The 72,089-nt window shown below is 41.2% G+C and overlaps 2 long non-coding RNA genes across 2 annotated transcripts; both read left to right on the top strand.

Moving 5' to 3' along the window:
• The first annotated feature begins 28,868 nt into the window (after nucleotides 1-28,868).
• LOC307035782 lies at nucleotides 28,869-33,118 on the top strand. The gene is made up of 2 exons (XR_013807198.1): nucleotides 28,869-30,808; nucleotides 31,518-33,118. It is a non-coding gene; the product is annotated as an uncharacterized lncRNA (long non-coding RNA).
• Nucleotides 33,119-40,926: 7,808 nt separating this feature from the next.
• Nucleotides 40,927-50,310, top strand: LOC307038350. Its single transcript, XR_013807969.1, has 3 exons — nucleotides 40,927-41,115; nucleotides 48,348-48,427; nucleotides 48,970-50,310. It is a non-coding gene; the product is annotated as an uncharacterized lncRNA (long non-coding RNA).
• Nucleotides 50,311-72,089: the final 21,779 nt, after the last annotated feature.

Genomic DNA, 72,089 nt, shown 5'->3' with positions numbered 1-72,089 from the left:
TAAATAATCTCTAATAATCTTTCAAATGCTGCTTTCTATTTCTATGCAGATGATACTGTTATTTATTGTTCATCCTCTTCTATAGAGCAAGTCTTGATTTCCTCCAGTCTGCCTTTGATGTTATTCCATCCCATTTATCTCAACTCAAGTTAGTATTAAATGCAGACAAATCCAAACTCATGATATTCTCAAATGGCAAAAAGTTAACTTATTTTCTCCCCAACATTTGTACTGTTCAAGGGACTGACATTGACATTGAAAGGGTCACTACATACACATATCTAGGTTTTATTATTGATCAGAACTTATCTTTCAAGTCACACACTGAAAATGTTGTTTTAAAATTAGGTTTCTCCTTTCAGACAAGGAAACATTTGATCTCTGCAACGTTTTTACCAGTATTGGATTCTGGTGATCTGCTTTACATGAATGCCTCTGACCAGTGCCTAAAGAGTTTGGATACTGTGTACCATTGTGCATTATGTTTTATTACATATATATATATAATATATATATATATATATATATATTGTGAGTTTGGAATAAATATGCACTTCATGAAAATTATTAGTTGGTTACTGTTAGTAAAAGAACAGTAAGGTTAATACTGGATGTTTGTTACACTTGGATATGTTTTCTGTAACACTTGTAACATAATTATTCTCCAGTTTATGCATTTGAGTGACTTGCAGTTAATGCTCGACATTCAATTCAAAACCTTTATTTATCCAGGTAAAATCCCATTGAGATCAATGATCTATTTTTCAAGGGAGACCTGCAGCAGTAGGTTCCACATGAAGACATAAAAACTTAAACAACAGAACAACAAAAGGACATCATACAGCAAAAAATACAGGGATTACAATTTACATATCTATCCACATGTACAGGTACCAACAGCATCTGACTGTGGAGCATCCAACCGAGCTTTAAAAACATGTAGTGGTACCAGCTTGGTAATTTTACATTCTTTTTGCAGACTGTTCCAAGTTAGTGGAGCTGCACATCTAAAAGCTTTCTTCCCTAAGACAGTCCTAGCACTTGGCACATTTAATAAAACCACAGCATGAGATCTCAGGCAATAAGTACTTTCAATGTGCCGAGAGATCAGGGAGCAGATATAAGATGGTACTTTATCCAATATGGCTTTGTAAATGAAAATGTACCAGTGACTGAGCCTCAGTACAGTAAGTGATGGCAAAACCGCCTTGGTTTACAGTGTACAGTGATGCGTAAGTGCTTTACAGTTTGTCACAAATCTCAGTGCACTGTGATAGTAAAACCTTATTGTGGTGTAATTATATATCCAAAGCAGTCAGAAGTCAGAAAATCTTTAGTGATGTTTAACCACTCAGAAGACAGCCCATCAAAATTAACACATTGGGACCTTTCAGAGAGGTAGTTCATCTTCTACATATAATAACGGACAAAGTAAAGAATGAAGTGTAGGCTATGTTTAAATGTTCGGAATTTGACCGTGTATGATGGTCCTCTTGAGTTGCCGTACAGCCAATGGCGTACAGCCATTGCTCCGTTTTCATGTTTTTTTAACATGTTTTTCACAAACATTTTCACACGCTAGGAGCATAGGAATAATTCAATTCGGTTCGTCATGATCTGTAGATGTGATTTGCCCCCGAGCACCCCTGGGTAAATTACCGTACAGCCAATCACAATGCATACAATGCGTGACGTCATTGGTAAGAGACGGCCCCCGAACACATATGGTACCCCGAACACATCTGGTACCGACACCGGCAGCAAAACACAACAAAGAATTTCCGAAACTAAACAAAGTGTTTTTATTTATTTATTAAAATTATAACTACAAACCGAAAAAACAGGGGAAGCCTGGCTTCCCTTGGCCTCCAGGAGAAAACGCCACTGTTGAGCTGTTTCCCACTACTCAATGCCCATCTTGCCACAACTGCTGTTGCCAGGGGTCCAGTGGTCAAACTGGTGCAAGCACACCTGTCCAAACTCTGCACTGATTTCAGCCATTATTTTCAGGACATTGAAAATAAGTCAGAAAGACTGGATTGGGTGAGGAACCCATTCATTGTGAGTGAGAGCAGCAACAGCCTTCCAGCAATGCTGCAGGAGCCTCTGATGGAATTATCATCTGACCGTGGTCTGAAGATGGCATATGCTGAGAAGTCATTGACTGAGTTTTGGTGTGATGTGGAGAAGGAATATCCTGAACTGGGAAAACATGCACTGATTGAACTTTTGCCGTTTGGTTCTACTTATTTGTGTGAGGTGACCTTCTCAGCTTTAACACATATCAAAACCAAGCAGAGGAACAGACTGGATGTGGAGACCAGCCTGGTCACAGCTGTTTCCACACTGCCTCCAGAACTATCAAAGCTTATGAAAGACAGGCAAGCTCAAGTGTCTCATTAAAGCTCACATGACTGGTGAAAAGAAACTGCTAGGTCTATACTGATTCTGGATATTATTTTGCTAAGTGTTTTGTTCCCGAATTAAAGTTAATTGCCTGTTTAAAGGGGACTTATTCAAAGGGGCTCCAGGTTTAAGCCTAAATGTTACAAGATATATAGCAAAGAGAAGTTGATTATTTTGATTTCATATGTATTTATTTGATTATATTATTTATTTTCAAGGCAACATATTCATTTTTATTGAGTGATTTAAGTTAAAATTAAGAAAATGCCTGAGAATTAGATGTTCAAATTAAGGAGATGAAATAAAGTTATTTTCATTCAATAATCAGTTACGTTCTACTTGTGAAGGATCATCAGCACGTATGAGGCGGTACTCATGGTATGACAAAAGGCTCAGGGGGTACACAAGACAAAAAAGGTTGGGAACCACTGCCATAGACCACCGTCTGGATTCCCCTGTGTACTCCCTGGCAGCTCCATCGATTCCCTCTCTCCTTTCCTGCTGAAAGATGGTGAGTGTACTCAGGGACGAGGAGTCATTTAACCAGCCGCCAGTAGGAGTCAGGCTTTAGTTTATTTTATATCCATAAAGAAAAAGTTAATCTGCTTACAGTTCTGTTTCATATGGATGTTGAGAGGTATCCATATATCTCTTCATTTTGCTCTCAAAGTGCACCAGATTGATGCATCTAACTTCAATTTTTTTTTTTAAATGTTATAAATGTTATAAAATGTTATAAAAATAGCACTTTTTTTTTTTGCACCCTGAGTCATTTTGTTTAAGTACAGTGAGCCTTTCTAAAATATACAGTAAAGAGACAAACCCACCAGCATTATAGGATATACTATGATTTTTAGCCAAATACTTGTTTTTGTGCTGTATAAATAAATTGACTTGAAACAGTTGCTGATTTAGAGTACTGGCACCTTTTTTATTCCAATTCAAGCACTGGATAGAATAATACATGTGCAGAATATGACAGTTGAATGGGTATACACACATATTCATAGATGTCTTGTAATGCACTGTTGAGGAACCTGTGACCCAAGTTTTTCATTCATTGACGAAAAACACACTTTTTCAGCGAAGCGTGACGTCACGCTTCGCCGAACTGCATTGTAGGGAGCGTAGCTATGCGTTGCTCGCGTCAAAAGTTGAACCAGTCTCTGTTCATATACCGCGATACAAACCGGAGGAGCCAGGCATGGAGGGAGGTGGCAGAGATAGTGGGTGAAACTGGTAGGTCTCGCCTGTTTGGGGAGTTTATATCCAGTGTACCTCATTTTAACATTGAATGGACAGCTAGCAGGCATAGACAGTATATATAGCATGGAATGTTGCATAAAATAGCACCATAGAAATTAATGTCATGAATTATATATATATGTTATATATTATTATTATATTATATATATATTGTATCTCATCATATAAAGTGTGACATGTAAAACCTTGTATGCAATTGACAGTGATAAAGGGATTTGGTTTTCATTAATGGAGGAATAATTTGGTAAATTCCAGTAATTCAAGAAATTAAGTTTATTATTTCATTTCATTGGAGGAATTGTGCAGGACGAAGTGGAAGTCGCTGAGGGACAGGTTCAGGAGGGAGAAGTAAGCGATCCTGTAATCAAAGCCATATCGGAGAATCCTGAGATTATATTACTGGTGTTTTATCATCTATAAATAGCCTGTGTGTATCCTCAAATGTCGTTTTCAGGACAAACAAAACACGTTTTAAATATCTTATCAGAATAGCCTCTGTGTATCCTCAAATGTCGTTTTCAGGACAAACAAAAGACGTTTTAAATATCTTATCAGCTGGTGTAAGTGCAGAATATTGAATATAACCTTGACTATTACTGTGTACTTCATTTATCTGACAGCATTATTTAATGATACAATTTTATATATATACACACACATTTATTCATTTATAAACATATATATATAAAAACACACACTTATATGTACTCACACATGTAGACTATTTATTCATTTATACACACACTCACATATATACACTTTATATTAATTCATATACACACATATACATCTATATATATATATATATATATATATATAAACAAAACACAATATAATAAAAACAATTGCAATAATAACATAATATGGTATGATCAATTCTACCCTTTTGTTTTTGCTCCCATATTTCAATTAAAAGATATTTTTCAAAATCAACATTGGTGGGGGCTCTTTTGCAAAGATAATCAATAACACCACCTGACAGTTGTTGCAGATTATACAGCATACTTGTTACTTACACACATGTGCGATGGTCCCAAAAACGCCCAAATCTGCACTGTAAAAAAATATATACATTTATTAGGCACTCTGAATACGGGTTGACTGTAATAATCATGCCTTTTTTCCCAAAAACGCCAAATCTGCACTGTAAAAAAAAAAAAAACATTTATTAGGCACTCTGAATAAGGGTTGACTGTGTACTAATCATGCCCTTTAATTGGTGTATATGTCTCACCAGGTGAAGGCTGGGACAGTGGGAAGGGTGAGGTAGAAACAGGGGACTGCTGAATGCTGAAGTCCCAGGATACAATCCCAAATTGACTGCATGATCCACTTACCTGTTTGCATCAACTGCAGGAGGTATTAAATGATGAATTAACATTACCTCAGCACTGCATAAGTGTGGTCGTCAGTCATATTGACAAAGACGCACTATTATATTGTATATTGTATATTATGCTGCGTTTAAAAGGACGGTATTTTGTTTGTCAGATTCAGATTTCGCGGGTGTGCCGCGTGAGGCAGTGATGTAACCATAGGGATGTAACGCCAGGTTGATGCTGTGACGTAACGCCGCGTCGATGCTTGCGTAATGCGGAAGTGGGATCTAAACTGGGTTGGAAAAACGATAGACATGAGAAGGCTGTCGGGTGCAAAGAGGGCAAGAGTCAGATGTATTGTACATAAAGCAATTTATGAGGCAGAGCAGGAAGACGACTGATTTTTGTTTTTGTTATTTACACATACTGATCAACACTACATTTTTTTACACTCATCACTGCACACACTTCACTCACAACATTACATAAATAAAAATAATTTAAAGTATGTTATGGCTATACTGTGTCTTCACTTTTTCATGTGGTTTGTCAGTTGCAACATACCAGAAAATTCATGTATGTCGATATATAATGTGCTGTCTTCTGTATAATTGTTCATGTGAAAACCTATTTCAATTATGAGTGGTTTATCAGTAAAAACAGGGCTGAAGGAAAAAGGTTGTTAGTCATATCATAATATCAATTCAAGAAACATGTTTATGAGGATTTTTTTATTTTTAAATGGCTCATTTGGAATATTTACTTTTTAAAGAAAATATGGGTAGCTCTTAAAAGAGCTTTTGGTTTGGAGGCTCTTAAAAGAGCCATGGTGACCCTACACCACATTCTGCTGCCATGGCACTGCACCCTCCTCATTGAAATAGGAGCTTAAGGTCTCCCGCAGTTGGATGGCTCTGCGTGTGGCATTGTTGGAGCCCATCCTCTGTGCTTCACACAGGGTTGGAGTAGCTGGAGCTTCATCCGTGGACTCTGCGATAGGTGTGCGTGATGTCCTTCCTATTGTCTTCCTGCGAAGGAAGTTGTCCAACACACAGGTGGCCTTCACACACAACTCTACTACCTCCGGGCTGGTGGTGATGACACGCCTGAACATTCTCCACTGAGATGAGAGGATGCCAAACGCACATTCAACCACCAACCTGGCCCGGCTGAGGCGGTAATTGAAGATCCTCCTTTCACGGGTGAGGTGACGTCCAGGGAATGGACGCAGCATGTTGTCCAGCAGCGGAAAAGCCTCATCTCCAACCAACACATGGGGAAGAAGGCCCAGCCGCTCTGCTCCTGGGATGACGGTGTCAGGTGGTAGCTGCAGACTGCCATCTCTGAGGCTCTCTCCAAATGCCGAATTCCGCAGGCTCCCACTGTCGCTGCTCTTTCCAAAGCCTCCAACTTCCACTACCCTGAAGAGGTACTGGGCATCCACGACAGCCAGTAGTACCAAGGAGTGGGTGGACTTATAATTGAAGTAGAGGGACCCAGAATTTGCCGGAGCCTGGATCACCACGTGCTTCCCATCAATGGCACCAACGCAATTTGGAAAGTTCCAGAGCTCCTGGAACCCAGCAGCGATGACTCTCCAGTCCTCCATCTGTGGTACCGGCATGGTCTCCTCAACCAGGGCGGTCCAGATGGCACCGGCAACCTCCCTGATGATGACAGCCACTGTTGCATGCCCGACCCGATAGCTGAATGTTATGGTCCTGTACGAGTCACCGGTTGCCAGGTACCTGAGAAAAAAGTAATATACTTGATTTAAAAAATAATATATGTCGGACTCCACACACACACAAACACAGACACACAAACAGAGACCACATACACACACAGAGACCAGACACCCACCCACAGACACCACAGACACACAGCCACACACACAGAGACCACATACACAGACCACAGACACACACAGAGACCAGACACACAGACCACAGACACACACCCACACACACACCCACACACCCACACACACACACACCCACACACACACACACACACACACACACACACACACACACACACACACACGCCATGTACACAGGGGAGCAATGCTGTGTTTACCTAGCTATCTTAATTAATGTCATCCATCTGAACTAAATCACAGACTGCATTCATCAGTCATCCATGGCATTCATTCTCTCACTTTCTATACAGAGTCATATTAAAGAAGTAGAAATACACCAAACGTACCTTTGGCAGATGGCGAGTTGCTCGGCAGGTCCGATTGACAAATGCATATGGGTGTCCGCCTTTGTAATCAGTGGACCCATTTTTCCGAGCAACTCGTCAAACACGTCTTTGCTCATCCTGAAATACTGCTGAAACAGGTGGTCATCCAGACGGAGCTCTTGGACCAGAACGTGGTATTCCCCCCGTTGCAGACGTTTTCTGAGTATCGGATGTACCGATACTCAATAACTCAATAACAGCTACATGGCCTCCTGCGAGACATTGCATATACTAAAGCCACACTTGCTACTACACGTGCTACCCTTGCTACATAACCGGCATCCATTTTGGCAATAGAAGAACCGGGCTTTTTGCTTTGTATGTCGGGGTGGGAGATTCATGTGATTGGTTGTTGGTCGTGTTGCTCGCGTTGACTCCCCAAGCTTCAGACACGCCCACCGCCAAGCGTCAACGCACGCTGCTGTGTGGACGCTCCGTAATTCTCCCAAACGATAGCTGAGGATTCTGGGTAGTGTAGTGTATTCTGCCATCCAAAAACTCAGAAAAAATATTTGTTTCTCCGAATCGAAGGGGAAAAATACAAAAGCATTGTACACAATTTAAACCAATCAATGTTGTGTAATTAACAAGGATAATCTGGTGTTTTTGAGTTGATGAGTAGTGCAGATATCACTGTAAAATCAATCGACAGTAAGGAGAATAGGCTACTTACTTCCGGGTGTAAAATTCTCCATTATCCAATGGGAATGAACGCTCGTAATACAGTAAAGGGGACATGATCATTATCTTTTAAATAACTAAAGGGAACAATCTATTTGACACAGCTGAAACTCTGGCCTTCCTTAAAAACTAACTAATTTAATATAAATCACAGTTGTATTACACACAATGCACTGTTTTCTGAGAACAAACATTCGTAACTAATGTCATTTTTACATTCTGACGAAAAATACAAATTATTATGAATACAAATAAAATAAAAGAAGCCTCCCGTGAGTTACGACAAGCTATAAAGTAGATTTTAAAAACGTTTTATAGAATAAAAGCTCACTGTGGGACTTTGTACAAATGCGTGTGTGCACCACGACAAAAGAGGCTCATTCACTTTACATAGGGGTTTTTTGCGTGGTGCCGACACGTAAATGTGGCAGAATGTGTGACTTCACCACGCAATGCGGTGTTAAGGAGTCGTGGTGGAGTCACGCATTCTGGTGTGATCAGGTTGATCATGTATCATGTACAAAAAATGACAATTCCTCGCAACAAAACGCCCATGGACACTGCCCAAAAGAATGGGCATAACTAATGAACAGAATAAGTTAAAATCTTCTAATCAGTTCTGATATAATGATAATACATGCGTGCACATCTTCCCTTCAAAAAGGGTTAAATTAATCATCTTTTTTCTCAAAGTAATGATAAACCTGTGAGTTGGATGTAGAAAAGTCAGAATCAATATAGATGTCTTTTATTTTAAAGAAAATTCAGATTGAACATGGTAAAAAACTGTAAATTATAGTGTCCGTCCAGTAGACTAAAAGATTTAGGAATCCAAAGTACAACATATAATAAGTACCCTGTATCAAGATTGATGCAAAACAAGTGATATTTGACTTAGCAAAAAAAAAACTCTTCTGGGGCCATTTGGGTGGATTTTCCATATCTCTGGATTTTGACATGTGACATCTTTCTAATCGTCAGAGCCAATGGAATCGAGGGGAACTCCCACATAGTCCTTATTTGGTAATGTGTGTGTGTTAGACTGCCGCATAGCCTAGACCGGAAGCTGCGATAACTCTGGTGGCTACCATTAGCAGCTAACTTTTGCACTCCGATTTTTACATAAAAATGTAATTATGGATTATAAATGAAAACAATTATTACACAGACACATTATCAACCTATGGATTAACCGATTCAGCCGCATTTTTTCTCGTTTTATTGCCATTGAACACGTCTTTTGATCAGATTGAGACGATCTCCCTAGAAGCTACGTAAAGGTACGTGTTGTGATGCCTGTGTTTGCTTCCCCTGTCGCGAGTTCGGATCACTCAGTGATGATACTATATACCTAAATAATCTGTGGAACCTCAACTTTTATCGGATATCTTGCGTGCAGCTACGATAAGTAATAAGGGTACTTTTATCTTGAGTTCTGTGCCAAAGTCCGTTAGCATTTTTCGCTAAGGGGTCATTTAGATGCTTCTTATGAGACTTGTGTTTTGTTTTGGTAAAAATGGTTTGTATCGTCAGTTAGCTGAGATTATTTCCGTTAATCTGGTATAACACATTAATAGGTTCTTAAATATTAAGATGCCCTGAGACACAGTTTCGTAAAAAAAAAAAAGGAAAAGTACCCGCCGGCGGGGACCTTGGGGCTTCTCAACTTTGTGTGGAAAAATGCGGGGATTATGCGGCCTTTTGATAAATATGCGGCCTTTTAAAAATCTGCGCCATTTTGCTGATTATGCGGTAAATTCTGCGATCGCAGAATCGCGTTTTTCTGGAGGGTCTATCTAATGAGTGACATTTATCATTAGCTGAGGTTGTGCTGATTTCTGGGATGTGTAAAACTTGATTATATTGCAAAGAAATTACAATTTATAAGGCAAAACACAAAAATATACTAAAACGGAAATGTCCTATGTGGGTCTCAGAGGGTTAACTCTCAGTGCTGCAAAGTCATACCTCCACTGTATGATTCTATCCCACATTGAATACTGTTTTACAAAGTGGTCGTTTGCTTGTGCCACAAACCTGAAACCCATAGAACAGCTGTTCAAGAGAGCTATCCAGGTGTTTGACAGAAAGCCATATTCATATCATCACTGTTACATCCTTGAAAAACACAATTTCTTGAGCTTTGACCATTTTAAGTATTTTAAAAGCATGTGTTTTTTTTAATAAATGTTTACATGGACCCCCCTTGCTTAGGCTAATTCATCCACAAAAAAAACACTGGACGCTGCACTAGGTCAGAAACCAGAGGAGACTGAAGTCCATCGTAGACAGACAACTTTTGGACAAAATGTCCTTTCCATTAAAAGGTAGCTCATTGTGGAATAGCCTCCCAACTGAGATACGGGATTGTCCCACACTCAATCATTTTAAAGGTCAACTCAAAGAATGGTTGAGAAACAAACAGACGTGCAATCACCGCTAAATGCATTTTAACTCAGGGGTATCTCCTCTTGCACTTTATGTTATTCTTGTATCTTCTCTTGCTCTTTATATGTCGTTGCTGCTATATTGTACTGCCATGTGGTAAATACTTGTGTATGCTGCTCTTGCTCTTCTTGCATATCATGTATTTTGTTTTTGCTATGTTTGTAAAATGTTATTTTCTTAAATGTTTTATGTGAGGGACTGCGGATGGAAATTTGCTTAAAGCTAAATCTGGCACTGTTACGCTTGATACATTTAAATGTTTTAAGTGTTCATTATTGTGCATTGTTCCTCCCAAATAAACGATTACATAAATAAATAAAATATAGAAAGTCTTTATTGTAATAATGTTACAGAAAATTCATGAAAACTTAAAAGCGAACTCAAAATAATAATAAGCTCCACAAACTGGGTTATTTCTTCACCATTGTTGAATTACAAACTGTAAGTGTTTGCAGACACCTGTATAGAGGCTGTCAGGGGCAAACACGCAACAACTTGACAACACATGTGTAGGGTTTACTAAAGGCGCGGTATTACAAAATCCTCTGAATAAAATGTTTACTCTGTGTGTAGCATCCTACTGAGTCATAAAACCCAGCGAAAGCTTAAATATGTCAATATTTATTTGAAAGAAGTGATTTAAAGTGGTTCTACTTAATTTGTATGATGGCTGGGTACACAAAGTCAATCTAGTTTTAATTTATTGATGACGAAAACAAGCCTCTGCCACAAATATTGCCACTAATTGAACTCCATAATCCTCATTAAAAATAAATCCTTAAAAACTTGGCAGTCAGAAGACACTTTGGTACATTTGTTTTGACAAAATGTAACTCTTGAGTTGACTTGCAGAGAAAAATACATCTAATATGTGAATTTTTGTCTTCTTATTATTAACCCCTGACCACCCACAACCCCATGGGCCCCTTAGGGAAGTGGATGAGATAAGTAATAAAAAACAAAGTAAAAAACACATCCTGTCCCACAGTACACTGTGTACTATACGTATTATAATGTGCAGCTTGAAACAGGCCAAACTCTGACCAGCTGACAGTTAAGTAAGTAAGGCTGTCTGTTGTATTCCTCTCTAACGGCGTGTCAGACAAATACATTGAACTCTGGAAGAGACACAAGCCTGGGGGGCGGTCACAGAAGAAATGTGCTACTTAAGAAGAAGAAGGTAATTTCCTCACAGCCTGAAGAAGAACACAACTATACTGCAGCAAGTAATGGAAACACAACCATGATATAAAGAGAACATTCTGGAGTTTTGGAGTGGGCTTTTATAAGGTATTTCTCCATAGTCATCTACATTAGATGATTGGAGAAACAAATAGAAGCTAACTAACTGCCTGCTGTGTAGGGGGGGGGGCAAAAGCAAGTCATATTTGTGTTTGTAGGCGCCATGAATCTGACAAAGTGGTACATTTTGGTACATCTAAAGGAACCGAATAATGCTCATTTTCAGGGTTATATTTTTCTTGTGTGCCTCTGTGAGGCTGACAAGTGAGCAGCCCGACCAAAGTAAGGAAGCAGAGGCAGAACGTCCAAATACAACCCGGTGTGGGAATTTATTAATCATAGCTACACGGTACTGTCTCCAGCACTATTCCACCACCCAATGAGCCTAACACGCCACCTTTTATTGGCCCAACAATTGGACTGTACCATCAAAAGGGGTGGTATGTGCAAAGATGGTCAGCTCAGATAATGAAACCAGTTCAAGAAAAATAAACATGACTTGAAAATAACAAACATCCATTAATACATTTAATTAAATCATACCTAATTAATATATGAAAGGACGAATATTATAAACCAACAACATCAATGTACCGTAATTTTCGGACTATAAGCCGCGCCTTTTTCCCTATTTTTCGACGCTGCGGTTTATATAACGGTGCGGCTAATCTATGGATTTTTACAGCTAACGGCCAACACCTTTAACTCTATGGGCTCTATGGCCGGTCCGCGGACCCCCACCTTTAAGCGGCGGGTTCCAGCAGGAAAAGCTGGAGGCCGGAAAAGAGTGAGACAGGTAGCGCGCAAAAGTAAAAGTGGAACCGAGAGTGGTATGCCGCTGCTGCGGCTTATATTCAGGTGCGGCTTATAGTCCGAAAATTACGGTACACAATATAAAACCACCCCTGACTCCATCCTGCTCTTTAACCCCATCCGGAACGATAAAAGAGGGTTCGCCGTAACCCTGGGGACTCTTTACGGTGACAGACCTTGGGACTGGAGACGGGGGGTGTTTCTCAATGTCGAGTACGCTTGCTTGGTAGCACATGTCTTCCAAGTCACTTGCTTCAGAAGCGAGGCAAGAATATTCCTGGCATTCGGAAAACAAAGAGTGGAACAGGCGAGCAAGTGTGCAGGTGTGCGTCATATGAGAGGCCCCGCCTTACATTTTCCACCACAGATTTGGGGAAATTGGTCGGTGCGCAAAGCATTATGGGGATTTTAAGACCGCGGAGTCTACACATGTGCAGCCTCGAAATTTTTCGCTACGAAGTACGCCGGGCTCGGTAGAATTCCAAGTATGCTGGACATTGGAACAGTCCTTCGGCGGCACTCGATGACGTAGTATGCTTGAAATAGTGGCTCTGGAGCATGGTTGGTAGCACATGTCTTCCAAGTCACTTGCTTCAGAAGCGAGGAAAGAATACTTCCTGGCATTCGGAAAACAAAGAGTGGAACAGGCGAGCAAGTGTGCAGTGTTGGCTTCACCCCGGGATACCGGACGCTGCCGTGCAGCTAGCCACTGAGTCGGGTAAGCTCAAAGGAGGGGGACTTTGTGTTTACATAAACAATGACTAGTGTTCACAGAGTCTAACTGTAGACAGTTACTGCTCCCCTTACATCGAAGCTCTGACGGTCATATGCCGGCCTCTCTACCCTCTAGAGAGCTAACTGTAGTAACTATCACAGCTGTTTATATACCTCCAGACGCTAATACTAGCTTAGTCCTCACCCACCTCCATTCTGCCATTAGCAAACTGCAGCAGGCTCACCCTGATGGAGTACACATTGCCGCTGGTGATTTTAACCGGGCGTCCTTAAAGACTGTTCTTCCAAAATTCAGCCAATATGTGAAAAGTGCCACCAGAGAGAGAAACATACTAAAATCATGTTGACTGCGACATCAAGCAGGCATACAAAGCAGTGACACAGCCACATGTCGGCCAGTCAGAACATCTGTCACTGCATCTCATTCCAGCCTACACCTCAGGAGACAATCAAAGCCCATCACAAAACACATTGACACCTGGCCTGATGATGCCCTCTCTAGGCTACAGGACTGCTTCAGTAGCACAGAGTGGAGCATATTTGAAAACCAAGACCTCAGTGACTACACCCGAGCTGTACTCTCCTACATCTCATACTGTGCTGGGAACATTACTGTCAATCAATCAATGTTTATTTATATAGCCCAATATCACAAATGTTACATTTGTCTCAGTGGACTTCACAGTTTGTACAGAATATCAGTATGACAATACAACACCCTCTGTCCTTAGACCCTCACATCGTACAAGGAAAAACTTCCGGAGAAAACCCATAGTTTAAAGGGAAAAATGGGAGAAACCTCAGGGAGAGCAACAGAGGAGGGATCCCTCTCCCAGGACGGACAGACGTGCAATAGATGCCGTGTGTAAATTGAAAAGATAATACATTTGCAACATAGGTAGTCCAAATGTTTGGAAATGCATGTGTGTATAATAGGAAGATGAATCCACGAGGATATCCATCCAGGACCTATGATCCAGGACCACAGCCACGACTCAAGATCCAGGGCTCGTGATCCAGGACACAGGACCGCAGGATCATCCATGACTCCCGATCCCGGCGTATATAGACACCAAAAAGAAAGAAATTTGGGGAAGCTGGGTTAATCGGAACATGAGAGTACGCAGGTATAGACAGAGAGAAGGAAGAAGTAAGATGTCCCCCGACAAACTAAGCCTATATCAGCAAAACTAGGGGCTGAATCTAATCAGCCCTAACTATAAGCTTTATCAAAAAGGAAGGTCTTAAGCGCACTCTTAAAAACGGATAGGGTGTCTGCCGCCCGTACACAAACTGGAAGCTGATTCCACAAATGTGGAGCTTGATAAGAAAAGGCTCGGGCTCCCATTGTACTTTTAGAGACTCTAGGAACAACCAACAACCCTGCATTCTTGGAACACAATGCCCTAGGACAGTAGGGTATAATGAGTTCTTTAAAGAACCTGTGCCAGCCTCCCAACAACTGTTGTGCAATGAAATATTGGGTTACTAGTAATCTCGAACAGTCAGTTTGAAAAAGAAGGTGCGATACCGTTCCGATAAATATCAATAATTTCGAACATCGCGGGGAAATTCCTTCGACTCATTTTGAAGTTTTGGGGGAAGCCGGAAGTGACGTCAATGCGGGAATGCTTTACTGTGCGGCGAGAGAGCCAAACACGGACAAAGTGTGCTGTCATGCGTAGAAATGGTGAATTACTGAGTTTAGGCACGTTAATAACGTTTTAATGAAGTTGACTACAGTATATTCATATTTGTCAGTGCTTTCATGTCAATTCGGTGAACATAAACATAAATGATCATGGTGAAGATGATGATTAAATTAAAATCGGTAGTGAGAGCTGCTGAATTTCCTCCCGTCGGATGTGATATAAAAACAAATCGATTATTGTTGTAGTTGTAAACTCAAGTGGATGCAACTACATTTATTAGTGCTTTCAAGTCAATTCGGCGAACATATGATACATTAAATGATCGTAAGGATGATGATTTAAAAATCGTTTGTTTGAGCCGGTCTGCATTTCCTGATGAAAAAACAAACCGATGCTTTTTGTAGTTGTAGTACACCAACTTGGTGAAGATGATGATTAAATTAAAATCGGTAGTGAGAGCTGCTGAATTTCCTCCAGTCGGATGTGATATAAAAACAAATCGATTATTGTTGTAGTTGTAAACTCAAGTGGATGAAACTACATTTATTTGTGCTTTCATGTCAATTCGGCGAACATATGATACATTAAATGATCGTAAGGAGCATGATTTAAAAATCGTTTGTTTGAGCCGGTCTGCATTTCCTGATGAAAAAACAAACCGATGCTTTTTGTAGTAGTAGTACACCAACATGGATTAAACGTGTGTTTTTTTCCCCACAATGTTGGGGATATTAATGGATAAAATGCACGGATTATGATTATTATTATTATTATTATTATTCCGACTCCGATCGGGACACTAGGTCCACCGTTTCCCCGCAGCAAGGCTCCCCCCGTTGACAGTTTACGTGGGCTGGGCTGGGTGCAGTGGCGAGCTGGCCATCGGGACGAATCCCGATGGGCTGGTACCGAAGTGGGCCGGTCGGATAAGTCACTAGCACATCCCCCACTCCCCCCGTTGACAATTTACTCGCGGTACCGAAGTGGGCCGGTCGAGAGTCCCGGGATGACTATTAGTCCCAGTCCACCACTGGCTACATGACCGCATTATCGCCCATATTGACGCACCTAATTCCTAAACTTCTAACAGATACAACATAAACCGATCCTTCAGCCTCATATGAGCTCTCAGACACGTTCAAAATTAAACTGTCATCGCTGTCTGAGCTTGCTGCTGTGTGCGCCATCGCACGTTTACATGCAGATGCTGGGATCCTGAACTGTGCAGATGGAGCGCTTGGCCCGCAATGACGTCACACATCATTTGGCGCGATTCGAAGAATCTCCGAGAAAATCCAGAATATGGTCAACATTGAAGGGGAGATTAATGGTTGTCAAAGTTCAAATATCCAAAATCAGTTCAGTAACGGTTTTCAAGGGGACAATATTTACTCAAATTGATGGGTTTGGATGATGGGGGAAACTCGTGTCACAGGCTCTTTAAGGTAAGATGGCGCCTGCCCATTAAGGGCTTTGTAGGCGAGAAGAAGAATTTTAAATTCTATCCTGTGTTCTATAGAGAACCGCAGTGACGCGTCGTAAAACCCGGAAGTAAGTTAGCATTTTTAGCACTTCCGGTTCCTTCCTCAAAAAGCAATGCATATTTTCCATAGGGTTTTGGAAAATAGCTCGAAATAAGGTCTGTGGTTGACACAAATTTAAGAAATAAATCACGTTTTGTTCTACATTAAATACATCAGCAGTGACCCCACTGGGGATTTTCGAAGAGTTTACGTGTTTGAAAAACGATGGTTGTTACTGTAAACTGTTTTCGTCATTCTCCCGTCCAGGAGAGAAGCTTTAAAAGGAGACTAAATGGAGTCTCTGTGAAAGTTCAATTGGGTACTTTAATTAAAAAAGGCGCGGGTTGGTCACAAGCATGATATTGTTCAGTCAGACAAACAGCTGTGATCCGCTCCTCGTTAGGGAAGAGAAGAGACTGGATCTCTCCTCCGGTGCTGTTATATATCCTCTGCTGGCTCCTCCCCGCCTGCCGGCTCGCCTCGTCTCCAATGTCCGTTGTTGCATTTAAACAGAGGATTGGTTCTTTTTACATTCAATATATGCTTAACACGCCTTTTCTCCTCATATTCTCTTTCATGGTTTTTCATTTAACACATTCTAAACGCTGTAATCAATACTCTAAAAAATACTTCTCGGCTCGTTTGGTTTCCGGACATTCCGGATGTTGTCACATGCTACTCTCGTCTGTAAACAATAATGTATTCAAATAAACTGTACCTTCATTTAATATTCAGCATGGTAGTATCTCGACATCTAGTTGTAGTGTTAAATCAGTAGGCTTCGGTTTGCACCACTCCATATCATTTCGCTACTAAATTCACCTCTTTAGGAAATCGTATATTAGCCACATGCTAAATGCTAACCGTAGATGAAGGATTTTCAGAATAAAAGCTTAACTGCTTGTGCACAAGAATTTCTGGTTTTTCAGTATAAAAGAGCATTAAAACTGACGGCATGTTTAAACTACATTTCCCCATTAAAACATTGATTTTAATTTCTAACAGTCCCTCCTTACACACCTAAAAGGTGTGTATAATACTGAAATCAATGAGTTCTTCATCTGAACTTTGCATATTACATATCTCATATTAACAAACATACAATCAAATGGAATGGTTTTACAGCCGGCTTTACAAAAATACAAAATAAATTCTTGTCTGTGTTCAAACATAAAAGTTTTCCCTTGTGCATAACTTCTAGTGTTTACATTCAATATCATTCTTCAAAATAGCAGCAATGGCTTGGTATCAGAACATTTCTTCGTCCCTCCTTTCACAGAAACCGTTCTCATACCACGCTCAGTGTTAAGGCACTTGTTTTTACAAAGTGAAAAGAAACAAACCATTTTAGAATAGCAATGATTTTTACAACATGAGATCCACCATATTAGAATATTATAAAGTAATAAAGAATAAAATAAAATATCTTGGATTGGCAAAGTAAATTGAAAAATAAAAATAAACTATCTTGGAATAGTGTAAAGTAAATTGAAATGGATTCACTCCATTTTAGCGTTTTATTTTGCTCACTTCTTCACATGATTTCAAAATGTAAAGAATCACATCAGCTGGACATTCATGATCAATCTCATCTCCGAACATCCATATCATTTAAACTAACTCATCATTGTCATCCATTCCGGAACCGGAAGAAGTGTACGCTGGCGCGACTAGCTGCCGACTAGCTGCCGCTGCTCTCCGGTTGCCGCTGCTCTCCGGTTGCCTTTTTTATTGTTTTTACGATTCTCTGTATAGCTTGCAGCAGATCACCTATCTGTGGCGAACGGGATACTGGTGGTCTCTACTCTGGGCTACTGTCAAAACGATCTAGACTGTTCAAATTTAGCGTGTTGGCGTTCTACTCACCTGAGTTACCTGGCCACTGCTACTGCTGTTCGGTGGACGTACATCTGCCCGTGCATCATGTGGATCTACAAACTCGCTGTGAGCTCTGTGCTCCTGTGGACTATCCTGTCCATTGTGATTTATTTATTCAGCGTCATCTCTGATCCAATATATGAGCACGGAGCTCCTCCAGTTTCGATTCCTCCGGCTTGATCCCCCGCCTGTACTGCACTACTTCCCGGACATCGCCCGCCGTCCTCATCGGAGGTACACCCATCGCGGAGCCGGACGAAGTGTCCACATCGATGACTCCACTGCTATCAACTCCATCTGGTCTTCCACCCGCCGTCGCCCTCGGAGAACCATCCGTAGGAAGGTGGATCACAGCTCGTTAACTCGCCTGGCTAGGTCGGTTAACGTTGGCTTCTCCAACCAGCAGTCCGACGTCAAATTTGGCTTATTTAACATCCGCTCCCTCACTGGCAAGGGATTACTTCTACAGGACCTCCTCCGTGACTGCAAGTATGACTTCCTTTGTCTAACAGAGACATGGCAACATCCTGATGATTATTCTCAGTTAAACGAGTCAATTCCCCCTGGGTTTGTTTACACCTGTCAACCCCGTCTCACCGGCAGAGGAGGCGGTCTCGCGATATTACACCGCGAGACTTGGAAGGTCTCAGCTGTCACCGTGCCAGTGTCACGCTCATTCGAGTCCGTGGCTATACAACTAAATGGACCTACTCCAACTATTTTAGTCATTATATACCGCCCACCCAAACCTAACAAGGACTTCACTGATGAATTCACCACACTTCTCACTCACATTTGTTCACTCTCATCCAATATCATTCTGTTAGGTGATGCTAATATTCATTTGGACAAAATTAATCTTTCTCTCACTAAGGATTTCATCTCATGCCTGGACAGCTTTGGTCTTCAACAACATGTTGACTTCCCTACTCATTCGAAAGGTCATATTCTGGACATAGTCTGTTGTGCTGGTGTCACTCCCCTAAACTGTTCTGCTGTCTGTCTCCCCATCTCTGACCACATGCTCATTTCATTTAATTTAAGTCTGTCACTGTCCAAAATCAAACTGTCACGCACTATGTCCTTCCGTAATATCAAAAACATCAATGTAACCGACCTCACAACTGGTATTGACTGTTTTCCCACCATCACCCCCCCATGTACCCCGGAACAGCTGGTTCTCTTGTATAACAATGGTCTCCAGACTCTGTTAAATTCACTTGCCCCCCTCAAATCCCGGACTGTTTCATTCCCCCACTCTGCTCCCTGGTTCACCCACCAACTACGTCAGCTGAAAGCCGAAGGTCGTCAGCTGAAGAGGCTTTTCAGCAAAACCGGACTCACCATACACAAACAAATGTACCATACCCACATCCTCATATACAAAGATGCCCTCTCCTCAGCCAAATCCCAATATTTTACAGCAAAAATTACTGCTGGTGCTGGAAACACCAGGGCCCTGCACTCAGTGGTCAACAAATCACTCCGCCCCCCTGATTCCCTCCCCCCACACTTTTACTCCACTGACCACTGCAACTCCCTGATGTCATTTTTTAACACAAAAATAGACACCATTCACCAGCAACTGACCCCTCACACGTCCAGTTGTCCACCTCCTTTTGTCCCCCACCCCCCCCTCTCTCTACCTCTCTCCTGCTTCGAACTCCCCTCTGCTGCGGATTTATCCAAAATCATCCGGAATTCCAAGCCATCCACCTGCCAACTTGACCCCCTCCCATCCTCCCTGGTTATAGCCTCCCTCCCCTCACTGCTGCCCCTGATAACTGCCATTATTCACTCCTCCCTCACCTCTGGTTCTGTCCCCTCAGCCCTCAAAACTGCAGCTGTCACACCGTTATTAAAGAAACCTGGTCTAGATCCCAACATCTTCAACAACCTCCGCCCCATCTCCAACCTACCTTTTCTCGCTAAAATACTAGAAAAAGCAGTGGCATCACAGATTCAGACACACCTCACCAACAATAACCTTTATGAACAGTTCCAGTCCGGTTTTCGCCCCCGTCACAGTACAGAAACAGCCCTCATTAAAATCACAAACGACCTCCTGATAGCAGCTGACTCTGGACAATTATCCATCCTCATCCTCCTTGATTTAAGTGCAGCCTTTGACACCATTTCCCACTCCACCCTCCTTGACCGACTTACATCCATTGGCTTATCTGACACACCCCTAGACTGGTTTCACTCATATCTCTCCGGCCGTACTCAGTTCATTCAGTTAAAATCATTCACATCCCATCCCTCCCTCATCTCCTCCGGTGTCCCCAAGGGCTCTGTCCTTGGCCCCATCCTCTTCATCATCTACCTCCTCCCCCTTGGACAGATTTTCCGTAAACATAACATCAATTTCCACTGCTATGCGGACGACACCCAGCTATACGTCTCCTCCAAACCCTCTTCCACCTTCCCACCCCCCTCCCTCTGTACCTGTTTACAGGAAATCAAATCCTGGTTCACCTCAAATTTCCTAAAACTCAACAGTGATAAAACTGAGGTAGTCCTCATTGGTTCAAAACTCACACTCACCAAGCAACCCAGTTTTACTCTCACCATCGACAACTCCCCGGTTTCCCCCTCCCCTCAGGTCAAGAGTCTGGGTGTCGTCCTCGACAGCACCCTCTCCTTCCACACCCATATCAACAACACCATCCGGTCTGCCTATTTTCATCTCAGAAACATCAACCGCCTCCGCCCCTCACTCACTCCCCACAGTGCCGCTATCCTGGTCCACTCTCTCGTCACCTCCCGCTTGGACTATTGCAATTCCCTTCTCTATGGTCTCCCCCACAAACACCTACACAAACTCCAACTGGTCCAAAACGCTGCTGCCCGTATCATCACCAGAACCCCTGTCATCAGTCACATCACCCCTGTACTACACCAACTCCACTGGCTTCCCATTAAACACCGCATTGACTACAAGATCCTCTTTCATACTTTCAAAGCCATTCATAACCTCGCCCCCCCATACCTGTCTGACCTTGTCCATGTCAACATTCCCACCCGGTCTCTTAGGTCTGCCTCCTCCATCACTCTCAAAGTTTTCCCAGCCCGTCTCTCCACCATGGGGTCAAGAGCCTTCAGCCGCTCTGCCCCTCACCTCTGGAACTCCCTCCCCCCTGATATTAGAAACATGGACACTATCACCACTTTCCAAACTCACCTCAAAACCCACCTGTTCAGGCAAGCGTATGGCTGACCTGTGCTGCAAGCTGTATGTTTTTAGTAGTTATGTTTTTAAACTGTGTTTTGCTTTTAACTATGTTTGTAAAAATTGTTTTTAACCTTGTTGTACGGCGACCTTGAGTGCCTTGAAAGGCGCCTTATAAAATAAATCAGTGTGAGAAAAAGTTTTTAGAGAGTACTTGTCCATGGACAAGTGAGTTTGGCAATTTACTTGTCCGAATACATTTTCACTTGTCCAGAATGGACACAAATTGGGGCCACTGGAATCTTCTTCTTCGCCATCGTATTTCACATTTTCCCACGGTTTTTACGACACCGCTCACGTGAGTGAGCGGTAAGATTTTACTGCATCACACATAGGGCTGGGTATCGTTTAGATTTTAACGATTCCGGTTCTGCTTTTCGATTCCAGTTATTTTCGGTTCTCGATTCCGGTTCTTTGAGAGGGTAAAAATAAGTCCCATGACAAACTGGGAGAAAAATATATTTATGAAAACATTAAGTCAAATCTGTATTCCTATTTACAAATCAGTTCATACTGTTAAATTTATTACGGTTATTGAATACAATTATATAAACATAATCTCTGCATTGTTTTGTTAGTTCTAAGTGGTGCAGTTTAAGAATGTACAATTGGCCCAGTCTCCTCTGATGTTACACTGCAACCTGCCTGTGAGACAGAGTCCAACCACACAATCTGTGTGTCCAACACATGTCCTGCAACACACATGCTGCAACCTGCCTGTGAGACAGAGTCCAACCACACATGTCCAACACATAAGCCTAATAATAATAATAATAATACATTATATTTATAGCCTATAGGCCTAGCGCTTTTCTAAAACTCAAAGACGCTTACACATGTCCTGCAATACACATGCTGCAGCTGCCCAGCTGTTCACTGTTTGTAAAAGTAAATAGATAGTATTTTAATTTCAATAATTTCTATACCCTGCCTTATAAACAATACTGACATCCCTGTGCTCCTCCGAGTATGGGGGTCCGGGGATATGATTACAGCGCGAGGACACAGGGAGGCTGCTTCACTTCATAAAGGAAATGGCGGTCAATATTAACAACAAAGGAGCTAAAAGTCCTAATAACCTCCATTACGTGTTAGAGAAAGAACATAAGAAAGTTTGACAAAGATGAGGCTGTTAAACGGGCAGTGAATCCGCTGTGTGTAGAAAGAGAGAGAGAGAGAGAGAGAGAGAGAGAGAGAGAGAGAGAGAGAGAGACGCTGAGCTGCACCATGCAGCGATCAGCTGATCCGGAGCAGAGAGAGGGAGCTGCGGTCCGCGGGGCTCGGCTTCGCCTCCTGTCCTCACAACTCTTATCAATCCCGGGAACGGACAATTGTTATTTGTTCCTACTCGGAACCGAGTTTTGCTTCCCAACCCTGCCACTGTGCTACACTTCCCGCCCCGCCCCTGCACAGAAAGCGGCGAGATGCATTTCATTAAGAATCGACAAACAGAACCGAAACTAACATTTCTAAACGAACAATGGCGGACACGTCCAATTTGCGAATGAGTTCTGCCTTTTGTAAACTGAATCTATCAATAATATAACAATAAATCCGGGCGAAAAACGTCACTTGTCCGCCAGACAAGTCAATTGAAAGATCTACTTGTCCGATATTGTAAATAACATGTCCCGGACGGTGGGACGTGTACTTTTTCGCACACTGTAAATGCATTATTATTATTATTATTATTATCAACATCTGTATACGGGGGTTGGTCGTCTTGTTCTGATAGCATTTGTAATCGTCTCCTCATGAGAAATGTAGCCTCCCTCCTTTCATACCATTTAAGGTATGAAAGTAATATGTTCTCTAGAAGGGGCCGTCGTGATCAATCGGTACGTTCTACTCTGGGGTACGGCATTCTAGACAGTCATTTCTGGGAGAAGATTTTGGTCAGTTACAACAGTTGTAGAGTTTCATCACTTAAAAGTTCCTTCTCATTACCTTTGGGTGGTCTGTTCTAATGCAGTGATAAAGTCCCTGAAATGGTGTGAGAACCAGTGGAATATCAATAACTCATTAAACTAATTTATTTTCAATTCTTGTCTACTTAAATAGCTATGCTAACCCCTTTAACAGTGTGTGGAACCTTGGGTGATAGAGCATGTGATAATTACTCCCTCCTTTAACAAGGACTTTAAAACAGAAGTCATTTCATTAATGGTTTGCAGTTCAATTCAGGAATTTACACCTATGGCAGATATGTTTCTCCTTTAAATAACATCTCTAAATGTCAGGTCATCACTGATTGAATGGATGACCATTAGGAGCTGGTGGCGCTTGTCTTTTAAAACTCATACTCTGGTGCCGTGCGCTCCCTCTGAAGCTGCAAGTAAGATTTAAAACATCTGCAGGGTGGGTCGAGCGACCCCTTCTCCCTGAACGATATTTGTTGTAAAATATGCACCATCACAATGAGTGATCCAAGGCCCCGCCCCGCATGTATTACTCCCAATTATATTAGTTTTTTTGTTTTTATTAAAATGTGCAATCTCTCTTTGCCCAGTGTCTTTTTAAAACTCTACATCTTGGACAAAAAACAACTGTTATTTCCACCTTAATCTTCCTTCCTGAGGTAATAACCATGCTACAATGGAGAAATCAATACTCTAGATTGGAATACTATCTTTGGCTTGGTACTAGCTCTACCTTTAACATTTTCCATACAAATAAATATTTGTCTGCTTTTATAGAGTGGTTACTAAAACCATCCCTTTAAACTGTAGGTCTATACTGTAACAAATTAAATCTTCCCCAATTTCACACATGAATAAAAAAAAAACTCTTTTTGTTCATATGATGAAAAGATTGAATAATATGTTCTACCCTCAGTGTGTTTTTAGGGTTATTTAATAGTTTTCTCTTTCTTTCTTTATAAAATAACCAATTGATTAATTCATGGCTAATAAATCTTTTTCTTTCCGTATTTCTCGTTGGTGAATAAGTGTGTTTATGTGTAAACTCACTCACTCCCGTTTTCCTTCTCTCCCCCTCTGGTTGTCAAGCCACGACCCCCTCACGTTCTGCCGGACCATGCCAACTCCTCCGGCCTGTCTTCTCCTCCGTCCACCTTCTCCTCAGTCCATCTGCTCTTGGATCCTTCCGCTGTAACTCTTTTCAGTGTCCCCTCTGCTTTGCATTTCATCTCCTCCTTTACAGTCTCTACTTTGTTGCATGGAGGGCGTATTCCGCTCTCATGTCCCACACTCTGCTCTTGTGTCCAAATCTTGTGGCTCAGCTTGGAACTTCATGTCCTGTGGGGGACCGATGAGAGTGTGCCTTTTATGTCACCTGTAGTTCTGGATTCCTCAGGTGGAGATGGTTCAGCTCTGCTTCTCTGTCTGTTCGATGGAGGAGGAGGAGTCTTCCGTGGTGAGGTCTTTTGTCTGCTTGGAAGTTGGGGTCGTAGCGTTCTGACAGGCGGAGAGAGAGAGAGAGAGAGATCTCGGGACGCATTATCTATAGTTAATTCTAACACACTGAGGTAAAAATAAATCCAATCTTTCCCACTCTATTTTCCTAACCATACTATCTTTCTTTGATGTTAAATGTCATCTAAGCCCAGTTAATGTTTTCTAATAATTGTACCATATCCCTAAACATTGTTTTCACCCACTGTAACATGTTTACTCCAATTAACTCTTTCAGGAAACCACTTTCTTCCATAAATTTAAATACCTAGATGCTTCAAGCACCACATATTTCACACACTATAAAGGAACGTCTCCATATTTTCTCCATCACTTTAAATCTCACTGTTATTTAGAACATAAGTAACTTTGGTGACTGGACATATCTGCAATGTCGCCACTGTCTGCTAGGAACATTTTGTTCATAGAGTTTGTACGTAGAAAGCTGTACTTTTGGGTTAGTAGCCTGTTTCAACTGTAATCATTTTCAATAATTCTACTCAGGTCACCGGTCGGTTGTTCATAAACTTAACAGGGGGTGTTTCTGGTACAGACTAAAACATGGATCCAGTGTATTTAGAGATTCCCCTAATCTGTAAATCCCCATCACTTACATATCCCGATCACTTAAACCCATCTCATCATTTGATACAAGAACTGCATATAGGGGGGTGAATCATCTTGATTATAACCGCCTCTTGTTTGGGACCGAGTATTTCTAACTCCTCCTCTTGTTGCTCAGCTGATCTTTTGGCTCTGAGGATAAGTGAAAGTCTGTGAAACACAGCTGGAGTCTTGTTAGTGATGTGGGCATTCTCTATGAGTAAACTAATGGTTCCATGTTTTACTTCATATTGTACTCCCCATCCAACCAACAAGGTGCCAAGTGTAATGAGCACAATCAACAATGCTATTCTGACTCTTATCCCTAGGGGACCCCACAATTGGTTTGGCTTTGTTCTCGTCATCATCTCTATTTTATCCCTGGTTGTGTCCGTTACAGAATTTAAATAATGAGTCCAAAAATAACATACAAAAAATTGGACTCTTTTTCAGATGTAAAACAAAAAAATAGGTTTTCACATTAATGTACAATCTATAAAAATCTATAGACAATTTGTCTTTTGAGCTGTTTCTATCTTTATCTTATTTCTATTTATTGTTTTGTTCCAGCTCTGCCAAATCAGTCCTAACTCCCAATAATGTTCTGGAAGTTGCCAGTGAAGGGTGACAATGTGTGAGGTGGTGTCAATTTGCTCCTTTTTCTTTACCTTTAAACCGGAGCGCGTGTGAAGTTTGTTACAACTTTTCACGCTTCCGTCCACCGGGGATGAGCCCACTGTCTTTTGTGAACTTTCACCCTCACCCAATCACCTGGCCGAACAGGAGTCTCTTCTAGTGTCTCGTCTGGTATCTCTGTAGTTTTCCTAGCCTGTGTAGACAAAACTTGCATAATATTACTCAGAGTTCTGACATATTCATCCACTTCTATTTGTCTAATATCTAAAACTGGACCACTCCCTCCTTGGAGAAGGCCCAAGCTTCGGCATACCTCTTGTTGTTTTATGACCTATTGTTGACTACATGTTATTTATTAACTACAACGTCACTGAAATCAACATATCTGTATAATCATGACACTCCCTCCTTTGAGCATAAAATGCTCAATTAATATTGTAATGATTACCATATTATGAACAGGACATGGAAATCCCACAACGTTGCATTAAATAAATATAAATTCTCTGTGTACCCACAAGGCGTACAAAAATATCATATGATGTATGGCTTTCTGATGGCATAAATGCATATTCACAAAACATTTCCCATTAGCACTTCTAATAGTTTACTTGTTTCAATAATGGCTTTTGTCATGGTATTATGCATCATCGTTGCTGCGAAAAACAATACCCCTGGTGTCGCTAATGCGTCTCAATAACTCTAGGATTAGAGGATTGGTTGACACTGCTGAACTAACATATGATAAAATAATCTTTCTCCAAACTGGAGGGAAAATATGAACTATTCTCACAGAGGGTGACCTGCATGAAGGGCTGGTGCCCCTCACTCAAATGAGATATTGCCTTACCCACTACACTATAAATCAGTAAAGTTACTCAAGAACAAATAAATAAAAACTGATTCTTGAAACTGTTGTAAAAACCCTACAACTTCTTCATCCAAGCTCTTAATCAGTGTTATGTTATTTAATCTGCGGCTCATGCCTTAAAACAGACACTTCAGACCGATTATAAAATTGTGTTTATGAGAAAAATGTAATCTGACTCCATAAATCAAATAATTGTTTGATTAAAAACTGCACTTCTGGCTAACAATAAATGAAGTTCCCCTTTAAACACAGCCCCGGTCTTCTGACGGGGTCTATCTATGTACTGGCTGGAAAATGTTGGGCCAGTCTCTGTCGCTCCGTCACAGTTCTCCCACTAACAGTCACTCTCTAGTTCTGCTGGGTTCTTGTTGACTTCTTCACTGGTTTGAGACAAGCGACCCTATTGGAACACCTCGCTTTGTAGCCAGACTTCACCACAGCAGAATCGAGTTTCTGTTTTCAGGTCTGGACAGCTTCACGTCAGGTGTATCGCCGCCCCTTGCATATTTTGGGTGGAAGCCCGTCTTCTTGACCTCACTAGTTGTGTGGACACAATAGTTTTCTGTGTGGGGGAACAACATCACTTGTAATCTGTATCCTTCTCATAATTACAAAAATAGTCTGCTAAATGTTCTACTCTGCTACTTCTAATTGGTGGATGCTCTGTGTAAATGCAATATTCTACTCACTATCTTTTAAATAACATTCAACCTCTCCCTCCTGTGGTGACATATGTGGCTCTATGTAGCTGGTTTTCTAAATACTCTAGTGCTGAAGATGCATCACCTGATGGTCCGTTCCTCTAAGCTTCCTCATTGTTGTGGTTGATACCAGGCTGTCAGTGGCATTTGGTTCATGTTTGGAAATCCTGTACGTCTTTGACATCTCTGGGACCCCCTGCCTCCGTCGTTATCACTGCATGGTGGGCCGTTGTTTGGTGCATGTGGTGGGTATTTCATGTGTTGTTGTGGACAATCTCTAGCCCAATGGCCCAGCTGATTGCATATGTAGCATCCCTCGAACCGGAGAACTTTTCCTCTGCCTCTGCCTCCTCGGAAACCTCCTGGTTGTTGGTTCTCCATCTGATTCTCTGGCTGGTGAGGTTCAACTGTTTGAGATGTCTGCACTGCATTCTCTGGTTCTTCATGAGCTTGAATTGTTGGAGGTATGTGCCCTGCCTTCTCTGATGTAGCTGCCATTTGTCTTGCCGCTTTCTTGTTTTTATTAGCTTCGGTATCTTTCTCAGCCATTTGTATCTTCAAGAGTCTTAGTTGTAATGTTTTAATTTCTTCGTCTTTTTCCCTCTGGGTTGCTTGGTATTTCATATCGTGGTACATGAGATGTTGTCTCCATTCTTCAATGGGTATAGCATCTAATGCCACCACATCTCCCAGGCTTGCCTGTACTGATTGGGGAAGGGCGTTAATGACCGCGTTTTTCCACATGTGGGGTGTAAACAAGATGGCACCCAATTATTTCGCACTCTGACCTGTAGACAAAGAGATTTGTCCATGCGGCTCTCAGGTGGGAGTTTAAACAATGGCGAGGTGATCTTTAAACGAACCGTAACAAAGTAAACCACTGGTGTGGTATTATAAACCCTGAAATCCAAGCCAAAACAACACTTAGTTTAAAATAACAACATTTCTATCTAGTTTACTATGAAAAAAATGGGCTTTATCTTATTGATATCATCACTTAAAGTTAGGAACCCTTACGCACTAGCTATAAACCTGTTCACGTAATATTTGACTTTATAGTCGACTATGGGCTTTATCTTATTGATATCATCACTTAAAGTTAGGAACCCTTAGGCACTAGCTATAAACCTGTTCACGTAATATTTGACTTTATAGTCGACTATGGTTAACTGTTGCTATTTGGACACGCCAAACCGGGACCAATATGGAGACCTATCAGCAACTAATAATAGACCGTCGTCTTATTACTGCACTGCTGTTGTAATTCCGATTACCGTAACCCACCTGCAATATCTTTTTTTAAAACATAACAGTTTTAACCACTGATAAAGGCTTAGACCTTAACCAAGCCTTTTCTTGAAAAGGACTTTCTTTAAAGCACTGACTTCGGTTACTTAACCCTGAGTTGATTCACTATGCCCTGCTGGTTTTCACTTACTCGGCCCTTAACCGATTCGCTATGTCTCCAGATCTTAACAAAAATCGTCAAATGGGCTATATACCCTTACGTCATAGGCTAACTAACTAGGAACGTAACAAAAGACACCTATGTGAAAACAGCAGGGCACCTATCCGAAGTACAATGTCCACACACATTTATATTTAAAATTCAACACCCACACGTGGTTAATAGCATGCAGGGTTAATGGAACAAAAGAAAGTGTGAACTCACCCTGCTTGTGACAAAACAACGCCTCATGGTTTTAGAGTGATTATTTTATCAATTTGGGTTGTTTTAACATTAAAATACACAGCTATTTTCAGGATCCGCCGGCTGCCATCAAACACACAAATCTAACTTTGCCTAGTTTAACTAGTGAAGAATCTTTGTCATAACAGGCATCTTCTTACCGATTGATTTGAGCTCTTGTGTGTCGAATGGCTGCAAGCGTCTCCAGGAAACAGCCGGTTGGTTTTCTCTCCTCGGTCAGCGGGATCACGTCAGGGAAGTCACCAGATTGTAAACTGTGTTCGTTATTCTCCCGTCCAGGAGAGAAGCTTTAAAAGGAGACTAAATGGAGTCTCTGTGAAAGTTCAATTGGGTACTTTAATTAAAAAAGGCGCGGGTTGGTCACAAGCATGATATTGTTCAGTCAGACAAACAGCTGTGATCCGCTCCTCGTTAGGGAAGAGAAGAGACTGGATCTCTCCTCCGGTGCTGTTATATATCCTCTGCTGGCTCCTCCCCGCCTGCCGACTCGCCTCGTCTCCAATGTCCGTTGTTGCATTTAAACAGAGGATTGGTTCTTTTCACATTCAATATATGCTTAACACGCCTTTTCTCCTCATATTCTCTTTCATGGTTTTTCATTTAACACATTCTAAACGCTGTAATCAATACTCTAAAAAATACTTCTCGGCTCGTTTGGTTTCCGGTCATTCCGGATGTTGTCACATGCTACTCTCGTCTGTAAACAATAATGTATTCAAATAAACTGTACCTTCATTTAATATTCAGAATGGTAGTATCTCGACATCTATAGTTGTAGTGTTAAATCAGTAGGCTTCGGTTTACAACACTCCATATCATTTCGCTACTAAATTCACCTCTTTAGGAAATCGTATATTAGCCACATGCTAAATGCTAACCGTAGATGAAGGATTTTCAGAATAAAAGCTTAACTGCTTGTGCACAAGAATTTCTGGTTTTTCAGTATAAAAGAGCATTAAAACTGACGGCATGTTTAAACTACATTTCCCCATTAAAACATTGATTTTAATTTCTAACATTACCGAGTGGCTGAATAGGACTACAGAAATTGTCGAGGCCGTTTGACGTCATTACGCCGAACACGTAAACACTCCCGCTAAGTTTGTTTTCCCCTGTGTTCTGCTTGAAAGCAAGTACCTGCCTATCTTTAGTATCTGTATATCTGATCATTAGAATCTGCATTTTTGAAATTGTCGTTTTTAACACCGTAGTTTTACAAATTATAGAATAATTAATTACCAGTGTTTTTCAATTTTACTCGGCAGTTCGTTTCGATAGCTAACGTTAGCTAAAGCTAGCGCTACTAGTTAGCTACGCAATGGTTTGTTGCTTTGCTCCGGGTTGCAGCCACAGGTCTTCGCATGAAACGTGCTTGTTCTATCTTTTCCCGGCCGATGTTTTCCAAAGGAGAGTCTGGATTCGTGTCATGAGGTAAGCTGACGTTACATTTTTGTCCATGTCACGGTGAAATGTAAATGATGGGTAGTGACTGTATCGCCGTTTTAGAGATGGCGCTGCTGAAAAGACCGCAACATAAGCAAAGATAATGAATACATCCTATTAAAACCTGCGTGGCTTATATGATAAGTGTAATTATTACAAGCAGCATAACGTTTCACCATGTAACTAAAGATTGTAGGCAGGGAAATCAGTTTGACATATTGAACTAATAACAAATCACCTCTGGCTGGCAAAGAACTCTCTGCTCCATAGCTTCTCTTGGACGTAAAATCACATGTACATTTTACATTTATATTCAATTTAATATTCCATCCCTCATATACTTTTGTATATATAATAACTTATATTTTGTTTTTCTTGTTATGCTGCTGTAACACAAACATTTCCCAAATTGGGATCAATACAGTAATATCTTATCTTAATTAATTAAGAAATATAACTATTATAATTAGTGTAGCAGCTGACATCTATTTTCAATATGGATTAATCTACCATTTATTTCTTTAGTTCAATTTTCATCTATAAAAATGTCAAAATAGTGAAAATGTTCCCGAGACTTATCGAAGTGCAAGGTTATATCTTTAGATGTTTTGTTTTAGCCTATGTACTGTATGTCTTAATGCTCTTATATGTGACGGTGTGACTTCCATGAAACTAATATTTCATATCTTCTCAACAGACGAGCTGACAGGAAACCTAACACTCTAACAACCACAACATTGCAAAGGCGAGTAAATGTAAATTAAAAAAAATTCACAATTTTTTTATTTCTTCTTCTTTCTTGCAGTGAGGTGAAGCTGACCTTGCACTTGGTGCCAGTAAGGATGTTCCTCACGCAGGCTGAATGTTTCTCCTTCCTTACTGACACAGAAGCCCTTGATTTGCAATGCTTCACTAATTGTCATTTCCCTGGCTCTGTAGGGACACTTTACCTCCAGCACAGCGGAAGACCCTACCAGACCATCTGGAGATGCCCCCAACAATCCTGATAGGGAGAGCCACAAATCTGACTCATGGACCTGCATCTGGGTTGCAGTGATGAATGCCCTGACGCCCTCACATTCATTCATAGTCCCCCACTGTACAGACAAAACACCATCAAGGGCCTGTTGTTGCCCTAGCACCCTGGCAATAAAGGAAGCAGTCACACGCTTTGACCTCAGGACAGCTCCAAAGTTGCTGACAGTCAACCTTCCTTTCCTGAACAAATGCCAGTTTGGGTTGTTTCGCTGACCAGTGGTAGCCACCTGAATTGCCCTCTGTTGCTCCTCAGACAATGCCATGCTTGCCACAATTGCCTCAGGTCCTTGATGCCCAACATATTTGAGAATTTCAGGAACAGTAAGTTTTTCCAAGCGGCAGTGTTCCTCTTCTGGCTCGGGGGAGAGAAGCCAAGAAATTTCTGAAAACCTGCCCCCGAGTCTGTCCCTCAGCCAGTCACGATCTTTGGAGGTGGGCTCTCTTGTGAGCGGGTTAAATTAGTTATTGGTTTCAACAGTCACATTAAAACAGTTACTAAATCAGCCTACTATCACCTAAAGAACATATGTAGAATTAAAAGACTAATGTCACAGCAGGATTTGGAAAAATGTGTCCATGCTTTTATCTTCAGTAGACTGGACTACTGCAATGGTGTCTTCACAGGTCTCACTAAAAAATCTATTAGAAAGCTGCAGCTGATTAAGAACACCGCTGCTCGAGTCCTCAGTAACACTAAGAAAGTGGATCACATCACTCCAGTTCTGAAGTCTTTACACTGGCTTCCTGTGTGTCAAAGAATAGATTTCAAAATACTGCTGCTGTTTATAAAGCACTGAATGGTTTAGGCCCAAAACACATTTCTGACCTCCTGCTAAATGATGAACCATCCAGATCTCTCAGGTCTTCAGGGACTGGTCAGCTTTCTGTCCCCAGAGTCAGAACTAAACATGGAGAAGCAGCGTTCAGTTATTATGCTCCAAATATCTGGAACAAACTCCCAGAAACTTGCAGGTCCGCTAAAACTCTTACTACTTTTAAATCCAGGCTGAAGACTTTTCTTTTTGTCGCTGCTTTTAATTGAACTATTCATATCTTAGACTGCACTGTAACTTTTATCCATGTATTTTTTCTTTTAATGTTTATTTTATGAGCTTTTCTTTTTAATGACTGATTTTAAATGCCATTTTCTTAATGTCTTTCATTTTTTGTAAAGCACTTTGAATTGCCTTGTGTTGAAAAGTGCTATATAAATAAACTTGCCTTGCCTTGCCTAATAAAGATTTCATGTGACACATACAATTGATTTGTTGATGGGAATTAATGTGAATAAATTAACTCTAGGTTAACGGTACTCTTGCTATCACTACTCACCGACACTATAAACCTTGTCCCTCATGCTAGCCCTGACAACACCGGTAAGCACACCTTCACCTAGGCTGCACTGTTTTACGTGTCCTGACTTGTAGTGGTTCTCTCCTCTATCTACACTCTTCTTGTCATCTTTGTAAAACGATATCAGACTGGTAATTGACACAGCCATGACTTCTAGTTAAATTCAGTGTGGCTAAAATGAAAAGCTTTGTTAAAATATGCAAGCACGCGAAAGTCAAATTCAGCTTTATTGTCAACAATTCTACATGTGTTATACATCCAGAAATATCGAAATATCGTTTCCCACAGTGTGACATGTATACATAAAACAAAACAAAAAGGGCCTAGATAAACGTGGTACACATTAAACAAAACAAAAAAGGCCTAGATAACCGGGGTATACAGTTTAAAATGTTAATATATTTAAAGTGTTCAAAGTGCAGTTTCAGTGCAAGTCAGTTGAAACGATCTTAAGTTGGCGTGACATTGAAGTCGTGCGACCCTGCTGCTGTACTGGCTAGTAGTTCGTTTATAGCATAACGTTAGCATTTTGCTTCTGGCGACTAGATTTATGATTCAAAAATGATAAAAGTAGGGTTGACATGTGGAGATTATCCGGCTGAACAAAACGTGATCCCTCTCTTAAATGTGTGTCAACCACAGACCTTATTTCAAGCTATTTTCCAAAATCCTATGGAGAAATTGCATTGGTTTTTGACAAAGGAACCGGAAGAAGTTTACTTCCGGGTTTTACGACGCTTCACTGCGGTTCTCTATAGCAGCCTTTCCCAAACTCAGGGTCAGGGTTTTGATTGGGTCGCCAGTTAAATGCATTGCTACTGTTGGAGATTTGGAGGATGTTTAAAACCAACCTCGTCTCCGCGTGTCGTTTGGTAAGCTGGGTAAATTCGTAAAAAGGAAGGGATTAAGAAACACCAGAATGCAAGTTAAACAATAATCTTGTTTTAACGATACAAAGCAACAATACAAATACAAAGGAATCACGAAGCACTCTGCAGAGTACTCCGGGCTCAGGTTCTACCACCGTGTGAGACAGGTCTCAGGAACGGCCAGTCAAAAACAAGAGCGCGATCCAAAGGAAAACACAGGCTTTCATATTAAAAACACAGGAGGAGGTGTGTGCGTGCTTTCCCCCAGAGGTCATCTTATTGGGAGAGACCAACACATGGCCTGTCGCACCCAATCAGTGCGACACAGCAGAAGAAACCCGGAAACAAAAAGTCTCTTTCAGCTGGACGAAAACCAGACACCTTTTGGTGTCTGGTACGAACCTGCTCTAAACAACAAGTTTCCTTATCTTATTTCACATCTTGCAGCCAGCACACACACATCCCCTTTATGGCCCTTTGTCCATCTTCCCCCCTCAGGTTACCACACACAAGTTAAAAGTATGTTTTAAGATATAGTTGTTATAGTTGGCTAAATATACGTAATACATGTAAATCACTTTCATATCAATAATAACGAGGAACACATTACCTATGCTCTTAAGCAGTATTAGAGATGCTTTTCAAATAGTCAAACTTCACACAGGCCCAATATAGAGAACACACTCATTTGTCCTACAGCCCTTCCCGCCATTTGAGCTATTGTTCACATCTTTACTTCAAATAAAAGGTTTCACATTGTATATTTCCAGCTTCCTTTACACATACTGTTATTATTAATACAAAGTAATTAACCACACACATCTATTTAAAACAAGTAGATTTCCCTGATAATTGACATGCTGAAAATCTCAAGAAGAATGTTCCCTCCCCCAGCTCTCTCGTCCCTGTCATAAAAGCTGCTTCCATTTCATATAGAGTAATAAAACATGTTTAAGCTAATTTCTCCACAATGTTTGTAGCCATTTAGTACCCGCACATGAAAGAATAAAAACAGAGGTATAGTTGAACAGTAATCATGCAGCACATATATTTACTGCAATGAAAACACACACATTTGCCCTAAGCATGTGTAACGCACCCTCTTCTTTTATGAGGGAAACATTCCAGAGTTTTGGAGCTATCCCCAAATTAGGATGTCCCCTGCTTGCATCCCTCTCTAAACACAAAGACTTCACCTCAATATATTGGGGAGGGAAAATATACTTTGTCCCTTCAAATTTAACACACATGAATATATATAAGGTGACATTAAAATGAATATACCGGATTTAACTTTCCTGCCATAACACGTTACTTTAATACTTCAAATAATTCAACTAATCCTTCACTACACACACACAGCGTCAGAGCTGATGGCTGCATTGCAAATACAATTTTTTTATAATTTTTGTATTTTATTTTTTATTTTGAAAATGAAATTATGCAATATAGCATTGTATATTGAATGATTTAATTTTCTAAATACAAATAAACTAAAAATAAAAGATTGTATTTGTATCAGCTCTAACGCGTCCCCCGCGAAAGTTTTCGCGCTGTCTGTTTATTGTCTGTTGATTAATCCCGATTGTACATGATGGCAAAAAGAAGATACAAAGAGGAGTTTTTAAACGTTGGCTTCACAAAAGCTGTTAAAAATGGAGAGGAGCGGCCTCAGTGTGTTTTATGTGGAGAGGTGCTCAGTAACGAAAGCTTGAAAATGAATAAATTGGACCGGCATCTCCAAACAAAACATCCTCTGCATCGGGACAAATCGAAGGATTTTTTCATCTGCAAAGAAGAGTCTTTCAAGAAGCAGTGTTTTGACGGCGGAAAAGTAAGTCACTCATTTTAATCATTTGTTTTGTGTTTTTGTGAGTTTGTCAGGGTCTGTTGTGAAATTGTTTCGTTAATGCAAAGTTGGATGAAATGCAGACTGAGCCCCGGAGCGGACCGCCAGCTGCACGCTCCCGCGAGTCCACTACATTCTGCAGCGGCATAGAGCGGTGTTTCAACTTTTACTAGCCTGAAATGTTTTTAAAACGGCCGGGAGAAAAACAGAGAAACAATAACCACAGGAAAATTAGAGGGAAAGCTACAGGTAGTATGAGAAGGAAAGCGAGAGAAAGTATCAGCCGCACGGACGTGACTGCTGCAGTGTGATGCACATAGCAGTGATGCAAATTAGTCGCTTTTCGGCGCCTCCCGCTTTTTTAACGCTGATTTGGGTGACTTGTGTAATTCGTGGAGAACCGAAGAGTTTTCGTTTTGGGGGGGGGGGGGGAGAAGAAGAAATCTAGATCGCAAAATAATTAAACAAGCGAGTGCCTGTTTTTCCTGGCCAAGGACAGGTTCATTGAACACAACACGAGCAGAGGCGCGGGAAGGTATTTTGAGTGGGGGTGCTGAGGTGCTGGACTCCAGTGAACACTATTACGGGCACTATAGAGCACGCACAAAAAAACTCCCTACACGCAAACACACAGTAAACCCGCGACTGTTACAATGAAGGCTCGATAATCAGTTCACGGCATATAGGCAGGGGTAAAATGCAATTTTTTACGAGTGGGGAGTGGACCTCACCTCCTCTAGGGGGGTCCGGGGGATGCTCCCCCGGGAAGATTTTTTTTAAATATTGAAGTTAAAAGCATCAATCTGGTGCACTTTGAGAGCAACATTAAGAGATCTATGGATACATCTCTCAACACCCAGATGAAACACAACTGTAAGCAGATGTTCTTTTTCTTTATGGATATTTTACAAATCACTCCCCTTTCAAACTTTATTCTTGTTTTACTGCCATATAGTATTTCATAATTGTTTTTCCTTTATTCTCTTATTTTTTTAATAACTATAATGATCATATGAAGGTGTGCCGCGGAAATAATCTTTTGAATAATTTTTGACCAAACCGTTTGAGACCCACTGAGATAACTTAGACTAAAGTTAACTATCTAAACACTCAGAGAGTCCTTTAGCTCACCTGAGCCTCTCAGTCTGAGAGGAGAGCTCTCCTCCAGCTTGTTGTGGAACAAACAGCTCCGTATGTCCGTTAGTGCAGCTAGCTAACCAGATGCTAACAACACGGTCCCTGCTGCTGGCACCGGTCCCTCTCTCTCTCCCCCTCTCTCACACACACTAAATGCGCTATTTCCGCACACACACAGAGCCGCGAGCTTGAATGACACAAGCACACTTTTATTTCCATGCAACTCTCTGATTGGTCTGGTGTCTTGCCTCTGTTGCATTCACTGAACACGGGAAATTACAGTCCTGCTGTCCTTTCTAGTGTCTTGATGAGGTTCACGTAAAGCACGGTTAATGTATTATATTATTGAGGTAGAATTGTCCGGGGCTACAGAAAAAACATTCGGGGCAGGCCAAAATATTATTTTACCAACAATGTGGAATTTATTGGCTACATATTACACAGATTATGCACAGTGGGAGCAGACAGGGGAGCTCCGCACCCCCTGCCTGCCGCTAGGGGGTGCTGCAGCGCCCTCAGCACCCCCCTTCCCGCGCCCATGAACACGAGCGTAACGTGTCTTCACCATAGGTTTTCACGTGGTTATGTCTCGTCTGAAAGGAGTAACGGAATGCATCGGAACGCCGCTCCAACTCTTCAAATATTGCAGTACCTATAAGGAGCCGTACACATGCCGCAGTGTTTGCGAGGCTGTGTCTTTAGTTGTAAGCACAGTGGCGATCTGTTGTTATTAGCATCTGGTTAGCTAGCTATGCTAACGAATTTAAAGAGCTTTTCTACAACCAGGTGGAAGAGAGCTCTCTCCTGAGAGGCTCAAATAACCTCAGCTCAGTGAGGTTAAGGCACACCTTGATATGATCATTATAGTTATTAATGAGACATTAGAGACTCAATTATTAACAGGTATAAAATACTATATGACAGTCACAAAATAAAGTTGTTAAAAATAACAAGAATAGAGTTTGAAAGGGGAGTGATTTGTAAAATATCCAAAAAGAAAAATCTGTCATTGTCAGATGGTATATTACGCTGTTTTTTTTCTGCTTCGAATAGTTCTCTCTTTTTTCACCATACCTGTGTTTGCATCACTGACATAGGGAATAACCCCCATATGTATTCCTATCTTTATTCAAGAGCGTGGTCTTTAAATTTGAGAGCATACTTTATTGATTTCACGTTCAGAATATGTATTTCTTTCCCTCAAACCCTGTCCTCACACTCAAATAGTGCCTGCTTGCGCTTAGATTTTCTCTGCTTCTGCTCAAACTGTACGTTTGCACTCAGATATATTTCTGCTTAGAGGTTTCCTGTGTTCCAGCTTAAAACCTTATCCTTGCACTCAGGCTGTTTCTGTGCGCTCGTGAAATGTCTGCTCTCAGATTTCTTCTGTGCGCGCTTGGATCTTTTGTGCAACAACCCTGTCAAAATCCCTCTGTGGGGATTCCCCACAGTATTGAGTATGTAGTCGCTTTGGATAAAAGCATCTAACAAGTAACATGTAATTTAATGCGCTATAAATGCGGTTGCCAGGTCCACATTGGGTATACAGCGTACGCCGGCTGGTGTTAAAAATCACCCAATAACCCAGCAATGTTAATGATAATATCTTCTCTGTTATTTTCAGGCATTCAAAGGGAACAGAGGGGCACTGAGGGCATCCTATTAAGTCAGCCTCCACAAAAAAAAAGTTAATCAGTTGCCAAGTGTTGGAGTTTATTTGTCTCTCAGAGTGTTTTTAAAACAGCTCTGTTCATTTAAAAGTGTTTAAAAAATGTGTGTACATAGTTTTTGATCTAGTGACAAACTTAATGTTGCACTTCTGATAATTTAAATTTGGTTTCACCTGTGATGTACTGTATACACTTGACTGCACTTCAGTTAGTGTTTTGTCCCTTTCTGTTTACAACATGTTTGTTCTTTGTTCATTTAAAATGGTGTGTACATAGTTTTTGAGCTAGCGACAAACTTAATATTGCACTTTTGATAATTGAAATTTGATTTATACTGTATATACTTGACTGCACGTCCCATGTTTCGTCTTTCTGCTTTGATCCTTATTTTTTCTGGGCAAGCTCAAAAGGTAGGTTGTTATGGTGAGAAACCTAATTGCTGCGATGCACTTTTATAATTAAATAAATATTTTCATTTACATTTTAAATTCATGGTGTGTTGCATTCTTTGTTTATAACCGTAGATATTGTGGGAAATCATGACATTTTTTGAGCTTGGGTCCCTTAGGACCACAACATTTCTGTTTTGGGTCTCATGCTGAAAACGTTTGGGAACCCCTGCTCTATAGGGAGCCAGTGTAAGGCAGCCAGAACAGGAGTAATGTGGTCCCTTTTCCTAACTCTGGTTAGTACACGAGCTGCAGCATTTTGAATCAGCTGAAGCGACTTGACTGACTTCTTGGTACACCCTGATAATAAGGAGTTACAATAATCCAGCCTTGAAGTAACAAATGCATGGACTAGTTTCTCTGCATGGTTTTGAGGCAAGATATGCCTGATTTTTGCAATGTTACGTAGATGGAAGTAGGCAGTCCTTGAAATTGATTTTATGTGGGTGTTAAAGGATAAATCCTGATCAAATATAACACCAAGATTCCTTACAGCCTCACTGGAGGCCAAATTAATGCCATCCATAGTTAGTATATCTTTAGATAATTTGTTTCGTAGATTCTTTGGGCCGAGTACAATAACTTCAGTTTTGGTCGTGTTTAACATCATAAAGTTTAAGGTTATCCATGTTTTTTAGTCCTTGAGTCTTGAATTGTATTTAGATGATTAATTTCATCAGGCTTGATTGATAAATATAGTTGAGTATCATCCGCATAACAATGAAAGTTTACAGAATTATTTATCAATATTCATAATAATATTTATATATTCAACAAAAAATAGTCATATTTATATATTCAACAAAACAATTCATAATAATAAATCATGTGTCCGAAAGGGAGCAGGAGGAAGCAAATGCTTATTAATTCCCACCTCTTACTTACTACTGATCAATGATTATCCTTTAACCTCTTAACTGTCTTAAGTACGAGGGTCCCCCCGGTGGACACCCCCCCACCCGTTTTTTTACGAGACTATGTCTCAGGGCTTCTTAACATTTATGAAACTATTAATGTTCCATACCCTTTTAACGATAAGAAACTCAGCTAACTAACAATATGAACCATTTTTAGCTAAAAGAAACACAAGAGTAATACCAAGCCTTTGAATTAGCATGGAGCGAAAAAATGCTAACTAATGCTAACGGACTTTTGCACAGCACTCACGGTAGCAATGCGCTTATTACTTATCGTCACTGCACAAACAAGATATCTGATTAAAGCTGAGACTCCACAGATTCCACACCTGTAATGTCATCACTGTAGGACCCCGAATTGCGGAGCGATCAGCCAGAAAAGAGAAAGTAAACAACATCCGGTTTCAAAAATATTACAATAATAACGTCTTACCTTTTTTGATTTGTGATCAAAAGTTGTGTTCACCGGAATAAAAACGCCGCTCAAGGTTAATCCAATGTCTTTGTGTCACGTAGAATTTTTTACTGATAATCCACCATCATATTTATGGCAATATACTTGGTATACAGTTTTGCCGTCCAGGCTTCAGATGTGCTTTGTTTGCTTCTCTATTATATAGTTCTATGGTAATATTTACTTGGATTTGGGAACCGCCCCTCGATTCTATTGGATATTTTGGTTAAGAAAAAGGTGTAAATCACCCAAATCGACCAATGGGTTCCAGAGATATGGTCCTGCGTAAATTATGAAGAATGCCAGCCAGCTTAAGCACTTTACGCAGCAGACTTTACTTATTGTTTACTACGTAAGGAAGCAGGAATTGCAGGACCCAGAGCGCACGGAGCACAGAGCGGACAGCAGATAACGGAATTGCAGTTTTATTTCTTATAGATTATCAGAACATTTCAAAGGGGATACAGCCACATTGGATATTAACCTATGGATTAACTACATCATCGTTGTTATCGTTTTAATGCCATTGAAGACCAGTTTAGACCAGACAAAGACAAAGGTAAGCCACGTTAGCATTGTGTAGCTACCTAGCGCCACTTCTTTTGATTTACGTTTTTGTTGATAACGTTGCAAGTGTGTATCTTTCAGTGTTGAGGTGGGCACCGTTAGATTCTGTGTCTTTACGATCATAAACGATGTGTTGGAGGTGCAGCTGGGATAAGTAATAAGGGAGCTAGGAGTGATTTCCGGTGCATAATAGGTTAGCATTTTTCGCTCGAGGCTAATCCAAAGGCTCACTGTTAGCATTGTGGGGCCTAAGAGGATAACAGAGTATGTTTTTAAAATTTTTAATTTTTAATTTTTTCACAACAGTTGTATTTGAATGGAATGAATACCTATATTGATAATTCAAAGCAATACAATTAATTTTACAGTGAAAAAGGTCAAATGGAACCGATGGTTCCCAAATTATCCAGAGGTGAGTCCGCCTGGACTTTATTTTTCTAAACCTCTCTAAAAAGGTCAAATTTCACTTGTTTTGCATCAATCTTGATACAGGGTACTTATTATATGTTATAGTCTGGATTTCTAAAGCTTTTAGTCTACTAACCCATCATTCAAGGGTGGTTTTCACTATAAGTAATGGTTTTTTTTTAGGCGGACATTATAATTTACATGTTTTTACGATGTTCCATCTGAATTTACTTTAAAATAAAAACATCTAGATTGATGCTGACACTTCTACATCCAACTCACAGATGTAACCTTGCTTTGAGAGAAAATATTATTAATTTACCCCTTTTAGAAGTGAAGATATAGTCTTTGCTGTGTTAGGGGCATTTTGGAGGCCGAAACCTGAAAAACAGGCTCAGTGCTTAAGAGGTTAAATCATTTCTGCAAGTTATTACATATTTACATTTATACATACATTTACAATAATTTCTCATCTTCAATCACCTTTCTTCATTCTCATAGTTTTCCAAAAAGGTGTTTCTGTACATCCTTTTAAACTGAATTATATGTGTGCTTTGTTTTAACTCCTTCTCCAAACCATTCCAAAAAATCTCCCCACAGATTGTTATGCACATACTTCAGAAATGTATATTTCTTAGTCTAAACATCTAATGAATTACTAGAAGCTCTAATCACACTTTGTTCATAGGTTAGCATGCCAATTCATTCCAGCCCCCGGACATTAAGGATTAATATGTGTTCTCATACTGACGTCAACCATTCAATAAAAAGGGTTTGAACGCCACACAAGCTCTTGTCATCTTTTATATATCAGATGCTTCCTGTGAAATGTTTTACCATGGAACAAATGAATTTGCCTCGCCAATAGTGAAGCTATATAATATGTAACGGATACCGAGATCTACGGCCCCAGAAATCACCTCCGTTACAGCCTCTACTGGGACCTGCTTTAATGTTCAGAAAGCTCTTTATTTTTCTCATACTGCCTGTGCTGCAGCACCTCTTTTCCCCCTCTGTCCAAAACCAGAGCCCAGTCTGCTCTGATTGGTCAGCTGGCCGGCTCTGTTGTGATTGGGCAACCACTTAGAGATGTTTCACCCCTAAGCCAATCATGTACAACGTGTTGGGGCGCTAGTCAATTATGCAAGTGTTATATAGTGAAGTCACTATTTTTTTGGGGGGGGCGTATGGGAGAGAAACTCCCTCTGGAGAGAACACAGGGATTTTAGCCTCTGCAGAACATTTACATGCACAAAAACCTAACACACTAGAGGGAAGGGAAAAGCTCAGAAAGCAAAAATATGGCCTCTTTTAGTTCTGAAAATATTATAATAAGTGTAAACTTAAACTGATCTTTTTTGTTTTTACACAGGTAAAATATTTATTTCTGCTTCCCCCATCCAGCAGCCCTTTCTTAGCACCTGTGCTGGTTTCTCCAAACTTGGAGTGTGCTGACCGCTATACTCTTACTATGGATCTGTTCCTAATACAACTCTATTTCAAACAATCCCAACTATCCTTTTAATATTTTGCAGTACAAATAAGAGATGGGTGAGTCCTGATTCATCCGGATCATTTACCCGGATCCCAGGGTCGGCTCTAGAACTAATCGAATGGGGGGACAATCATTTACCACGGGGGTGCACACACTGCCGTCAACAACCAACACACAAACACTAACACAACTTCAATTAAAAAAAACATGCTGTAAAGTCTATTGTCTTTCACACACATTGCAGGGGCGCAGTGCTATTTTATAGCGCACCTATGACTTGCATACATTCCCGGTTGTGGCACGACCACCAAAACAGAAACATATGGACGTAGGCTACCATATAGAAAGTGTGCAAATGTATTTAGTATCCTATCCATGTGAACATGTTTTAGGTAGGGGGTAGACCTAACCTCCACTAGGAGGGTCTGCGGACATGCTACCCTGGGAAGATTTTTTTTTAAATATTGAAGTTAAATGCATCAATCTGGTGCACTTTGGGTGCACTTTGAAAGCAAAATTAAGAGATCTCTGCCTACATCTCTCAACACCCATTTGAAACAGGACTGTAAACATATGTAGGCTACTTTTTCTTTATGGATATTTGACTAATCACTCCCCTTTTAAACTGTATTATTGTGTTACTGTCCTATAGTATTTCATACCTGTTTTTCATTTATTTTCTTATTTTTTAATAACTACAATGATAGTATCAAGGTGTTCCTCGCAAATACTTGTTTACATAAATGGTGAACAAACCGTTCGAGGCCCACTGAGATAACTTAGACTAAAGTGAACTATCTAAACACTGAGAAAGTCCTTACCTCACTGAGTTGAGGTTATACGATCCTCTCAGTCTGACAGGAGAGGACCCTCCTCCACCTTGGTGTAGAAACAGCTCTTTATACCCATTAGCATAACTAGATGCGAACAACAACATTCCACGTTACCGTTTGCGCACTCACAAAATGCACTCGTGCCACACACACACAGAGCCGAGCTTGAATGAAGCACAGAGACCCAGAAGTACTTGTACTGTACATCATATTATTTCCGATGGCTTTACTATAATCAGAGTAACAGATGAACCGCCACTGGGCTTTCATCTAAACACACAGCCACGTAATGATAACAAAACAGGTCGGGGGTCATTGGTCAAGCAACACACCAATCAGAGAGCAGCAGTGAGCACACCTCAAGCTGTGTTTTATATTTGTATTCTTTATTTCTGATTTTTTCACACCAAAAACTTTTAGTGGAAACGTTTTCACTTGTATGATAAAAAAAACAAAAAAAAACGGCAAAGTGGCAAGGCTTGCCCATCCTGCGTTGGGGGGGCACAGTGACTCAGGGGGGCATGGCCCGCGAATGACCCCCCATGACGCCGACCCTGCAGGATCCTAGTACTGAGCTGGGAGTGACGAATCTCCTCTCTCCATTAACCCGAGTCCTTTGAGTCCTACACCTGGTGACGTACAAATTAAAACTTGCTTCACTCGCTACTCTCCTTATAACATGTAAAATCTAGGGCTGTCAGTCAATTCAAATATTTAATCGCGATTAATCGCATGATTGTCCATAGTTAATCGCGATTAATCGCACATTTTTTATCTGTTATAAATGTACCTTAGAGGTAGGCATGGGCGGTATCATTTTTTTCATACCGTCATACCTTGCTGACATCATACCGTGGTATACGGTATATGACGGTATCAGTCCCAATTTAAGGGGTAATTTCTCCCCAAAAAATTGTTTTTACTCACTATATCAACAGCCCCACCAAAAATATTTTCCACCAGCCGCCACTGACGGTATGACTTGGGTCGACTTGAGTGAGGTGGCGTTCGGCGGCAAATAGATGTTTCGAACGGTATATTATATGTTCGGTGTAAAATGCAGCCCGAGCGGTAGACCCTTGCAAAGTGCCGCGACGTGCGCGCAAGTGCAAAACAAGGGCTGCATACATGACACATTGTGCAAATGGCACATTTTGAGATCGGATACAGGACGCGTTTGTAGATGTCCAACGTTGTTTCCATAGTGAGCTAAGTTAACAATTTATCATCATACATAAACATTTTCCGGGAGTAAATACTTGACTTATTGAATAAAGTTTGCTATATTCACTAACTAGTTTGGCAATATTATTCCGTGCATGTGTTAAAAACCTTATTTTCATTTGATTCATTGGATTACTCGCGTGAATGTTTAGCACGTAAATGCTTTCGTTTTTAAAACCGTCCGACCTCGACTACAAAACCATCAACCAGTTGCATAGGATTAAAAAAATGTCAACACTCACTCACCCCTTCTTAAACATTCCCAAAGAAGTGCCTCTGTCTCTCGTTGTGCTGGATGAAGTCACTGGCGACGAGTAAACCCAAAATAGTCCCAAACAGGCGCAGAGGTATTTTTCTTTTTTAATAGTTGTCGGAGTTCGGGGCCGGCAAATGCTGCCGCCATCTTGCTCAGCTCAACTCTGTGCTGAGCTCTGAGAGCGGGAAAGACGGACTGCCCTCCCCTGCCCTCTGCTGGCGCGTGCTGTGCATTACAACCAATGTCGTCCCTGTAAAAACTCTGTGTCAGTGTAATAGAATGAAACGCATCTGTGATTTGGCGCACAGTCTGTGACGTCACGGTATTGAAAATCATACCGACGGTATTTCGAAATACCCTGGTATACCGTAATACCGTCATACCGCCCAAGCCTACTTAGACGGATATTTTTCAAGTTTTTAATACTCCTACCAACATATGAGTGGACAAATATGCTTTATGCTAATTTTTGTTTATTGTTATTTGAACAATGACAAATATTTTCATGAATATTAAACACAACAACCTCTGAACATTACAAATATTCGCCTCAATTCAACCTGGAACCTCTATGAAAGTAGATATGGTGCAACATGCGAGAGCGTGTTAAACCTGATGTGAGCACTTGCAGAAAAAAAAACTGAGCTTGTGTGCATACATTTACACTTGTATAAAAATATCCACGTAACTGTGAACCAAATTTGAAGTCACAGAAGAAAAAAAAAAGTTTTGTAGCTTGTAGAAAAAAAATGAACTTAGTGATGAAATATTCACTTGCAGAAAAATACATGTTTTTTAAATGTATTTTCTAGGGATGCACCGAATATTCGGTCGCCGAAAATTATCGGCCGAAAATGGTTAAAAAGGCCTTTTCGGCCGAAAGGGCCATGCTCACGGCTGGCTCACACAGCCAACATGTCTGCCGCTTGGAGATATTTAAAAATATCAGAGAAAGAGGCCCGGATTGCGATTTGTAAAACGTGTTCAGCTGACATTTCTCGAGGGGGTGTAACTGCAAAGACTTTCACCACTTCGGGAGTACTCCACCACTTGAAATCAAAACACCCGGACAAATATGCGGAGTAAGATCAAATCACAAGCACTGACAGCGAGAGACTGTTCAGCGCTGCCTCTCATGTGCTTGATGAGAAGAGGAACAGACTTATGGCTGATAAAGCAGAGAAGCTACTGTTCATTAAAAAGAACCTCCCACTTTTCCTTAATAAGTAGACAAGGCTGGCTTATCATAAGCTTATCTAGTTCTACATGTCTACTCTCTACCCACTTTCCTGAACAATTTTCATTGTGAGTTATAATTCACCATCTCAGGTTATCATTAGGGGGAAATGACAGCAGCACAGTGTTCAATATATTGTACTTTCGGTATCTAAATGATACAATGTTGTTTACATTGCTCATGAGGACAGACCACCTTATTTGCAGATTCTTGAAATTGTAATTTAATTTGTAATTGATTCTGGATGTTGTATCCAGTTTTCACTTTATGTATCTTTATACAATGTTTACTACTTTGCTTATGAGACAGCCTTATTTAACAGATTCTTGAAATTCAATTGGAATTTCATTTGTAAATAGTTACATTCATGTGGATTTATCCAGTTTGCACATTTGTATGCATGCACTTATAGGTGCATTTGTTGTTGTTGAAGGCCTGGCTGTTACAGTCTTTATTTACACTATTTTGTTGTAGGCCTCTTGGCCTAGATGTTTATGCAGTTTTAAAGCACCTTGGCTTTGTTCTGAATGCACTTTGTTGTAGTTATCCTACATAGAAAAGAAAATGCACTTGACTTGGAATTAATGTACTGTATGCTTTCAAAAGTGCTGAATAAATGTTTTATGGACCCATAATAGTGATTATTATTTAAGTTAAGTTTTGCCATAATCATGTATTTTTCCATAATCAGGTAGCTGAACAACATTGGTAAAAAATGTATGCATTATATATATATTTCTATTAATCATTTTCGGCCTTTCGGCATTCGGTTTTCGGCCAACTGTTTCCTATTTTCGGTATCGGTTTCGGCCAAGAATTTCCCATTCGGTGCACCCCTAATATTTTCCATTACAACTGCAACTTGGTTATTACAACCTCTCAAATCAGTCATTACAACTTGACGAACCTGCTCTGTGGCAGTATAAATCGACAAATATGCGGTCTTGACTTTTGCTACACTTCTTGCGATAAATGTGTCTCAAAAGTAATTTTCATCCGTAGATCATCTGTAGATATGGGGGGGGAGGAAGGGGGGTTGGAGCGAAGGGGCGGGGCTATCAGAACGACGAGGCTTGACTGCGGGGCTAACGGATCGTGTCTATACCAGTCCGCTGACATGGCGCGTCAATCAACGGTAAGTTTTGCCCAGTATTACTTTGAATATTATTATTGTGATTGAGGATTACATCCGCTTTGAAGACCACCGTTTTATATCGTGCAGTTTAGCTGCAAAATAACGTCAGTTAGCCAGCTAACGCTAGCTTTGTTGAGTTTATGCTAGCTAAACAAGTAGTGGTTGTAGTCTACAGCAGTAATTAATATATTATAGCCTACTGCTTTGGCACTAACGGTGGTGTTTTTAAAGCCTTTGTAAATTATCCATGCTATTTTCTATTTAGCTAACGTCAAAGTAGTGTATGTGAAATCAACCTCACAATAAGATGTGTGTATATTATAATTATTAATGTCATATTTCAAGATGATTACTTAGATATTACAATATGGTTGGTTGAGCTGGAGTTCATTATTGAGCTTACACGTTAACATCACAGTCATCTGAAGAACAAACCCAAACCTTGTTGATTATTAATTGCATTACCAAATGGGTATCAAATAAACAGTAAGCATTGGTAACACAACTTCCAAAGTTACAGTAAAATAAAAAGGACCCTGACTCGGACAATACACAATCCCAAACATGTTCAACGGAAGATAATCAGTTATATTGTTTGTACACATGGTACTTTAAATATATATCTGTGTGTTTAAGGTGTACAGGTGATGCAGACAGGCTGGACCAGAGAGTGAGAGACATAACTGGACTCCTCACAGCAGTGAACTTCAGCACAGGTACAAAGACTCTTTTTTTCATACTGTACAAATAATTAATAAAGATATTGGTTTAAATGAATGAAGTATTGACTTTAATAAACTGATATACATTCCATTAAATAATACTAAATACTAGATCACCTGCACATCAGTGAAGTTGAGGGTTTTTTCCATGCAAAAAGTTACATTTAGATGTTAACAAGCAATATGATTTTGTCAGCTTTCTAATTTAATGTATTGAAGGCAAAGATATTTAACACATAGTGAGAACTGCTACTATTTATCTCTCAATATTGTCTGTAAAAATGTGGTAAAAGTTATTCTTTCAGTGAGACAACAGAGCAAGCTTCTACAGTTGCACTACGTTTTGTAACAGTTACATATTATTTTGATAAAAAATATATTTCAATGTTGATGAATTTTATACTGTTCATTCATAATCTGATTACAATTACAAAATAATTATATCTACAGCCCCTAAACACACAAACACACCGCTTTCATAAATAACACACTTGTTCTGCAATAATATGTTTTATGTGTCCTGTCATTTTTGTTAGGAAAGGACATGCCTGAAAGACATCTCCTCTTTCTCTGAGGGTCAAGAAGAACATCCAAGAAGAAAATTAAAAGCTGATTTTAGGAGATTTTAAGACCAGTACGGGACATTCACTAAGAAACTACTTTTATTGTGAAAACAAAGATCTGCACACCGAATATTTTTGTAGTCTATCAGGACCATCATTTGTTTGTGACGCTGCCTGCACCTCAGAGAAGGGGTGGTTATAGTCAAGCTTATAAAGTGTGGCAAAAAACATGGTCAGCTGCATCTATTTCCACATCTACACTCCATCAGCTGATTATTTCTATTTGCCTCACTTTATGAGCTTCACATCACTTGTGCCTTGTACTGCAGAGTTTGCAGCGTCACAAATAAATGGGGCCAATCTTCAGTCAGATGTGAATGTGTAATCTATTTTCAGTAAGAATAATGGACAAAAGGAGTGCAAATACAAATACAATTTATTGAAATGTGAACCAAAAGTTAATCAAAAATGTTTTAAATAAAAAGCACATATGGACAGAAGGTGTAAACCTATTAAATGTATAAGTAAACACATTTAGTCAAATAACGTGACAGACTAGGCCTGTGCAGTTGGTAGCAGCTATGCCCAGCATGGGCTCCTCCATCAGGCCTGGTCCTCCTCGCTGAGGAAAGACCCTCAGTCCTCTCCAAACCAACAGACAGGACGTCCATCATCTCAATCCGTCCACACTGAATATGAACAAATAATAAGCAAATAATAAATGCTTTAGACAATAATAAATATAAAGTTGACAGTTGAGTTGCTCAGTTTTTTTAGATTGTCAATACTATTACTGTATAACTAATATATCAGGTTAAGAGGCACCTTCAAATAAAGATTGGTCTTTCAATAAATGTTGTCTTTTGAATTCTTTGTCTAAAGTCAAGGATCTAGAACTGGTACTTAGTTTTAATGATACAGTCTGGTTATTATGCTGTTTGGAGGAGGCCTCACATGTAAGAGCACTAACTAGCTACCATGTACCTTAGCTTGACTTAAATGTATTAAACGTATAATTAGGTGATGGCAAAATATAAATAATTAATGTCATGCAAACATATTAATATTTGCTTGATTCCAGAGTTGAATTTAGCACAATTGCATACAAATGTCAAGGGATTTTAAGATTCTGAAGTCTTCGTTCTAAATAGAAAATAGCATGGATAATTTACAAAGGCTTTAAAAACACAGCAGGATCCCAAGACAATTATAAAACGTGTCATTATTTCAGTACAGTTCAATTGGTTTTATTTTCATAAACGGTTATCAACCGTTAGTGCCAAAGCAGTAGGCTATAATATATTAATTACTGCTGTAGACTACAACCACTACTTGTTTAGGTAGCATAAACTCACCAAAGCTAGCGTTAGCTGGCTAACTGACGTTATTTTGCCGCTAAACTGCACGATATAAAACAGTGGTCTTCAAAGCGGATTTAATCCTCAATCACAATAATAATATTCAAAGTAATACTGGGCAAGTAATGGGCAAAACTTACCGTTGATTGACGCGCCATGTCAGCGGACTGGTAGCGACACGAACCGTTAGCCCCGCAGTCAAGCCTCGTCATTCTGATAGCCCCGCCCCTTCGCTCCAACCCCGCTCCCTCCCCCCACATCTACAGCTGATCTACAGGTGAAAATTACTTTTGCGACACATTTATCGCAAGAAGTGTAGCAAAAGTCAAGACCGCATATTTGTCGATTTATACTGCCACAGAGAAGATTCGTCAAGTTGTAATGACTGATTTGAGAGGTTGTAATAACCAAGTTGCAGTTGTAATAGAAAATATATTTAAAAAATATGTATTTTTCTGCAAGTGAATATTTCATCACGAAATTCTTTTTTTTTCTACAGGCTACAAAACTTTTTTTCTTCTTCTGTGACTTCAAATTTGGTTCACAGTTACGTGGATATTTTATACAAGTGTAAATTTGGTTCACAGTTACGTGGATATTTTATACAAGTGTAAATGTATGCACACAAGCTCAGATCTTTTTTCTGCAAGTGCTCACATCAGGTTTTACACGCTCACGCATTTTGCACCATATCTACCTTCATAAACCTCTCTCATACAATACAAAAGTGTGTGTGTGTGTGTGTGTGTGTGTGTGTGTGTGTGTGTGTGTGTGTGTGTGTGTGTGTGTGTGTGTGTGTGTGTGTGTGTGTGTGTGTGTGTGTGTGTGTGTGTGTGTGTGTGTGTGTGTGTGTGTGTGTGTGTGTGTGTGTGTGTGTGTGTGTGTGTGTGTGTGTGTGTGTGTGTGTGTGTGTGTGTGTGTGTGTGTGTGTGTGTGTGTGTGTGTGTGTGTGTGTGTGTGTGTGTGTGTGTGTGTGTGTGTGTGTGTGAGAATGTGGTATACCCTACCATTTTACCTGACTACCCACCAGCGTTACGCGAACCTTGGTGGTAAACATGGACTATGCCGAAGTCCGCTTAAAACTTAGAGTGTATCCATGTTTTTTAGTGTCTAACTAACATAAATCCTCATTTCTGACAAAGTCCTTTTGTACCCTATGCTGATATCCGCTTAAAACTTAAGAGTTTATCCATGTTTGTTACTGTCTAACTAACTTAAATCCTCATTTTCTGAAAAGTCAGTTTATACCACAAAACATGTTTATTGAGTGTATAGAACAGCGCCGCTCAGGTGGTTTTTCGAATGCAGGTCCATACACATTCTTGCAGTTCCATACACTGTGTGTAATTTTCTGTGTGGGCTGTCCTTAAAAAACGTGGTCACGTCACGTGCATACTTGCAGCTGCGTTCACTCAGCTCATGGAAAGACAGAAGACTACGGAGCTAGCTACAATAGCCTACTCAATTAAACACAAACAGGTAAGCTTGCATACTTGTAGATATTGCTTATTTTACATGATTAATGCTGCGTTCACACCGGACACGATGCGAATATTCGCTTCGTTCTAATCCCTCGAGTTTCACCGCGGCTGTCAGCTGTGTCGGGAGCTACTACAACTACAACAATCTATTTACATACCGACATGTTTCTTTGGGCTGTGTGTGTGTATGCAGTAGTCTGTATATCATATGGTTTATAGAGACAATGGTATGTGAGGACATTGTCTTCAAATGCTTTTCAAAGTGTAAGTCAGTATCTTGAGTGTATGTGTATCAATCTGAGAACAACAGGGACATGGTTTAGGAGGTCCTGGCTGTTTAAGGGTCCATGTCGTCAGGTGACGTTGATAGTGGCATTCATCTGAGTTTAACTCGTACTTGCACTGCCTGCATTTGATCTGTATGTTAGTTTTACATGTATGTTAAGTTGTTCAGTAACATGTGGTGAAAAGCGACCCACTAAGTAATGATAAATGTCATCTATGACAAGATATAATGTAAACTAAATGTAATCTCTCAAATTGATGTTTTGTGGCTTACAAAAGGATCCAGTAAGGTTTTAAACTAAGTTTTCCTTTCCTTCTTTCTGTCATCAGTAGGACCATTCTTGTATTCAATTCCAAATATTCTCTGCTAGTACATTTTTGACTTTGTTTATTGATCCTTCTCGTTGTGTTTTATCTGCTACAGATAGTGAAGAACAGCGACTGCACTGAGAGCTACACGAAGACGACAGGTCCAGTGCTTTCTCCCCTCAGCAGAGCTGAAAAGGTACATTACATTTAATTACTACTTGATTTGATCTATTTACATACCGACATGTTTCTTTGAGACTGCTCCTCCCTATGAAGGTAAGGCCAGTGTGGTTGTTGAACTCAGAAAAGGCATTGAAATAAGCTTATAAATAAGATACAACACAGTGTTAAGACCTAGCCGAGACAGGATTGATTAGTTTCCTTTTTGGGAGTGGTCAATTATTACTAGAATGCATTCCAGCCTAGGACTTTTTAAATATCTAACCCATCATTCTGCCCCTGCTGTCCAAAAAGATAGGAGGTATGATATGTAGATAAGACCCTCAATATTTGACCCTCAATTAATTAAAAAAAGGGTAGCACTTCTGTTTGGAACAGTAACCTTTTTTCTGATATAAAAAATACAGCACATGTCCAAGACCTTTTTATAAAGATTTCTCAATAGTGACTTTACTTATTGGATTGCTGTCCTAAAGTTAAGGCTAGGAGACAGGCAGGAAGAGGATGGCATGTATGTGCTACTCTTATCCAATTTTCAGATAAAAAGCAGATTACAGTTATTTCCAACAAAAATATGATTGCCTAGTACATTTCACATTTTGATTCTACTGATTTCTCTTTTTACTTGTATATCTTTCAGAAAAGGATCATGAAAATGCCAGAAGAACAATAAAAAAAACTGTGGGCCAAGAATGAGGTTACCGCAGTAATGCGGCATTTCAAGTGTCATATTGCCAAAGGAAATCTGGCAACCAAATCCGAGTGCCAGCACTGCAAGCTTGACGGACGAACAGTACAAAATGTTAGAGACTTTGTTCGCAATCGCGGAATTGCTCGAAAGAGGCAGTCACAGTCAGTTTTGTTTTGTATTATGTTGTGGTTATCCTGATGACTTAACGTTTTATACTGCACCTATGTTCAACAGACGGGTTGAGATTATGCTGTTAACCCTCTATGGTATGCACCATGATGCCATTTGGGAAAAAAATGTTTGGAGTGTTTTTTTGTCATAGAATAGACCAAATAAACATAATCTAAAGAATTTTTCAAGAAATAATTATTTGGGGGTACTTTTTGGGGTGCGTTGCCTTGAGGCAACACTGTACCGTAATGGTAAAAGAGAGTTATAGTTTCAAATTTGAACAACATTTATTTAAAAACACATGGGAAATACTAAATAACCTCAACAGGTGAAATTGCATGCCAATTCAAATATGAAAATTGTTATTTTTAATAATTCAACAAGATTACATGTCTGAATGTTGCCTGCAGGCAACATTGTACCATTGTGAAACAACCTTTAGGAATAAATACGCGAAGAGTCTGGGCATCTTTCATCAAACTTTTAACACAATAAGCTCACTGCTTGTGGAAGTTCATGAAGCAGTTATTGTCAGCAGTGAAGCACAGGTACGTGACACACTTTGGACACTGCACTTTCACTATACCCTTACAGTCAGGGTGTTTGCACTGGCCCTTTTTCTCCACCAACACAGGCCAACGGTTAGTGTGGTCTTGATGCACATGTGTTGATGGCACTGATGAAGAAGAACCTCTGCGCTTCTTCTCAGCCAGGTCTCTGTCAACATTATGAGATGGTCTCCCCCTCTTCTTCAAAACTTTCCTCTCGTTGCAAAGGCAACTTGCAACTTCAGCTTTGAATTTAAGCAGGCTGTACACTTCTTTCTTGGGGATGCCAAAGTCCTTGCAGTCCCTGCGGTACAAGAGCCACGCATTCACTAGAGTGAAATCCATCATGTGGAACACGATCTTGTGATGCCACTTCCTTGACCTGATCTTTGTTCTGTAGAGAGCAATCAGCGAGTCTAGAAGATCCACTCCTCCCATACTCTTATTGTATGCATGCACAACACTCGGGCAGGTAACCTGCACTGTTTCTTTCTTTTTCTTATCCCATCTTTGCACAGAGATCGTTGGCTTGGCTTAGGGAAAAGGTTGAGAGGAGATGGAGATTGTCATGCCATTTCACTGCCCTGAGTTGGACTCCGTCATAGCTTGTGGCTTTCTCTTCAAAGGTTCCCCTGCCTTTCTTCTTCATTACTTTATCATCGGAGAAGCTGCACCCTGCCAGACGATTGTGCCTTACTGTTCCAACACATTGGATTTTTCTCTTTTGGAGAATGGTCTGGAGATCCACACTGGTAAACCAGTTATCAAAGAACAGCTTGTGGGATTGGTTGCCTGGGATGATGCTCGCAAGTCGCAGAACAATGTTGCCACTAGCCCCAATATCTGGCATGCCATCCATTGGAAAGATTAGGCCTGTGTGCACTTGGAAGTTGTAGGCGATCCCGTTGCTGTCTGACAATACATATATTTTGTCTGTCGATCTGTATGTCTCTGTGTCTGTGTAGCTGTTTGTCTGTCTGTAAGCTGTCTCTCTGTCTGTCGATCTGTATGTCTCTCTGTCTGTGTAGCTGTCTGTAAGCTCTGTCTCTGTCTGTCGATCTGTATGTCTCTCTGTCTGTGTAGCTGTTTGTCTGTCTGTAAGCTGTCTTTCTGTCTGTTGATCTGTATGTGTAGCTGTTTGTCTGTCTGTAAGCTGTCTCTCTGTCTGTCGATCTGTATGTCTCTCTGTCTGTGTAGCTGTTTGTCTGTCTGTAAGCTGTCTCTCTGTCTGTCGATCTGTATGTCTCTCTGTCTGTAAGCTCTGTCTCTGTCTGTCGATCTTTATGTCTCTGTCTGTGTAGCTGTTTGTCTGTCTGTAAGCTGTCTCTCTGTCTGTCGATCTGTATGTCTCTCTGTCTGTGTAGCTGTTTGTCTTTCTGTAAGCTGTCTCTCTGTCTGTCGATCTGTATGTCTCTCTGTCTGTGTAGCTGTCTGTAAGCTCTGTCTCTGTCTGTCGATCTGTATGTCTCTGTGTCTGTGTAGCTGTTTGTCTGTCTGTAAGCTGTCTCTCTGTCTGTCGATCTGTATGTCTCTCTGTCTGTGTAGCTGTTTGTCTGTCTGTAAGTTGTCTTTCTGTCTGTCGATCTGTATGTGTAGCTGTTTGTCTGTCTGAAAGCTCTGTCTCTGTCGATCTGTATGTCTCTCTGTCTGTGTAGCTGTCTGTAAGCTCTGTCTCTGTCTGTCGATCTGTATGTCTCTGTGTCTGTGTAGCTGTTTGTCTGTCTGTAAGCTGTCTCTCTGTCTGTCGATCTGTATGTCTCTCTGTCTGTGTAGCTGTTTGTCTGTCTGTAAGTTGTCTTTCTGTCTGTCGATCTGTGTAGCTGTTTGTCTGTCTGTAAGCTGTCTCTCTGTCTGTCGATCTGTATGTCTCTCTGTCTGTGTAGCTGTTTGTCTGTCTGTAAGCTGTCTCTCTGTCTGTCGATCTGTATGTCTCTCTGTCTGTAAGCTCTGTGTCTGTCTGTCGATCTTTATGTCTCTGTCTGTGTAGCTGTTTGTCTGTCTGTAATCTCTGTCTCTGTCTGTCGATCTGTATGTGTAGCTGTCTGTAAGCTGTCTCTCTGTCTGTCGATCTGTATGTCTCTCTGTCTGTGTAGCTGTTTGTCTGTCTGTAATCTCTGTCTCTGTCTGTCGATCTGTATGTGTAGCTGTCTGTAAGCTGTCTCTCTGTCTGTCGATCTGTATGTCTCTCTGTCTGTGTAGCTGTTTGTCTGTCTGTAAGCTGTCGATCTGTCTGTCGATCTGTATGTCTCTGTCTGTGTAGCTGTCTGTAAGCTCTGTCTCTGTCTGTCGATCTGTATGTCTCTGTCTGTGTAGCTGTTTGTTTGTCTGTAAGATGTCTCTCTGTCTGTCGATTTGTCTGTGTAGCTGTCTGTAAGCTGTCTCTCTGTCTGTCGATCTGTATGTCTCTCTGTCTGTGTAGCTGTCTGTAAGCTCTGTCTCTGTCTGTCGATCTGTATGTCTCTCTGTCTGTTTAGCTGTTTGTCTGTCTGTAAGCTGTCTCTCTGTCTGTCGATCTGTATGTCTCTCTGTCTGTGTAGCTGTCTGTAAGCTGTCTCTCTGTCTGTCGATCTGTATGTCTCTCTGTCCGTCTAGCTGTGTGTCTGTCTGTAAGCTGACTCTCTGTATGTCTCTCTGTCTGTGTAGCTGTCTGTAAGCTCTGTCTCTGTCTGTCGATCTGTATGTCTCTCTGTCTGTGTAGCTGTTTGTCTGTCTGTAAGCTGTCTTTCTGTCTGTCGATCTGTATGTGTAGCTGTTTGTCTGTCTGTAAGCTGTCTCTCTGTCTGTCGATCTGTATGTCTCTCTGTCTGTGTAGCTGTCTGTCTGTCTGTAAGCTGTCTCTCTGTCTGTCGATCTGTATGTCTCTCTGTCTGTAAGCTCTGTCTCTGTCTGTCGATCTTTATGTCTCTGTCTGTGTAGCTGTTTGTCTGTCTGTCAGCTGTCTCTCTGTCTGTCGATCTGTATGTCTCTCTGTCTGTGTAGCTGTTTGTCTGTCTGTAAGCTGTCTCTCTGTCTGTCGATCTGTATGTCTCTCTGTCTGTGTAGCTGTCTGTAAGCTATGTCTCTGTCTGTCGATCTGTATGTCTCTGTGTCTGTGTAAATGTTTGTCTGTCTGTAAGCTGTCTCTCTGTCTGTCGATCTGTATGTCTCTCTGTCTGTGTAGCTGTTTGTCTGTCTGTAAGTTGTCTTTCTGTCTGTCGATCTGTATGTGTAGCTGTTTGTCTGTCTGTAAGCTGTCTCTCTGTCTGTCGATCTGTATGTCTCTCTGTCTGTGTAGCTGTTTGTCTGTCTGTAAGCTGTCTCTCTGTCTGTCGATCTGTATGTCTCTCTGTCTGTGTAGCTGTCTGTAAGCTCTGTCTCTGTCTGTCGATCTGTATGTCTCTCTGACTGAGTAGCTGTTTGTCTGTCTGTAAGCTGTCTTTCTGTCTGTCGATCTGTATGTGTAGCTGTTTGTCTGTCTGTAAGCTGTCTCTCTGTCTGTCGATCTGTATGTGTAGCTGTTTGTCTGTCTGTAAGCTGTCTGTCGATCTGTATTTCTCTGTCTGTGTAGCTGTTTGTCTGTCTGTAAGCTGTCTCTCTGTATGTCTCTCTGTCTGTGTAGCTGTCTGTAAGCTGTCTCTCTGTCTGTCGATCTGTATGTCTCTGTCTGTGTAGCTGTCTGTAAGCTCTGTCTCTGTCTGTCGATCTGTATGTCTCTCTGTCTGTGTAGCTGTTTGTCTGTCTGTAAGCTGTCTCTCTGTCTGTGTAGCTGTCTGTAAGCTCTGTCTCTGTCTGTCGATCTGTATGTCTCTGTCTGTGTAGCTGTTTGTCTGTCTGTAAGATGTCTCTCTGTCTGTCGATCTGTATGTCTCTCTGTCTCTGTAGCTGTCTGTAAGCTGTCTCTCTGTCTGTCGATCTGTATGTCTCTCTGTCTGTTTAGCTGTCTGTAAGCTCTGTCTCTGTCTGTCGATCTGTATGTCTCTCTGTCTGTGTAGCTGTTTGTCTGTCTGTAAGCTGTCTCTCTGTCTGTGTAGCTGTCTGTAAGCTCTGTCTCTGTCTGTCGATCTGTATGTCTCTGTCTGTGTAGCTGTTTGTCTGTCTGTAAGATGTCTCTCTGTCTGTCGATCTGTATGTCTCTCTGTCTGTGTAGCTGTCTGTAAGCTGTCTCTCTGTCTGTCGATCTGTATACGTCTCTCTGTCTGTGTAGCTGTCTGTAAGCTCTGTCTCTGTCTGTCAATCTGTATGTCTCTCTGTCTGTGTAGCTGTTTGTCTGTCTGTAAGCTGTCTCTCTGTATGTCTCTCTGTCTGTGTAGCTGTCTGTAAGCTCTGTCTCTGTCTGTCGATCTGTATGTCTCTCTGTCTGTGTAGCTGTCTGTAAGCTCTGTCTCTGTCTGTCGATCTTTATGTCTCTCTGTCTGTGTAGCTGTTTGTCTGTCTGTAAGCTGTCTCTCTGTCTGTCGATCTGTATGTCTCTGTCTGTGTAGCTGTTTGTCTGTCTGTAAGCTGTCTCTCTGTCTGTCGATCTGTATGTCTCTCTGTCTGTGTAGCTGTCTGTAAGCTCTGTCTCTGTCTGTCGATCTTTATGTCTCTCTGTCTGTGTAGCTGTTTGTCTGTCTGTAAGCTGTCTCTCTGTCTGTCGATCTGTATGTCTCTGTCTGTGTAGCTGTTTGTCTGTCTGTAAGCTGTCTCTCTGTCTGTCGATCTGTATGTCTCTCTGTCTGTGTAGCTGTTTGTCTGTCTGTAAGCTCTGTCTCTGTCTGTCGATCTGTATGTCTCTCTGTCTGTGTAGCTGTCTGTAAGCTCTGTCTCTGTCTGTCGATCTGTATGTCTCTGTCTGTGTAGCTGTTTGTCCGTCTGTAAGATGTCTCTCTGTATGTCTCTCTGTCTGTGTAGCTGTCTGTAAGCTCTGTCTCTGTCTGTCGATCTGTATGTCTCTCTGTCTGTGTAGCTGTTTGTCTGTCTGTAATCTGTCTTTCTGTCCGTCGATCTGTATGTGTAACTGTTTGTCTGTCTGTAAGCTGTCTTTCTGTATGTCTCTGCCTGTGTAGCTGTTTGACTTTAATGTGTTTAAACATATGTATTGGTTTCAGAAGAGTTAATACTACTTTATTTTACAATTAAAATGACTGCTCCCATAATGCTGTGTCCTGTCAGGTTGTGTATGTATGTAAATTTGGAGGGTTGTGGGAGTGGCTTTATCGTCCCTTTAAAGACCCTATAATGTTTTTTTGGTCCTTATAAGTCACACTTGTCAAAAGACAAATGTCTGTGTATACCACAATATAAGTAGGTGGTGTGTGTAACCGTTCTAAAGGGTGTATCAGCTATCTAAAGTGAGCTGATTTTTTTTCAGATTTTTTAGAGTACTTTGACCCAACTCCCATAGCTGTAGGACCTCAGGAAAGGGTAGCCCATCTAAACCACCACCGGGCCGGTTTAGGGGAAAAGTCCGGCTATTACATAAAAACGTGTGTGTGTGTGTGTGTGTGTGTGTGTGTGTGTGTGTGTGTGTGTGTGTGTGTGTGTGTGTGTGTGTGTGTGTGTGTGTGTGTGTGTGTGTGTGTGTGTGTGTGTGTGTGTGTGTGTGTGTGTGTGTGTGTGTGTGTGTGTGTGTGTGTGTGTGTGTGTGTGTGTGTGTGTGTGTGTGTGTGTGTGTGTGTGTGTGTGAGAGAGTGATGGATCGTTGGAGCTATGTGCAACTCAAGGCATATGCCCGAACGGGAGCTGCCTGGACGCTACAATCATGTTGTGCGCACTGAGTGTGCTGACTTTTCGTACAATGTCCCGCTGTCTGGCTCGGCGCAGTTGTCGGCCAAATGTTCCAACAGCTCCTTATATCCGTTAGCGCAGCTAGCTAGCACCAGATGCTAACAACAACAACAAAAATACACGTAAGGTGTGCACGTTCTCTCTCTCTCGCTCGCTCGGGCCATACATACACACACCCTCCCGGTCCTCGGGTCTTCCCGATGGCCAGTCGGTGCCTGCCGGTGAGCGTAGAAGTGTGGTCTGCGAGCGGCAGGAGCGGGGCTGTCAGCATCAGCTTGTAGATGGTATTTTAATCTCAATGCGCTCTGAAACTACGGGGCAGCCGAGGACAAAAAATACACATGCATTAATCGCGTTAAAATAATTAGTGGCGTTCATTTTTTTTTGCGTTAACGTGACAGCCCTAGTAAAATCACATGACAACGTACCCCAGTCCATCTGCCTAGCCTTTAGCAAGCAGGATAGCTGCCAGAAGTGATCTTTTGGCTCAGGGGACGCGGGTCAGTGAAACTTCCTTCAGACTCAGAGCCGTAACCGTATAGCAGATCCAGAGATCCAGACTCATCATGCACGAGTCAACAGCAGACTCAGATTCGCAAATCCTGACTTAGGCCGGAGCCACACCAGGACGATAACGCAAAAGGAACGCAAAATCGTTATCAAATAAGTATTCCGTCCACACGCAACAGGCACCAGAAACGTGTCCGTTCGCATGAGACCGCTCGAAAGTGCTGGAGATGCTGTAGTACATTTGCCGGGCCTGTAAGTGGCGCTGTACTTCGGCCACAAAATACACCAAAATCAGCGAAGAAGACTTCTCGCCCATGCATGGTTGCCATGGTTGCCCTTCTGTTTATTCTCTGTGCTGGACTTAGCAGCAGAGGTGGGGTTTCGCCGGTCAGCCTGACTGAATCAAGGGAACTTCCTTCTCTTAGCAAACTTAGCAGACTCATGCGGTCTCGAAGGGTCCGTGTACGTTTTGTTAGTTTGATTTTTCGTTTAAACCAAAAGCCAAAAAACGAAAATACCAGCCTTTTTTCGTTTTAAATCAAAAACGAAAACACGGGAAACCAAAGCCATTTTCTGAATAAAAAAACGGATAGCAAGAAGACCTAATTAAAAAAAACGGTCCGGTTTTGGTTTTTGTTAACAACTTCTTTCCATTTTCCGTTTTGTATAGAGAGGTGAAGTCCCTCCCTTTCCGGAGGAGCTCATGGGACCCCGGAAGCGGAAAATTATACATTGAATTCAATGGAGAGAGAAAACGTATCTTTTGATCCCGTTTGAATTGTGCCACGAACTACACATATGATGTTTGTCAATTTAAAAGAATATTTTGCAAGTCAAAAAAATAAAAAAGTAACACATTTTTTTGTGTTAAGCCACTCAGTGCACTACATGTCTCTGGTCCCGCACAATACGCGTCACCAACACAAAGATGGCCGTCACGTTGGCACATTTCACCTCATTCTTTCAGAATGAGAATAAAAGTATAAAACAAGGTGAAAATCACTACAATCTGGGCACGTTGAGAGCTGTACATACACGAAAGGGGAGTTAGTCGGTTCTGTAAGAGCCAGCATGCGCGACCGGCTTTACAAGGTTTCGGTGAGTAACATGAGTGCAATGTTTAACTTTAATGTCAGTCAATAAGGAGGAGAATGAAAAAGAAGATGATGAACTACAGACCCGGCATATAATGACTGCAGTGTGCAGGGCTGTGTTAATTTATGTTACTGTTATCAATAGCATTAGTTGACTGAGAAAACCGTCAAGAAAAAAAGTTTAGCGATGTTACGAGTCGACAAGTATAATATGCCCACGGCTGTGATTGACAACCTGGACAGCCAGTCAGAAGCTAGAATGCCAACCTAGAGAGCCAATCAGAACCTAGAACGGGTGTACTGTATACGGGTGTGTATGCTTTGGATAACATTAGTGTTCACAAGAACAAGGTACACTCCCGTGTTTTGTTTTAGTTGCTCTTCAGATTGAAGCGGCCAGTTTTATATCGACTATACTGTATGTGTGGTCTCCTTTTACATCTCGTTGTGTCATTTGAGTTTATTTGCTGTGTGTAGATTCAAGGATTTTGGTTATCTTGTCAATTTGTTTGGTTATCTAGGCACAGCTGTGTGTGACTCCCTCTGGTACACTGGTATGTGTTTTCCTAATGTAGAGAGCATTGATTAATTAATAAACTACCCACTGAGTCTAGATCCTGACCAAATCCTTTTCTTTTGTTGATCAAATGTTTTTCAAAAATGCATTCATACACATTTAACACTAGAACCGCCAATGGGTAAATTTTACCCGCAGCTGTTTTTTGATTGTATGTAACTTTTGTTCAATAACATATTAAAGTCTCCCAGTCCGTGACTTTTCCTGAAAGTGTGTTATGTAGCACCCTCTGTTGTTAACAATTGTCAATATGAAGTCAGATTTGAAAAAATCGCCAAAAAATGCCATTTATACCTATATCCGCCAGCGGGTAATATTTACCTCATAGAAAATGCAACATAAACATGACGTGTTGCTATAGCAACGCCTTTTGTCTACTGCGGTTCCTTAGAGATAGAGAGAGAGAGATAGATAGATAGATATATATATATATTGATAGATGGATAGAGAGAGAGATAGACAGATAGATAGTTATAGATGGTTTAACATCTTGGAGAATACAAGATCTTGGATGACTGAGCTCACGTTGAGGACGTAATGCATGTGTGCAGGTTACGTGCCAGTTGAATAAAGATGGACACTCGGAATGAGAGAAGTAGTCCGCGTCGTCTATTTATGTAGACAATTATATGTTCATAGAACAGAACATTACAGATGTATCGATAGAGAGAGATTGAGAGATTTGTACCTAAACAAAACAAAAGTCTAACACCAAGCGTTTAAATCAGCACTCTTAGCGATATTTTAAACTTCATGCTATCTGCACAACCTATATCATATGAAAAGCTGAGAGTCCACAGATTCTATTGGTATAAGTTTCATCCCTGTGCGATCAAAACTCACTGTTCTGTATGATAAATAAAAGAACATTGTACCTTGAAAATCTATAGCGGGTAGATTTTACCCGTTGGCGGTTTTAGGTATACAGCGACCTCTGGCGGTCCTAGTGTTAAAAAAAATACAAAGTGCAATCACAACCAATACAACACAAATTACAAAAAATACAAAAAAACAAACAATAACAACAATCAGACAAGAGGACAAAACTATGGAAAAATTAACTATCCCACCCCCAGATCCGGACCATCCTTGTATTGCTCATTCAATCTATTATAGCATGTTAACAAACATGGTACTTACTTTATTTGTACAGATCTTCATGGGAGACGATGGCGCGATGCAGAGCGCTGTCTGTGATTGTGCACGGGGGATGTACAAATGCAGGGCCACGCTGCAGCTTTGGCAATATTTGCCATGTGGCAGATCAGCTCCACAGAAGTTGAGTGCCAGTGGAGGAAGCCTGGCACTTCAAAAGTGGTCCAGCCGGAGTCTCAACTCTACCAACAGCAAGAGGAGACATACAACCCACTGGCCAGAGACATACTGAGGATGTAGACTGGTTCAGGTCTGCACTGAGGGGCACAGAGTGTGGCATGGCATGGCTTTTGTCACCTGAGCCAGAGCTGCAGCCTCAACATCAGGCCATTGTCACCGTGCCGGAGCTGGTGAACGAGCATGGGGGTCGGGGGCTTGAGGCAATTCTTGCCTCAATGCGACTGAGCAGAGACCAGCAAGCTGCCATCCAGACAGCCACCGTAGGAAAGTGGACAAATCCTCAGTGGCAGTTACACAGGCAGGGCAGGTTGACAGCCAGCAATTTTGGTGCTGTGCTGAGGTCGGGACTTTCATCCACTCCATGCGCGTCCCTCATGAAGAGGGTGCTTGGGGGGTACAATTTAGACGGGATCATGGCTGTCAACTGGGGAGTTGTAAACGAGGCAGAAGGGGTGAAGGCTTTGGTGCAGGCCTATCGGGTGACAGTGATCGACTCTGGTCTATTTGTGAGTGAGTCGGGTGTTTTGGGAGCATCACCTGATGGACTTGTGCAGCCATCTGCCCTGCTGGAGGTGAAGTGTCCACAAAGCCAGAGGAACATGACCATCGCGGAGGCAGTCCAGTTACCATCCTTCTGTCTCTGTGAGGAGGGTGGGTCATACATTCTCAAGAAGAATCACCCATACTGGCACCAGGTCCAAGGGCAGCTGCACATCACAGACCGGAGTCTCTGCTAATTTGTTGTGTGGACCACGAAGGAGGCGATCTTCATCCCCATCCCCAAAGACCCTGCATGGCATGGAAATCTCCTCCTCCTGGAGAACTTCTACACTCAGCATATGCTCCCTGTGTTGGCCAGTAGGGAGGAAGACATGTACATAAACACACACACACACACACACACACACACACACACACACACACACACACACACACACACACACACGATATTTAACTAATTAACAATAAATCCCATGTTGTTGGAAAAGTAATAATGCTGCATGTATACGTTTTTGTTCAAATATCGCAAGTGTTATCGTGTTATGTGTTCCTGATATCCTGCAGCCCTTATATTAAGGCCTTATTGTCACATGCACAATAACTACAGTGCAGTCTTGGGCAATGAACATGTTAAGTCTCAGGCCCCTCTAAAATAAAGGATATTTAAGACATATAAATAAAGAATTACTTTTACTGAACTACTACATAGCTGTATTACATGGTTATATAAATAGTTTGAATGATTCATGACTGGCAGAAGATTGTTTTTACACTGACCTGTTATACTCATATCTATTAATGTCTTTGTAACTTCAGTAAACCTCAACAATTCCCCTTCTGGTTTCATGCATCACAGTTCAGTAAACTGAGTAAAATATGAACCAGTGTAATCATTATAATAACTTAGGATTGTAACTCTTTAAAAAAGGTGTAGGTGGCACTTAAAAGAGCTGTTGTGTGACTTGGGGCTGGTCTCAGCAGTTTAAGCCCTCTCCGCGGATGCAGCGGGCCAGCTGGATGTTCCCCCCTCCCCCCGGAGATCGCAGGCTGAAAGGTTTGGGAACCCCTGGCTTAGTCAACGGTGAGGGTGCTGGCTACTTCCTTTATCAGGGGATTTTGCAGGTTCACCAAGGCACAGCAAAGCTGTACAAGCACATTTGCAGTGTTCCTGAGGTGGCAAGGAATCAGGTCCAGAATCCTGAACTCCTTTATTCTGGCATTTGCCCTCTCCACATGGATCCTGTTCTTGGCTATTTCCCTGGTAGCTCTCACTTCACTCTCTGTGAACTTACCCTTGTTCAGGAAAGGGGGAATGTTCACAATCACACCCGCAGGCACAATATCTGAAATTAAAAAGCCCTTGTCTGCCAGGATAAGGTCGCCAGCCACTAAATGTTCCAGAATGCCTGAATGCTGCATTATGGCCTTATCAGACACAGAGCCCGGGAAGAGTTCGCTGCAGAAGTTGATGACTCCATTTGGGGCCACAGAGATGAGCACTTTGAAGGAGTGCATCCCTAGGAGGAGTACGTCAGTTTGGCTTGGTCCATCTGACTTGGGGCGGCCACGTGGATGTCGGTGCAGTCTACAATCATTCTGCAGTTGAAGGCAGAGGACTGGAAAGCAGCAGGCATGCTGTTTTTCTTTTGCCTACTGGGCACAGTGGACATCATTTTTTCGAACAGCAACCTGTGGAGCAGATGGACCATGGTGTTCACCACATTACCCACTGTTGCGGTACTGCAGTGGAATAGCTGTGCAAGGTGCAGGTGAGGATAATTCTGCCGGATCTTCATCATGGCCATGAAGACCTGGTCTGCCAGCAGGATGCCCTCCACTTTCCATCCAGCGTAATACACAATGGAGCCCTCAAAGCGCTCCACCAACCCAGCCACCCTTTTAAACATGGGCTGATCAGGAAGCCCTGTTTCCATACGGATGACATCATCAGGTAAGCCTGCTGCTGAATATTTGGCCATTCGCATCCAAGTATCCCCTGCCAGGTCTGCGGAACAACTGGACTGCACACTGGAGGGTCCAGGTTCGGTGTCTGCGGACTGCACGCTGGAGAATTCGGGGTCAGTTTCTGCAGACTCAGGCCCTTTGCTGTAGCTGTAGTCACTGGACTGATTAACCGCTAAGCTCCCTTTCTCTTTGGTCCACTCAAATACAGTTGGCCCTTTCTCTTTTCCATGAGGAAAATGGCAGCTGCATATTCTGCTTTTCTCATCTGGCTCCCTGTCTGCTCGTCTACAATGAGAAAAGTATATAATTAATTACTAACAATCATTTAAACCTGCCAAATAGCCCCCCTACCCATAGTTTAAACAGTCTGCACTCTTCTATTTATCTTGTGAAGCACTTGTAACATTCAGCTTGTGTGTGTTTTAGTTGTCTTTATTTCCAGGTAGAAGAGGACCAAGAGTGAGGAAGTAAGACAGAGCTCTTAAAAGGCCAAACAGTGTGTTTGGCCTTTTAAGTGTGACACATATGTAGTGATAAATGCTTCACCTGACCACTGTTCCTAAATAAAAAAAGTTTTGTGCATCGTCAGTAATTTTTTCCAAATAATGTCAACTTAAGAGCACAGCTGTATGTTGACTGTCAACTTTGCCTGGTTCATCTTACTGGGGGGCAGCTACATGGATGTTGGTGCAGTCCACAATCATTTTGCAGTTGAAGGCAGAATTAATGTATTATTGACTCAGAATGAAGCACAACTTCATGTCATACAATACATTGACTTTATTTGTAATTGTGTAAAAAAATAAAGCATTGATTAGCAAGCAGGACCTGCAGGAACAGAGAACGGTGATGGATGGAGCTGGGAAGAGAGAAGAATAAAGAAAACAGATCAACTTTATTATGGGATATTAAAAATTCAATTTTCAAAACAAGTTGCCGCTCCTACAGTATTTTAGTGTGTAAAGATGATTTCACATGACCTATAGAAAATATCACACTCAATACATGTGTGTCTCTGGGGGGTGCATTGTGCCTTTGATGTATATAAATAATATACCATAACCAAATACTATTACGTACAGTGGAAATCAGGTTGCCAGAGCAGGTCAGTGTGCATGTTCCTCAGGGTCTCAGCAGTTACAGGTGAGGTAAAGAAAATAAAAGAGAAAAAGGTCAGTAACAACACTTTAAAGTAACAACACTGAATAATTATCTCTTTTAATAATTTTCTCTCAGTAATCACTCAACTACTTTCTTTCCAACAAACAGATTGACTCACCCTCACTGTCATCACAATGACACATGTCCAGAAGAATGTCATGCAAAGCTGCCTGCCTGCCTTCCTTCGACTCTCCCTGAACTGCTTCCTTAGCACCCGGTGGAGGGCGCAGTAGGCTACTCTTCAAATGTTTCACAAAATACTTACCATGATGACTAGGGATGTAACGATACCAAAAACTCACGGTACGGTAATACCGCGATAACAAGTCCACGGAACGATATTTATCGAGATATATTGAAGGAAAAAAAAATTCTAAAAAAAAATACAATTTTTTTTTTTACTCCAAAATGTTTTCTTTATTAAATAATAAATCTGATTTGTACAGCATTTAGTATAGTAGTACATTTAAAGTGTCAAAACAGTAACAGACTGGAACAAGAACAAGTACTACCAAACAAAAGTATGCATTTTCTTTGTGCAAATAAACAAGAACATTCAATAATCAGACCCTGCAATAAAATAGATTTCAAGTAACTCAACTCAAACTCTCTCTCACTCACTCATCAGACAGGTTTTTTTTCAGGAAGATGAGCATGTCAACATTTCCAGGTAGAAGCTGGGATCTTTGGGCGTTTACAATATCCCCTGCTGTGGAAAAAACTCTCTCACTCGGCACTGATGTGGCTGGGACAGAGAGATATGCTTTGGCCATGGGGGACAGCAGTGGGTAACACTTTGCATTGTCTCTCCACCACTTGAGAGGACAGTCAGAGAGTAAAATAGAGGTCGCTTTGCGGTACAAGTCAATTTCAGCCTCGATACCAGTGTTGTGCTGTGCGACGTGCACTTCTTTACTGAAAGACTCCCCAAGGAGATCTTCGAGTGCTGTCTTTTTGGAAGGAGGAGATTGTTCCTCAGCGTCATGTGCTCTTTCCCCTTCTGTTTCACTAAGGTTCTATGCAAGCAAGCAGAGGTAGAAAAAAAACGTCTTATCTTTCTTTTCACAAAAACAGAGGCAAACACACCTTACGTTATCTGAAAAAGTTACACAGACACAAAAATAATATTTAAATATGTACCTGGTTCTGCATCTGTGTGGCTTTCAACTTCAGCCTGTCGAAAACGTCCTCCCTCTGACTGTCATTTAGCTGGTGCAAGCTCCGGAACCGGGGGTCCAACGCAGTGCTCTCTTGCAGAAACTTGTTTTGCTCCCCTTGGTATCTGTCTGTAAAGTCCTTCAGTATGGCTCTCTTCATTTGGGCGATGATGGAGGAGTCCTCATCGCACTGTGCCATGCTTTGCTCTATCATGTGCTTGAGGGGCACAATGAGAGAGACTGTAGGTCGAGACTCATCGGACAGCACGGTGATTGCTTTTTTCAGCGGTGAGAGAAGCCGAACCATGTCCTCGGCGTCCGTGATGTCAGCTTGTTCCAGAGTGTCTATCTCGCGTGCGTTGCGCCTGACTTCAGCACTGAGTAGCGTTGCAGCGATAGCTTGTTGTTGCTCCAGGTAGCGCTCGAGCATGTCAAGCGAGCTGTTCTATCTTGTGACCACATCCATGATGAGTTTATGCGCAGGCAGGTTTAACATTCCCTGTTTGGTGGCCAGCACAGCTGTGACAGTTGAACTGCGGTGAAAAAACGCAGCTACACGCCTCACTCTACCAAGCAGACGGCTTGCCCGGTTTACGTTCAAACCCGCTTTTGAAGCGAGGTTTAAAGTGTGGGCAAAACACTTTATGTGTGGGGAAAGACCGGCCTCTCTCACCGCTACATCCATATTCCTTGCGTTGTCTGTTACGACAGCAATGCCTTGATTATTGTCGAGTCCCCACTCCAAAACAGCAGATTTTAACACCTCAGCAATGTTTTGTCCAGTGTGTGATGTGAAAAGAGTCCGCGTCTGGAAAACAAAACTTTTAATTTCTCATTCGCTGGTCATAACATGAGCCGTGACTGTAATATAGCTCTGCGTAGCTCGTGAAGTCCACCCATCTGTTGTTATTGAGATACACTCTGCTTCTTTGAGGCTCTGTGTCACTTTAGGTTTTGTCTCTTGGTACAGAGCGGGTAGCACTGTTCGACTAAAGTATGGCCGTGATGGAATGGCATACTTGGGCTCCAGCGTGTTTACTAACCTCCGAAATCCACTGTTGTCGACCACAGAAAACGGCCTTAAGTCTTTGGCCATGTACTCGCCGATGCACCTTGTTATTTCCTGAGCTCTTGGACTGTTAGGGGGAAGTGGCGCTCCAAATACTTCTGTCAGAGTCAGTTGGCCCGGCTTAGGCATTTTCCTCACAGTAGGTTGTTGTGTTCGGAGCTTTTCTGGGTGGTGATGTGACAAATGACTTCTCATGTTCGATGTGTTTCCCGAATTGTAGGCGACCGTCGCCCGGCAGGATTTGCAAATAGTTTGGCGTTTGTTAGTTTGCTTTTCACCTTTGTCATTTCTTGAAACGGGAAAACCAAAATGCTGCCACACAACAGCTTTAAAAGTCGATGGAGCATCCTCAATTTCACAATTTCTATTTAGTTGGTCAGCACGTTCGTCTACTCCATTCGCCATTTTCTCGTTGGGTCTGAGTGTGAGGGCGGGCTTGCATGCAAAGGATGATGGGAGTATTCTTGACTAGTATTATGGCGTCCTCGGCTGTTCAAACAAAAACATTAAAGTTTTTATTTACAGGGCGAGATATAAATGAATGAACGGTAATATCGCGGTAGATTTTTTCAGTCTCACGACGGTATTGAGCCGTTTCATTACCGCGGTATTCATTATATCGTTACATCCCTAATGATGACTACTCTTACTGTTTAACATTTTGGTTTACTTCATGTAATAAAATAATAACTTCATGGTAAGGCTACTAAAAATGACAAGGCTAAGTAATGTAATGCTAACTAACGTGCTCGCTACTCGTCGCTACTAGCTAGGTAGCTAACTTGACTATGTTCCATGCACAACATGTATATTACCTATGATATTACCTGATATGTCTGATCCAGCGACTCCTGGTCCTTTCATCAGACGGGAAGCGATAGAACGAGCAAGTGGTATTACCAGTTTTGTGATTAAAACATGGTACAAAGCACACAGGCATCTTGTAAAAGTGAATTTATTTGAGCAATCTCTTATATTTATTGGAATGAATAAATCAGTTAGGAAATCTTCTTCTTCTTCTTTGCTTTAATTACGAGTCGCAACCACTTGGAGCATTATCGCCTGTGACATCACTTACGCGACCCAGAATGGGATTTTGGATTTGTAGTCTGGATTTGCGTATTTTTCATAGTCTTATATTTCGACAGTTTTACGACAAAATGTGACTTTTTTGACATGGAAATTATTGTTTAAGATTGACAAACATCATATGTGTAGTTCGTGGCAGAATTCAAACGGGATCAAAATATACATTTTCTCTCTCCATTGAATTCAATGAATATTTTTTTGCTTCCGTGGTCCCATGGAGTAGATGGGCGTGACTTCACCTCCGTATTGAAGAATGAAGAAAAAAAGTCAGTTGGACCGGAAGTTAAAGAACATATTTCAAAATAAAAGACACAAGGCTATAATGGCAATGCTATAAAAGTTCAATTATGGAACCCAGAAGTCTGACGACCCTTGGCCCCCCTGCTTCCGGCGCCCATGCTGACGAGGATACGTTTATTTCTGCATTCACATGCAGATATGCGTTTATAGAGAATACAAGTAATCTTTGCATAACTTTATTTCGCTGACTTCCGGTTTGTACTGTGTCGTCAAATCCAGTGTCCAGCTTCTCGCTGTGTGACAACGTCATGTTTGTTGCATACCTGCAAGATTTACCTGTGACAAATGTCAGCGATGTGAACAGAACTGTCACACTACTTTCACCTGCACCCAGCAGCAAGCGGGAGAACGATATCTCATACAGTTCACACAGTAATGGAACCGTTGTTAAGCATTATTTTGTCCAACTAGTCTCTTTGATGTTTGTTTAAACTGCTAAGAAGCTGACAGCTGAGTTAGAACAGAAAGACATGCAGGCCATAATCACTAGACGCTCAAAAGAAAAATGTGTGTGTAAGGCTTACATGAACTGAATTGAAACACTGTCCATTAGTTGATTAATAAACAAGACATTCAAGTTAAAGTTTTAGGCATTTTCATTTGCAGCACACTGTAAATATGGACTATGAATGAACACATGCAATGTGGAAACACACAAATAGGTTTATTCTCAATACTCATAACAGTATCAGACACAATGACTTTACTGAGAGTGAAGATAACATGAACATAGTTACTGTATGGTACTGAAGACAAAATACAGTATATTGCATTTACCTCTTCCTCTAACTCTCTCTCCAAAAGTGGCCTCCATTGTTGTGCACAACAAAGTGTTCAAGCTCAGGTTTGTGATCTAATTGGTCACATGGCTTTTAACATGTATTCTGGGTGCAGGGGTTTGATAATTGAGTGTGGTATTTCAATGGCAGTATTTATCAAACAACACACAGGCTGTCGGTTTTGAATAACGTGTATAATGTACATAAGAGTGTGTAGCTATTTGGTAAATCCAGTTTCCAGCTTGTCGCTGTGTGACAACATCATATTTGTTGCGATACCTACAAGATTTACCTGTGACAAATGTTAGCGATGTGAACAGAAATGTCGACCTACTTTCACCTGCACCCAGCAGCAAGCGGGAGAAATGTTTCAAGTTGTACTTGTGAAGTTATGTCTACAATTAGGAGGGTGAGTAATTAAGCTTTTTTTTCTGTAATGTTAAACTTATTGTTTTTCTTCAACAAGTTTGACTACATTGAAAGACAGAGGAGGGACAGTATGTGCATTCTTAATGAACATACTTTGTATTTTGTATGTGTCAGGGTGTTATGCTACAGGCCAATGAAGACAGGCCCCACAGTGAGTTCAGGATGAAGTGTTGTTACTGTCTTAGTTACCGTCTGGTTCAACATGTTCCTGAGGATTTGGCTAATTTTAGACAGGTTAGACACAGCCAATAGTAAAACATAAACTTTAATATAGCACAAGCTACTCCCCAGAAATGGACTGACTGGTCTGTGTGTGCTGCACAGAGGTCACAGTTGTGTTTTGTTCCTGCTCTGTTGTG

This window comes from Notothenia rossii, assembly GCF_949606895.1.
Source record: "Notothenia rossii genome assembly, chromosome: 4".
In the NCBI taxonomy this organism is placed as follows: Eukaryota; Metazoa; Chordata; class Actinopteri; order Perciformes; family Nototheniidae; genus Notothenia; species Notothenia rossii.
The sequence above is the reverse complement of the archived record's forward strand: the minus strand, read 5'-3'. Positions and strand labels throughout refer to the sequence as shown.